Source organism: Camellia sinensis, chromosome 5 (genome assembly GCF_055761805.1).
Source record: "Camellia sinensis isolate YWXY chromosome 5, ASM5576180v1, whole genome shotgun sequence".
NCBI classification, from domain to species: domain Eukaryota; kingdom Viridiplantae; phylum Streptophyta; class Magnoliopsida; order Ericales; family Theaceae; genus Camellia; species Camellia sinensis.
This window is the reverse complement of record NC_138965.1, coordinates 86,683,441-86,755,529: the sequence shown is the minus strand read 5'-3', so window position 1 is coordinate 86,755,529 and position 72,089 is coordinate 86,683,441. Positions and strand designations below refer to the sequence as shown.

The following is a 72,089-nucleotide window of genomic DNA, read 5'->3' as shown; positions in this document are numbered from 1 at the left end:
CCACTCACCTAGTTCTTCAGGTGTAGACTCAAAGCAAATATCAAGGACCTACAATCACATGGCAAGTCACATTCTCAAAGCAAGCTCTATATACATGCAAATGATCTCGGCATTCATGCCAGATCTAAGTCAAAGACAAACAAAACAAGCTGGGAGCTTAACCACTGCTCCCGTTTCACGAAAACACACTGGGTACCGTCCAGGGCTAAGCCGAGGTCCCGTTAAACAAAGTCAGGAAAGACCTGGGTTTCCCTTTGAAGAGTATGAAGAACATGATCATTTGAAAGGTGGATGCAAGTTTACAATTTGTTACAAAAATCTGAGTTTTCATGCCAAGAGTTCAAAACATATGGACTTGGGTACCCATTAAAGAAAGTCATACAAGAACAAACACAAAACATGGTTTTCGTTCCAAACTTTCGGATCAAAACGAGATTTTTTTCAAGAACACATGGAAAACCATTTTCTCTTTCTAAAACCAACTTCAAAACGATGCATGACATGCAAAACAAATCCGATCATGCAATGCAGCTAGATATTCAGCAAGAACAACCAAAGGAGATCAAGATTCTAACCTCAAAACTCGAATCTAACGGTTCAAGCCTCAAGGATCAAGCTTGGAAGATTACTCTCACTCAAGAACCCTTCTTCCTCCTCTCTAGAGCTTCTCTCTCTAAGACCAAGATTTGAGACAAGGAAATGATTTGTTTTCAAGATCTGCCGGCTGCCTTAACAAACAGCTCGGACACGTGGCATTAACGGGTTGGTTCAGCTCCAAAAAGGTGATTGATAGACAAGACAAGTCTCTGACAAATCGTATGCAGCAAGCTCGGGTAAGACACATCGGCAAAGAGATGACATCGGCTCAAAACAAGGATCCAGCAACAGGATAGAAAAACATCGGCTAGGGAGGACGACACTTGACTAAGCTGTGCCACACCTTGGCCGGGGTGTGCCACATCTCGGCCTAGGCCATACCTGCCTGCGGACGAGGTTCAAGTGCGAAATATCTCGGCAAGGAATGCCCGAGGTGAAGATGGGGTTGAACAAGATCTCAAGATAGTTCTAAGTACAAAGGGTCAAAGACGGACTAAGCTCAAGATGATCTCGGCTACGCACACGCACTAAGCAAGGAACAAAATCGTGTAGACAACTTAAGCGAACCAAGGCAAGATAAAACCTTCAAATTAACATAACAAGCAAGACCATGCAAGAATGTATGCAAGTATGGCAAGAGTAAGGTGAGGGTCGTTACATCCTACCCCCCTTAAAGAAGTTTGGTCCCCAAACTTAGATTACCTTGCTCTATGAACAGCTCTGGATAACGGATTCTCACATCCTCTTCCTTTTCCCAGGTGGCTTCTATGCCATAATGTTCTTTCCATTCGACCTTTACCATTGGTATCGATCTGTTCCTCAATCGCCTCACTTGTCGGTCAATAATCCTCATTGGCTTCTCCTCGTAGCCCAAATCCTCATTAACTGTGATCTCGAAATGATCGATTACATGCAGCGGATCTCGGATGTATTTTCTCAACATCGAAACATGAAACACATTATGGACTTGGCTCAAATCTGGCGGCAAAGCAAGTCTGTAGGCAACGGGATTAATCCTCTCAAGGATTTCAAATGGCCCAATATAGCGAGGTGCTAACTTACCTTTCCTTCCAAATCTGGAAACTCCTTTCATTGGTGAAACCTTCAGGAATACATGATTCCCAACTTCGAACTCTATCTCATTCCTCCTCTGGTCGGCGTAGCTCTTTTGTCGGCTCTGGGCAGTTTTAATCCTCTGTTGGATAAGTTTAATCTTTTCTGTTGTCACTTGAATCAATTCGGGACCAAGCAGAGTTCTGTCTCCGACTTCGGTCCAACATATCGGCGACCTACATTTCCTCCCATACAAGGCTGCATACGGCGCCATGCCAATGCTAGCTTGATAACTGTTATTGTAAGCGAATTCCACTAAGGGCAAATGTGTACCCCAACTTCCTTGGAAGTCCAACACACAAAGTCTAAGCATATTTTCAAGCGTCTGAATTGTCCTCTCTGTCTGCCCATCTGTCTGGGGGTGAAAGGCTGTGCTAAATTTCAGCTCGGCTCCAAAAGCCCTCTGTAGACTCTGCCAAAATCTAGAAACAAATTTAGGATCTCGGTCTGAAACAATTGACATCGGCACTCCATGAAGACTGACGATCTCGTTCACATATAGCAAGGCAAGTTGATTGGCGTTGAAGGTAGTCTTAACGGGTAGAAAGTGTGCTGACTTAGTTAACCTATCCACAACAACCCAAATTGAATCCATACCCTTTGGTGTCTTCGGCAACCCAATCACAAAATCCATGGAGATGTGCTCCCATTTCCACTCAGGAATCGGCAAAGGTTGAAGAAGTCCTACTGGTCTTTGATGTTCTGCTTTCACTTGCTGACAATGTAAACACTGGGACACGAATTCGGCTATTTCTCTCTTCATATTTGGCCACCAGAAGGTCTGCTTCACATCTTGATACATCTTGGTGTTCCCTGGATGGACAGCAAACTTAGTGCTATGAGCTTCCTGCAAAATCTTTTTCTTCAGCTCTGGGATGTCGGCTACACATAACCTTCCTTCAAACTTGAGTACTTGGTTTTCGATGGTATACCCTGGTCTCGGCCTTGTGCCAATTTCCTCGGCTATTTTCTTGAGGAAGTTATCCTCCATCTGTCTTGTCTTTACTTCATTAACGATAGTCGGTTCCACTGACATCACGGTTAAACACGCCAAATTTCCATCTGACTTCCTGCTCAAAGCGTCGGCTACACTGTTAGCTTTCCCGAGGTGATATTGAATCTGCATATCGTAATCTTTCAACAACTCAAGCCACCGTCTCTGTCTCAAATTCAATTCCTTCTGAGTGAATAGGTACTTTAAGCTCTTATGATCTGTAAAAACCTGACAAGTAGCTCCATACAAGTAGTGACGCCAAATCTTTAAAGCAAATACCACGGCCGCCAATTCTAAGTCATGGGTAGGATAGTTTTTCTCATGAGGTTTCAACTGACGAGATGCATAAGCTATAACCTTACCCTTTTGCATTAATACACAACCCAAACCCTTATGCGATGCATCACTATAGACATGAAACTCTTCGTTACCTGATGGTAGTACAAGTACTGGTGCTGTAATTAACCTCGTCTTCAGTTCCTGGAAGGCTGACTCCCGATCTTTAGTCCATTCGTACAGTGCTCCCTTCTTAGTCAGTTGCGTTAACGGAATTGCAATCCTTGAGAAATCTTTCACAAACTTTCTGTAATAACCTGCCAAACCCAGAAAACTACGAATCTCGGACACACTAGTCGACCTCGGCCAATTTACTACGGCTTCAACTTTGCTAGGATCTACTGAAATACCCTCTTCATTAATCACATGACCCAAAAATGAGATGGTAGAAAGCCAAAACTCACACTTGTTAAACTTCGCATACAATTTCCGTTCTCTCAAAATCTGTAAGGCAAGTCTCAAATGGTCTTCATGTTCAACATTACTCTTGGAATAGATCAATATATCATCAATGAAAACAACTACAAATTCATCTAAATATGGTTTGAAGATTCGGTTCATTAAATCCATAAATGCAGCAGGGGCATTGGTCACTCCAAAAGGCATTACTAAAAACTCGTAGTGGCCGTACCTTGTTCGAAAAGCAGTCTTCTCAACATCTTCGGCTTTAACTTTAAGCTGATGGTAACCAGACCGAAGGTCGATCTTAGAAAAGACTCGTGCTCCTTGTAACTGATCAAGCAAATCATCAATTCTAGGTAACGGGTACTTGTTTTTAATGGTGACTTTATTGAGTTCTCTATAGTCAATGCAAAGACGGAGTGTGCCATCCTTCTTCTTAACAAATAAAACAGGTGCTCCCCATGGTGAAGTGCTCGGCCTAATAAATCCCTTATCTAACAACTCTTGCAACTGCAGTTTCAATTCTCTAAGTTCAGCGGGGGCCATCCTATAAGGTGGTTTGAAGATCGGCTGCGTTCCCGATATAATGTCGACAGTAAACTCTATTTCTCTATCGGTCAGGTGGCCAGGCAGTTCATCCGGAAAGACGTCGGGGAAATCACTAACAATCGGGATGTCGGCTAAGTTAACATTTCCATTCTGATCACTCAGTATACTACACAAGTAACCTCGACACCCTTTCTGGATTAACTTACAGGCCTTAATGGACGAAATCAAGTATGGTGGGGGCACTATCCCTTTACCCTGGAAACTAACCTCGGCTAGGTTTGGGGGTCTCAGTGTGACACTTTTCGAAACACAATTAATAGATGCATCGTTTGCAACTAACCAGTCCATTCCCAGTATAACATCAAAATGAGCTAGGTCTAGAGGCATAAGATCTATTAGCAGTTCAACATTCTCAATCACAACAACACATGCTCTGTAAATGGATGCAACAATCATAGATCTCCCAGATGGAGTAGATACAGACAACACATAATCAAGGGGCTCTAGTTCTCTATTAATTTTCTCGGCAAACTTAGTAGATATAAACGAATGAGTAGAACCCGAGTCAATCAACGCATAGGCATCTTGAGAGCAAATTAGTAACATACCTGACACTACTGTCTCAGCATTCTGAGTGTCTCCTGGTACCAATGCAAACACTCTGCCCTGTCTCATCTGTCCTTTTCCAGCATTTCCCTTCTGAACGAAACCCGAGGTATTCTCTCCTTTCTTGTTGTTATCAGCCTTTGTTTTGGGGCAATCTCTCACATAATGGCCCATCTCACCACATTCATAACAGGCTCCAGACGTTCGTCGACAGATCCCGAAATGCTGTTTCCCACAATCCGAACACATCGGTTTAGCACTCCCTTCCTGCCTTAGGTTACTAGTACTGCCCGTGTTCGTTCTCTTCTTGGTGCCCAGCTGTCCTCGGCGATTGTCATAGTTCTGCCTCTTTCGCTGGTTTTCTCCCGAGCTCTGGTATCGGTTCAAATTAGCTTCGGCGTGAATGGCTTTGTCCAATACTTCGGCATAAGTCGGCATATCGAGTAAACTCACCCGATCTTGAATCGGTCCACGAAGCCCACACTCGAACTTCCTGGCCTTCATATATTCATCGTTGGTCATGTGAGGTACAAACCTCACTAATTCAGTAAAAGCGCGGTCATATTCCGCCACTGTTCTGTTGCCTTGCGTCAGAGTATGAAATTCGGTAGCCTTGCGGTTTCGAACACTTAGGGGAAAATGTTTCTTGTAGAACAACTCTAAGAATCGGGTCCAGGTCAAATCTGGGTTGCTCTCTCTAACCATCATCCACCACCTACGGGCGTCATCATCTAATGTGAATGCTGCCAACGTCACTTTCTGTGCGTCGGTGCTAGGGAAGATCTCGAATAACTTTTCCATTTCCAACACCCATGCTTCAGCCTTCATCGGCTCTATACCCCCAGAGAACCTTGGCGGTCTCATTTTCTTGAACTCCCTGATCAAAGCTATCGTGCCATCCCCATATAAGGCTGGTTGCGGGGGAACCTGCGGCACGGGAGGAGGTGGAGGTGGAGCTACATTTCGGCCGTTGGTCTGCTCGGCCTGAGTCGACGTAGCACTAGCGAACTGCTGTCTGGTTTGCCTCAGCTCGCGGGCCAAACCTTCAACTAATCTTTCCAATCTGTCCATTCTGTCTTCGGGCTGATCTCGGCCAAGTGGTGGTCTACCCCTCCTCATGATACTATGAGTATGCAAGGTATGACTTTAAAACAATTAAGCAAATAACCACATAGGCAAATAGCAAATAAGCATATCAAGACAATGCACACTTCACTCAAACAACAAACACCATGATGCAACCCTAACATCTTTCTAAGGGAAATCCTATGCTCTTCAGGACTCAAAGTGTGTGAATAACGTATACCGAGGAACTTGTGCTCTGATACCACTCTGTCACGACCCCAAACCGCCCCTAGTAGTTTGGTGCCGTGATGGCCAGTAATCCGTAATTACCGAAGGCCAACTTTTCAAAACTTAACACAATCAGAGTATGGATATAGGGGGCTCACAAATGCGGAAGCAATAAATCAAACACAAGTGGTCCGTAAGAGCTGTGCGTAGATCCAAGCAATGCCAAACATTCCAATTAACTTTACAACTTAAATACAACAAGGTAAAATAATACATGTTACATCTTGATCAAAAGGCTTCTCAAGCCGACATATACAAAATACAGCTAATACAAGTCAAGAAGCATGATTTTCAAGATTTGCCGACATGTAAAACAGGGCATCGCCGACGTAAATACAAAAGTAAAGCCGACATAAGCACGAATCCAAACAAGCGACCAAACGATCTAGGTGTCGCCGCCGTCCTGCTCATCACCTACATATATATAGAGGGGTGAGTACAAAACTCAGTGAATGGTACTAAAAATAAAGGTTTGCATGAATAAAGCCGGAGTCCTTCAAAACGAAACACATCAAACTTAGCAAGGCAAGGGATGAACCGTATTCGTCAATCAAATATTACAAGTATCCAAAGGTGTTCACTGACATAGGCAAAACAAGAGATGAACCGTATTCATCATACAAGTATCATAACATCGGCAAAACAAGGGATGAACCGTATTCATCATTCAATTATCATAACATCGGCGAAGCAAGGGATGAACCGTATTCATCAGTCAAGTATCATAACATCGGCGAAACAAGGGATGAACCGTATTCATCAGTCAAGTATCATAACATCGGCGAAACAAGGGATGAACCGTATTCATCAGTCAAGTATCATAACATCGGCGAAACAAGGGATGAACCGTATTCATCAGTCAAGTATCATAACATCGGCGAAACAAGGGATGAACCGTATTCATCAGTCAAGTATCATAACATCGGCGAAACAAGGGATGAACCGTATTCATCAGTCAAGTATCAAGGGCTGTACGATCCGTAATCGTTTGGTCAAAAGTATTGCGAAAGTTTAGAGTCCTCCAATACGAGGGACTTGTGCACTTGGTACCGCGAAAGTTTAGAGTCCTCCAGTACAAGGGACTTGTGTTACTTAGGCCCGTAGCCCGATTTAACAAGGACCGTATCCTTTTATACTTAGTACTGCGAAAGTTTAGAGTCCTCCAGCACAAGGGACTTGTGTTACTTAGGCCCGTAGCCCGATTTAACAAGGACCGTATCCTTTTATACTTAGTACTGCGAAAGTTTAGAGTCCTCCAGCACAAGGGACTTGTGTTACTTAGGCCCGTAGCCCGATTTAACAAGGACCGTATCCTTTTCAAAGGTGGCATCAACAAGGAGTATACTTGGCACATCAAACAAGAGCTATTTATTCATGCTAACAAAATACTTTTGTCAAAACAAGGCAAGCAAGGTTTATCAAAACAAGTATAACATAGCTTTATCAATAATACCACTCACCTAGTTCTTCAGGTGTAGACTCAAAGCAAATATCAAGGACCTACAATCACATGGCAAGTCACATTCTCAAAGCAAGCTCTATATACATGCAAATGATCTCGGCATTCATGCCAGATCTAAGTCAAAGACAAACAAAACAAGCTGGGAGCTTAACCACTGCTCCCGTTTCACGAAAACACACTGGGTACCGTCCAGGGCTAAGCCGAGGTCCCGTTAAACAAAGTCAGGAAAGACCTGGGTTTCCCTTTGAAGAGTATGAAGAACATGATCATTTGAAAGGTGGATGCAAGTTTACAATTTGTTACAAAAATCTGAGTTTTCATGCCAAGAGTTCAAAACATATGGACTTGGGTACCCATTAAAGAAAGTCATACAAGAACAAACACAAAACATGGTTTTCGTTCCAAACTTTCGGATCAAAACGAGATTTTTTTCAAGAACACATGGAAAACCATTTTCTCTTTCTAAAACCAACTTCAAAACGATGCATGACATGCAAAACAAATCCGATCATGCAATGCAGCTAGATATTCAGCAAGAACAACCAAAGGAGATCAAGATTCTAACCTCAAAACTCGAATCTAACGGTTCAAGCCTCAAGGATCAAGCTTGGAAGATTACTCTCACTCAAGAACCCTTCTTCCTCCTCTCTAGAGCTTCTCTCTCTAAGACCAAGATTTGAGACAAGGAAATGATTTGTTTTCAAGATCTGCCGGCTGCCTTAACAAACAGCTCGGACACGTGGCATTAACGGGTTGGTTCAGCTCCAAAAAGGTGATTGATAGACAAGACAAGTCTCTGACAAATCGTATGCAGCAAGCTCGGGTAAGACACATCGGCAAAGAGATGACATCGGCTCAAAACAAGGATCCAGCAACAGGATAGAAAAACATCGGCTAGGGAGGACGACACTTGACTAAGCTGTGCCACACCTTGGCCGGGGTGTGCCACATCTCGGCCTAGGCCATACCTGCCTGCGGACGAGGTTCAAGTGCGAAATATCTCGGCAAGGAATGCCCGAGGTGAAGATGGGGTTGAACAAGATCTCAAGATAGTTCTAAGTACAAAGGGTCAAAGACGGACTAAGCTCAAGATGATCTCGGCTACGCACACGCACTAAGCAAGGAACAAAATCGTGTAGACAACTTAAGCGAACCAAGGCAAGATAAAACCTTCAAATTAACATAACAAGCAAGACCATGCAAGAATGTATGCAAGTATGGCAAGAGTAAGGTGAGGGTCGTTACATTGGGAGATTTGGTCATAACTTCCTCATAACAAAACTTTAATGCATTAAGGCCAAGCATAAAAAAATTTCTTGAAAAGTCCAACACATATGATTATTATCAAAATATTAAATTTTAATACAATATAACTTTGAGTAATGCTAGAGACCCCAAATATTCTACCAAAAGTTTTACCAAATGTCTCACATGGGTGTGGGAGACACCCATGTGAGACATTTGGTAAAACTTTTGGTAGAACATGTGAGACATTTGGTAAAACTTTTGGTAGAATATTTGGGGTCTCTAGCATTTTTGTATAACTTTTGATGTAGATGTCAGTTTGTAATAAAGTTAATATTTTTAGAATTCTCTCATCAAGATCTATCAAATAAGATCCATATTGACAATGAAATTCTTAATATATATATATATTACCTCTGACAGTAACATGTTACTCTGGTTCATAATAACATGTTACTTTGGCAATATTGTCTAAGAAAAAAAAAGATATTTTATTTTGTCCTTGCTCAATTATGTATTTTTTCCTTGGGGGTTTATGAAGAAAAATAAATTGGGTTGTCATTTTCATTAAATAAAGGTCCAATGGAGGGGTTTTGACTAAATTTTTCAAGCCTTTTTGACTTCTCACGTACCTACCGCCGCACCATTTTCAATTTCTCTCCTATATTTTGGTTAATGATGAAATTATTAAATTATTTTTATAAAAAATTTAAAAAAATAATTTGTTCATTAAAAAAATATATAAAACAAATATAAATTCTTATTAAAAAATAACAAGTTGCAAAAAAAAAAAAAAATTCTTGTTAAATTATATACTAGTATAAGGGAAAGGATCTTTAACTTATAAATCTTGTGCATGCACTATTATTTTAATTTTAATTTTAATTTTTAAATTTTCTTATTAAAAAAAAACATTTTCGGAGAAAAATAACCTTTCCGCCCTTTTCCTGATTAAAAAAAAAAACTTTCCCAAAACAAAACCTTTTCACCCTGCTACCTATTTATTACCTTCAACCCTATTACCTATTACCCCAGCAGCCGAATCAGACCTCACCACAGCAGCCCAGCATCCTTCCTATCACTAGCAGCAGCTTTCCTATCACTGGGGAGAGGAGTTCACATAAAGTTGGAGTCTTCCTACAAGAGCGGCGACAGCTTTGAAACAGAATTTTAAAAGAAAAATATATCGAAATTTGTGAGTAAATTATTTATTTTTAAATATTTTTTAATTAGTGATTATATTTTTAAATAGATTAAGAATGATTGTATTAATTAGGTTCTCATAAAATATTAATTATTGATGATAATTAAAGTATATTTTATTTTAATCTAGGTTCACATAAAGTACGCACTATTAATGCTAATGATTAGATTATTTTTTGTAATTGAGTTTTTTAATTTATTTTTTTAAATGATTGTGGCTTTTTACACTCTATTTAATATGTGTATTTTGAAAAGAAAAGAAAAGATTGTATTCATATTTTTTGAATACAATCACACGGTAATTGTATTTTTAGTCTATTTTTTTTAAAAAAAAATAGATTGTATTTATTAAATTCACATAAAATACTCACTATATCTATACATTATATAAATAAAAGGGAATTTCTAACCCATAAGTCTTGTGAAAGTTCCAATATTTCAATCTTAATTTTCTAATTTTTTGATTTAAAAAAAAAACTCAACGTTTATTGATTTCTCCCAACACACAAACCCGTTTTGATTTCTCTCATATCTGTTGTTATACTCTTTACAACTTCTCCTATATATTATGATTAGTGATGAAATTATTAAATTATTTTTTATAAAAAATCTAAAAGAAAAATAATTTGTATAGTAAAAAAAAAATCTGAAACAAATATAAATTCTTATTAAATCTATTTATCTATCTATATATTATATACGTAAAAGGAGGTTTCTAACCATAAGTCCTATGGAAACTTTAATATCTTAAACTAAAATTTCTAACTTTTTGATTTTAAATAATTGAAAAAATTTCTATAGCTCTCATTCAAACAATATATATACATATATACACACATATATATATATATATTTAATATTTCTAGATTTATGACTTTCAAATGGAAAGTGTATCAAATATATAAAATAAAAATAGAAAGTATACTAATCTATTTCAAAATTCAAATTTGAGGGGCACTAAATATGGAAAGCATTCCATTAATTTAAATTTAAAATTATAATGATTTATCACATAATATATAAGTTTTAAATAATGATATATTCTATGATTTATCTCTATATCTATATATCTATATACTATTATAATTGCAAAATATTGTCATTTCATTAAGGATGAAAGTTGTAATTCTTTTTTCCCATTTTTTTTATTTTGTTTAATATTTTGTTAATACGTATTACAATATGATTGGTCTAAAAATTAATTTTATATTCGTAAAATAAAATTTCAAATTTGGATTATTACATAAATTATGTTACTATAAATGATATCGATATTCATTCCTTAAATTTGCATCTTTTATTAAATTATAAAATAAAATTTGAAATTTAAATTTTTCTTCAAATTATATTACTACAATTAAAATGAGATCAATATTCACATGTGTCGTAATATTATTGGTTTAAATATAATTTGTTTTAAATACATGTGTTCAAATTATTAATCGCTATTTTTTTTTGTTTTAAATTTTATAAAAAAAAATTATATCCTTCTAAACTATAAGGACTTAAATAATAATATTTTTTAATATATATATATATTTTTTTTGACAAAAGAACAAAAACATAACTTTTTTAATACTTACCAAACATGGTGGATTTTGTTAGATTTTTATTTTTCATTTTTTTATATTTTAATCTCAATTTTCAATTAAAAAAATTAAAATAAATAATAAAGATATCTTCAGCCCAAATTGTTAAAAAGTTACTTTTGCTAAAATAAATTAGAAAAAAATGTCAATTATTTATTTATTTATTAGAAGTGATAGTTCGTCAAAATTTTTTTATTTCAAAAAAAAAGAGAATTATATGTGATAATTTATTATTCATCTAAAATTATTTTTAGATTAAATGAAAATACCATATTAAATTTTCTTTTTACCTTGTTTTATTCAAATACTTTTATTTTGCAAGAAAATTGTTTTTATTCTATTTAATATTTTATTGTAATTTTTAAATTAAAAAGAATTTCTAAAAAATCATATTTAAATTATTTATGCCATTATAAAAGTAATTTTTTTTTTAATATCAACTTGGTGGTAGTTTGGGAAATGCTAAATAAGTATATTTTTTTACTTTTTACGAAAATATATCCAGAAAAATAAAGATGTGATGTGATGTGACTCAAAAAAAATAATTAAGTATACTTTTTTACTTTTTACGAAAAGATGTGTTAAAAAGTATAAATATGATGTGGCTCAAAAAAGATAAAAACAGAAAAAAATGAGTTAATAGGGCACTTCCCAAACAATATTTTTTTTTTTTTTTTATGATTTCTTTCTAAAAGGTGTATTTTATAAATATTTTCAAGAAAATTTCTATTGGAAATTTTAAGTATATTGCTTTTTCTTTTGTTCATTAATATTAAATTTTTAATTAATTTTATTTATTATTTTAAAAAATAAATTAGCAAAAATAATTTATATATATATATATATATATATATAATTTTCTTTTGGTTTCTCATGCTATTTGGTGTTTCAACCCAAGTCTACTCAAATTTAATTTGAATTTTTGAATTTTTGCATAAGTCCTCACTTAATTAAAAACTATATTGTTCAATCTTTAAAAAAATTTAAACTCGGCTCAAGTTGCTTGGATTGAGCTCACTTGAGTTTGCAATTCTAGAAAGGAGGGTTGAAAGTTACATGATTAAATCTGTGACAAATTAAAAAATAATAAATAAATTGTAATAAAACTGTGGGACTTAAATTGTAAATTTCAATCTTTTTTATTTTCATAATTTGCATATAAAAATTTAACTATTTATATTATTTTGTATAAAAAAATATTATTAATTTTTTTACATGTCGTGCATAACATGGGTTACCAGTAGTATAATTAATTCAAAATGTGCTACAACTAATTATACAAAATTAATTACTGTTTAACAAAAATGCTAGAGCACTTGTTAACAAACTGCCATAAGAGTGGTGCAAATTATTTCTTAAATACTCCATATAGATTAAACAAAATAGAAACAGAGAAAGTTTCACAAGAAAGTTCAATAGCGATGTTGCTATCCTTTATTTATTTATTTTGGAAGCTTACATTGTTGGAAATTGGTGTCTTCTATTTATAGGACACAAATATATGTGTATAAAATAGTAACTAACAAATTAGATACACAAATAATTTCTCCTATTTACATCATTCTAAACATTCTTTAATAACACTTTCTTACTAAATGCTCCTTTGTAGTGCTAACTGTTTTTAAAGTTGACAACGCACTTTTTCTTTACTTTTTTTTTTTTTTTTCTGTTTTGGGCAGCCGTTTCTCTGGACTCTTCTTGTATTTTCTTCCAAAACCCATGGTGAGTAACTTTTACTTTATACTTTAGCTTGTGATAAAATTATGGGTTTGGTTATGGTGTGCAACTTACACCTTACATCTTATACCTTACACTTACACCTTACACTTACACCTTTTGTAAAAAATTAAACCTTACACTTACACCTTTTTTGAGGTTGCACACCATATGCAACCCACTTACACCTTACACCTTACACCTTACACTTACACCTTACACTTACACCTTATACTTATACTTACACCTTACACTTACACTTTTTGTGTAAGTGGCACATGGTGTGCACTTGCACACTTAAGAAAACTCCTAAAATTATTAAACCACGTGTATTTGGTGTATTACAAAATGTAGTTCTATTTTTACTCTACCATAATGTGATAAGTAAGATGTTTGCTAGGTCTATTATAGCGGTTATGATATTTTGTCCAACTTGGACAATATTTTTTTTTCATTTATTTATTTTTCTCGGTATGTGTCAATAGGTAGGAGAAAATTTATAAATATTAAGATAACTATCATAATACGCGTGCTATGCACGAGTATAAATAAATAATAAAAAATTAAATAGTAATATAAAATTTATGTAAAATTTATAAGAAAATAATTTAAAATCAATTAAGTTTTAACCTTTTTAAAATTATTTTATAAATTTAATTGTGTGTTCTAAGTTCTTAAAAATAAACAATACATATCATAGTTTAATTGGCAAAAAAATTATAAATTACAAAAACTACATTTATGATAAAAATTAATACATATTATGAGATCTATAATTTTAGGCTATTTTATGTCCAAATTTATGCGATATGTAACGCCCTGAAATTTTCCCACAAGAATATGCTCAAAGAAATACAACAATATACCCAAAAAGTCTACATTCTCATAGAATTAAGAGATAAAAGGTTACAATTCACTATATACATTCCCATAATGTTTAGAAGTCGTATTCCAGTTCAATGAACTAGGTGGTCTTACAAAATATAAGCCTTTAGGGCGTACAATTACAACAAAATACATTAATAGTCTTGTTACAAAAATCTTAATTCGAAATAACAAAATACACATGGATCAACTTTTCCAAAAGGGCTATTGTTAGACCAATCCTTCAGGGAGGTAGAACTCCATCATTTCCTGAAAAAAAATAAGATAGGGTTGAGCTATATGCCCAGTAGGAACACATTTATCCAAGTATTTAATCCTTTGAATAAGATTATAGTATCTTTGCGACCAAACATTACATGAAAATTTATCTTTACATGTAATCCTTAACAAACATACAGATCCACGACAACCAAATAATAACAGTGGTTATTCATGTCATCAAGCACAACAATCAAACATTCACAACCATAGAACGCAAACCATGAGTCCACCTGTAAGAGTCCAATTTAAAACACCCTTTAATTTTGTTTTTAAAACCAACCCCCACATTTGCCGGCTATTATACGGCAGGGGTTGGGCACCTCAAAGAAAACCATCCGTTTTTCCACTTTTGCTGGCTATCATATCGCAGGCCTGTGTGGACACCCAAAAATATTTTTCCCATATTCGTCTAGCGATAAGCCTAGACAGGGTATTTGAGCACCTTTTTAAACTCCCCACGCGGGTAACAACACAACACCACACTTGGAAAACCGACTCTTACCCAGACTCATGCACAATTAACAATTCATTCATATTTTGTTCCATCAACAACCATCTGACATTACCCAAGAGTTAAATACAACACAAGGTTTAAAGAAAACAAATAACATTCAAGCCACAATTCATTTACTATATCAACATCCACATCCTTCATCTATTTTATTTCACAATATTTCATGAATCAAGGAAATTCCCAATTCAATGTGGTGTTTTTAACTCAAGTGGAGAATCTAGAGTTTTTACCAAATTTGGGGGTTTTTCTCCTCTATTATAGATATGGCTTGTAATAACATTTATATACGTGTTTTGAAAAAAGGGAGTAAAGAAATCTCAAACAAGAGTAAAGTAAAATGGTTTATTTATGTAAACACATGAGATTGATCCAACAATGCTCTCCAATTAATTCACAAATCACAACCATACCATGAAATCCCTTCAAAACAAAGAAATACTAAGGTAAAAGTGTCCCTACCTGAAGTTGTGAGGAAGAAAACCCAAAACACTCAAGGTTGACGAAGCCACGAACTTCTTGGACCAATAGAGAGCCCTTGACAAGATCTTCAAGTTATCTCAAAGGATCAAGGTGAGAAGACATCTCTAAGAGTGTAGATCTAAGGATTGAAGTGGAAAAAGTGAGTTTTTGAGAGAAAAAGAGAGAGAATCTCGGCTTTGAGAAGAAAAAGAGGAGAAAATTATGAGAGATGTGGGGTTTGGGTCTATTTATAGTATTAGATGATAGCCCTAAGGTCAATGAAAAAGATAAGCCCAAAAACCCCAAAAAATAAGGCCTATTCGGAGCCCAAAATTCTGAAAAAAAACTCGCAGGGGCCGATCCTTCGGGCAAGGGGGTCGACCCTTTAGGTAGAAAGACAATCTGGCAACAAGCAAGGGGGTCGACCCTTAGACAAGAGAGGGTCGACCCTATTTTCCAACAACTAACACAGAAATTCTACAACATAAGAGGGTCGACCCTCCCCAGACTGGTGTCTACCCTATTTTCTAGCTACACCTCCAGGTACTTCACTAACAGGTAAGGGTCGACCCTTAGGGAGGCTGGTGTCTACCCTATTTTCCAACAACACTTCCAGAAACACTACAGCATGCAAGGGTCGACCCTTAGGAAGGCTAGTGTTGACCCCAAGGCAAACTTTCTAAGTTTCCAAGGAACTTTTGACAAGAACAAACGCGAACGAACAAACCCAACGAGTTTAAATCGGATTGTACTCCTTCAAAACCAATATACAGCAACTCCAAAGACTTCCAGAACAAAAATAAAGATATTAACACACCTTCCAATAGATTAAAACACCCAAGCGTTACAACTTCCCCACCTTGGGAAATTTCGCCCTTAAAATAATATCCATTCTCACCACAATAACAAGGTCTGGCAACAATATCATATTTATTCAATCCTCAACCAACTCATAACCAAGCAAAATATATATATCAATTTGACTTTAAGACAAGGAAATAATAGAAGGTTTTGGCTCATGCCCAATTCATCATGTACAAAAAGGAACAACCAAACAAATACATCACAATTTAGAAAAGAAGTCAGGGTATTTCTCGCAAATCTCTGCTTCACGTTCCCATGTAGCTTCCTCCACACCGTGATGACACCATAATACTTTAACTAAGGGAATTTTTTTACCCTTCAAAACTTGTTCTCTAGTATCTATGATTTGGAGTGGTTTTTCTTCATAAGACACATCTTCGTCTATTTGAATCTCCGTTCAATTTAACACATGAGAGGGATCGGGTTCGTACTTGCGAAGCATAGATATGTGAAATACATTATGGACCTAGAGAGTTGTGGTGGCAATGCAAGGTGATATGCAACTTCTCCAATCCGCTCAATGATATCAAAGGGGCCAATGAATCTAGGTGATAGCTTTCCACTTCGGCCAAATCTCATTAACCCTTTTCTAGGAGATACCTTCACAAAGACATGGTCGCCAACTTCAAAGGATAAGGGTTGTCTTCTTCTATCTGCGTAGCTCTTTTGTTGACTTTGAACGGTAACTAACCTTTTCCGAATGAGGGCTATTTTCTCTGTAGTTTCACGAACTAGATCTGAGCCTAGCAAGGGTGAATCTCCCGCTTCAGTCCAACATACCGGTGATCTACACGGGCGCCCATACAATGCCTCGAAAGGTGCCATCTCAATGCTTGCTTGGTAGCTATTGTTAGAAGTAAATTCAACTAAAGGTAGGTGTTTCTCTTAAGACCCTTTAAAATCTAGTACACATGCCCTCAACATGTCTTCCAAAATCTGAATAGTACATTCAGATTGCCCGTCGGTCTGGGGTTGGTAAGCAGTACTAAAATTCAGTTGAGTACCCAAGGCACTTTGAACGCTCTGCCATAGCCTGGCTATAAAGTGAGGGTCTCTATCAGACATTATACTCATTGGTACCCCATGGAGGCGAACAATCTCACAGATGTAAAGTTCAACTAGAAACTCTATGGAATCCCCCATGCTCATGGCGAGGAAGTGTGCGGACTTAATAAGTCTATCCACAATCACCCATATTGCATCATTACTTCTTTGAGTTCTAGAAAGGCCAGAAACAAAGTCCATGTTGACGTGTTCCCACTTCCATTCAGCAATCGGAAGAGGTTGTAGCAATCTCGCCGGTCTTTGGTATTCAACCTTAACTTGTTGACATGTCAAACATTTAGACACAAATGAGGCTACATCCTTTTTCATACCCCTTCACTAAAATTGACAACTCAGGTTATGGTACATTTTAGTGCCTCTGGGATGCACAGCTAGGCGGGAATGATGAAAGTCCCTCAAAGCTTCATTTCTCATAGATTCAGGTATAAACAATCGGTCAAGGTAATGAACACTAGAATCTACAAGAATATTTAAACCCCTCTCTTCCTTCCCTTGAAGAATTCTCCATTTAATTGCATCCACTTCTGGATCACCTAGTTGTGTTTCAACTACTCTTGCAACAAGGGTAGGTTGGGTGATTGTGGTGAAGAGGATAGCCTTTTCCAAAGATTCACTGAGCTGTAATGCAAATTCATTGGCATCCTCCATCATCTTCCATTCCCTTATCGCTAGACTAGCCATCGTACTTACCGATTTTCTACTAAGAGCATCCGCTACTACATTGGCTTTACCGGGGTGGTAGTGTATTTCAAAATCATAGTCCTCTAGAAACTCCATCCATCTCCGTTGGCAAAGATTCAAGTCATTCTGGGAGAATAGATATTTAAGGCTTTTATGGTCGGAGAAGACTTCAAACTTTTCACCATACAGATAATGTCTCCACAACTTCAAGGCAAAAACAACAACAGCTAGTTCTAAGTCGTGTGCCGGGTAGTTCCTTTCATGCGTCTTCAGTTGATGCGAGCCATATGCTACTATTTTACCCTCCTGCATCAGAACATATCCCAACCCTTCTCTTGAAGCATCACAATATACCGTATAACTTAAGCCTCGTTCTGGAATGATGAGAATTGGAGCGGTGGTCAATCTAAGCTTTAGTTCTCGGAAAGCATTCGCGCAAGTTTCGCCCCAAACAAACCTTACTCCCTTATGGGTCAATCTAGTTAATGGTGATGCTATGGATGAGAAATTCTTTAAAATCGACAGTAGTAACCGGCTAAGCCTAGAAAGCTTCGAACTTCTGAGGCATTCTTAGGCTGCTCCCAATTCTACACAGCTTCTATTTTTGAAGAATCCACCATAACTCCGTCTCCCGAAACTACGTGACCCAAGAACTTCACTTCGAAAAGCCAGAATTCACACTTCTCATATTTTACGTACAAACAATGCTCCCTAAGAAGTTGCAAGATAGTACAAAGATGCCCTTCATGCTCCTCTTCGGAAGGTGAATAGATAAGAATATCATCTACAAAGACGACCACAAATTTATCAAGAAACTCCCGAAAGACCCTATTCATTAAATCCATGAATGTGGCTGGAGCGTTAGTCAACCCAAAGGGCATAACTAAGAACTCGTAATGACCATATCGGGTACGAAAAACAGTTTTGGGAATGTCCTCCTCTCTAACTCGAATTTGGTGATAACCCGACCTTAAGTCTATCTTGGGGAAACAATGAGAGCCTTTAAGTTGATCGAAGAGATCATTTATCCTGGGCAAGGGGTATTTATTCTTGACTGTAGCTTGATTCAATTTACGATAATCTATACACAATCTTAAGGATCCGTCCTTCTTTGCAAACAACGCCGAGGCTCCCCAAGGTGAGGTGCTAGGGAGTATAAAGCCCTTACTAAGTAACTCTTGCAACTGTTCCTTCAGAACCACCAATTCAGCTGGGGCAAATCTGTATGGCGACAAGGAGATAGGTGTCATACCTGGAAGTAAGTCTATGGTGAACTCTACTTCCCTATAAGGAGGTAATTCTATAAGATCATCAGGAAAGACATCAAGGTATTCACATACTACCTTTGGAAATTCGCCCTGGACTGCACCACTTCCATTATCCAAAAAGGCGGTTAAAAGAGAATTAAACTGGTCCCGGCCACGTGGATAGCGTGAGGAGGGTAAGGATCTGCCGTACTTGTCTCCCAGAAATGTGAAATGATCACCGCTTACAATGCACACCGTAACTCTTTCTCGATAACAATCTATGGTCGCCTGGTAAGTAAACAACCAATCCATACTGAGGATAACGTCAAAACCTGACATTTCTAGTAGGACAAAATTAAACGGAAGTTGTTGACCCACCACCTCAATTACACACCCTTGACACCCCTGGGTCAAAATGACCTTACCTCCAATTGGTGACTCCGCTGTAAGTGAAGATTGCAGTTGCCTACTCTCTAACCCCAACAATGATACAAAAGATGTGGCAATAAATGAATGTGATGCTCTAGTGTCAATCAACACATTAGCCCAAGTATTAAAAATAAGGAATGTACCTCTCATAATTGATGGCCCCGATATTTGCTCAGAAGCGGTGACAATGTACACTCTTCCCTATGATCTCTGCTCCCCTACATCACCTCTTTGAACATAAGCTTGTTGTGCGGATTGAGCAGATGTGGCTCCCTGAATTGTCCTGGATGCTTGTCCTGACTGAGTCGGCTGATAAGATTGCTTTTGTCCCTGACCCATCTGTAAACCTCCTGACTGTCTAGACCCTACTACACTCGAAGTCCCTACTTTTTTGCAGGCATAACTTCTTCAAATGTCCCGGCTGACCACACTGGTAACAAGATTAGGGCTGGCTCTTATTCTGAGATTGACCCCGTAGACGCATAGGTTGGGGCCATGCTCCACTTTTCTGTTTGCACTCTGCAGCCTTGTGACCCATCTGGCCACATCTATAACAGGCACCAGCAACTCGGGTCATGCTTCCTGAACTTCCACTCATCATGGAACTAGATGATTTGGCTTGGGGTGGAGGCGATTGAAAGGATGATGATGAACCCCTCTATTTCTTTGAAGAACTTGTGTCACCCCTAGCATCAGAATGTCCTACTCTCTTCAATCTCTGCCTTGCCTCTTCGGCCTCTACAGTGATTTCCACATGAGTTGCCACTTCAACTAAACGATCATAATCACGTATCATATTGCCAACCACCTTCATCAGGATCTTCGGTCTAAACCTTTTCTCAAATTCAGGGCACCTTCGTTCTTCCGTTGCCACTAATTCAGCTGCAAAACGTGAGAGGCTAGTAAATTTGGCTTCAAACTCTGCCACTGGTGTGTCTAATTGTAATAAATCCTCAAACTACTTCCTTAACCGCTCCCTAGTCGTGGGAGGGAGGAATTTATCTTGGAAAGCTTGCACAAATGCTTCCCAAGTACATTCAACCCTATTCTTTATGGATTTCCACCATTGCCCGACCTTCCCCTTGAATTGGTAGGCCGTTAATGCCATCCACAATTCATTTTCTCGAATCTCTAAGATCTTAAAGGACTTGACCAATTGCTCCAATCACTCGTCAGCTTTCATCGGATTAGGCTCGCCGTTATACTCGGAGGGATTGGATCGAAAGAACTCCTTTTTCAAAAAGGAAGCTCTTGTTTCTCCTTTAATTGTTCTAGCCGCTTACTCAGCTCTCAATATCTCCATGGACTCCCGTAAAGCCCTTGCCATTTCCCTAGCTAAGGTCCTCATAGCTTCTTGGGTTGGTGGAACGAGTATATTATTTTGACCCACTCCTTCTTCTTGCGGAGGGATCTCAGGTTGGGTTGGAATATTCCTGCCTCCCCGACGGGGTCTACCGTGAGCTCTAACACGTCCAAACATCTATACGAAGTAGAGACAATATTAAATTCAAGGCCAACTTGCCGCACTCATGTGCTCCATTCTTAATCTTTACACTCATACACCCAGTAAACACACAAACGCCCACATAGAATAATCCAAACAATCACACATACAATCACATAAAAGCACGCGTGAGTTGTCATCCTAAGATATTAGCTAGTTCCATGGCAATCAAGGACCTCGAAGTGGAAAGAACAGTGATCAAGTGCCTTTCCAAAAGGATTTCAATGAATGTAACGGACAAAAGCCATATCATAGGATTCTAACCCCATATCCACATAATCACATGAAAACACATAACACACAAGACATCCTAAGCATTCCGTCCTAGCCTAGGGACCCTATTGTGAAACACGTCACTTCCCATGAGCCCAAGGCATTCTAACCTATGGCTCTGATACCATTTGTAACGCCCTGAAATTTTCCACAAGAATATGCCCAAACGAACACAACAATATACCCAAAAAGTCCACCATCTCATAGAACTAAGAGATAAAAGGTTACAATTCACTATATACATTCCCATAATGTTCAGAAGTCGTATTCCAGTTCAATGAACTAGGTGGTCCTACAAAATATAAGCTTCTAGGGCGTACAATTACAACAAAATACATTAATAGTCTTGTTACAAAATCTTAATTCGAAATAACAAAATATACATGGATTAACTTTTCCAAAATGGATATTGTTAGACCAATCATTCAGGGAGGTGGAACTCCATCATTTCCTGAAATAAAATAAGATAGGGTTGAGCTATATGCCCAACAGGAATACATTTACCTGAGTATTTAATCCTTTGAACAAGATTATAGTATCTTTGCAACCAAACAGTACACAGAAATTTATCTTTACATGTAATCCTTAACAAACATACCGATCCACGACAACCAAATAATAACAGTGGCTATTCATGTCATCAAGCACAACAATCAAACATTCACAACCATAGAACGCAAACCATGAGTCCAACTGTAAGAGTCCAATTTAAAACACCCTTTACTTTTGTTTTTAAAACCAACCCCTACATGTGCCAGCTATTATACGGCAAGGACTGGGCACCCCAAAGAAAACCATCCGTTTTTCCACTTTTGCCAGCTATCATACGGCCGGACTGTGTGGACACCCAAAAATATTTTCCCCACATTTGTCCAACGATAAGCCTAGATAGGGCATTTGGGCACCTTTTAAAACTCCCCACGCAGGTACCGACACAACACCACACTTGGAAAACCGACTCTTACTCGGACTCATGCACAATTAACAATTCATTCATATTTTGTTCCATCAACAACCATCCAACATTACCCAAGAGTTAAATACATCACAAGATTTAAAGAAAACAAATAACATTCAAGCCACAATTCATTTAGTATATCAACATCCACATCCTTTATCTACTTTATTTCACAATATTTCATGAATCAAGGAAATTCCCCATTCAATGTGGTGTTTTTAACTCAAGTGGAGAATCTAGAGTTTTTACCAAATTTGGGGGTTTTTCTCCTCTATTATAGATATGGCTTGTAATAATATTTATATACATGTTTTGAAACGAGGGAGTAAAGAAATCTCAAGCAAGAGTCAAGTAAAATGGTTTATTTATGTAAACACATGAGATTGATCCAACAATGCTCTCCAATTAATTCACAAATCACAACCATACCATGAAATCCCTTCAAAACAAAGAAATTCTAAGGTAAAAGTGTCCCTACCTCAAGTCGTGAGGAAGAAAACCCGAAACACTCAAGGTTGACGAAGCCACGAACTTCTCGGACCAATAGAGAGCCCTTGACAAGATCTTCAAGTTATCTCAAAGGATCAAGGTGAGAAGACACCTCTAAGAGTGTAGATTTAAGGATTGAAGGGGAAAAAGTGAGTTTTTGAGAGAAAGAGAGAGAGACTCTCGGTTTTGAGAAGAAAAAGAGGAGAAAATTATGAGAGAGGTGGGGTTTGGGTCTATTTATAGTATTAGATGATAGCCCTAAGGTCAATGAAAAAGATAAGCCCAAAAAACCCCAAAAATAGGGCCCATTCGGAGCCTAAAATTCTAAAAAAAAAACTCGCAGGGTCGACCCTTCGGGCAAGGGGGTCAACCCTTTAGGTAGAAAGACAATCTGGCAATAAGCAAGGGGGTCGACCCTTAGACAAGAGTGGGTAGACCCTATTTTCTAGCAACTAACACAGAAATTCTGCAACATAAGAGGGTTGACCCTTCGCAAACTGGTGTCTACCCTATTTTCCAGCAACACCTCCAAGAACTTCACTAACAGGTAAGGGTCGACCCTTAGGGAGGCTGGTGTCTACCCTATTTTCCAGCAACACTTCCAGAAACACTACAACATGCAAGGGTCGGCCCTTAGGAAGGCTAGTGTTGACCCCAAGGCAAAATTTCTAAGTTTCCAAGGAACTTTTGACAAGAGCAAACGCGAATGAACAAACCCAACGAGTTTAAATCGGATTGTACTCCTTCAAAACCAATATACAACAACTCCAAAGACTTCCAGAAGAAAAATAAAGATATTAAACACACATTCCAATAGATTAAAACACCGAAGTGTTACACGATGAAACAATGACATAAAAACGGATACAATAAAACTTCATACATTTTTTTCTTTGGGATTTCATATTGCTCATAGATTTTGTTTGAAAGATCTTTTCAATAGAATTCTAAAAATATAAATTTTACAAAAAATGGAGACATAAAGAAAAAATTATTAAATTTTAATGTTTTGAAATCACTTAAAATATGTAAAAAGCAACTAATTGTAGGAGCTATTTTTGTACAAAATAGTTAACCATATCTGTTGGACGAACTGAACTACTATTAGAAAATTGTTTATCCTTATTCTTTTAAAGCAATATTATTAAGGATCTAAAAAAAAAAAATTGCTTTATTCTGTTTTAAATTTAATTTCATTAATTGATATTAGCAAATTTGAAATGCTTCATAAATTATCTTGCTATTTGGCAAGTCATAAATGATAATTATATAAAATTTTCTAATCACAGGAGTTCAGTTGGCACTTATCTAGACCAGATATTTTATCTCCAGTCAGGGATCAGGAGCCATGTAGTAAGTAAATTTAGGATTTAATATTTAATATATTATTCTTATATTTAAAAACTCGTATTTTATTTGGTCCTATTCATAATTTACTATTTCATTTAATATCATAACTTTCAAAATAATAATAATAAAAAAAAAAAAACTCCCGTTGTATTAGATCTCCAAATTTGACAATGGAATCCTAATTCAATAGATAACTTAATTATAAGAGAAGATTTCATTAAAGTATCTAAGGTAATTTATCTTCTACAATATGATTTTATATATAATCAAAATCTATGTTTTTGTAAAAAAATTACCATAGTTAGAATGGGAAACATTTTACTAGTATGATTTTTCAAGGAAATGTAATAAATATAAATGTTAATATTCATACCTTTAATAAATAAAATATTGTGTATTTTTAGGTGTAAAAGTTGGTGTGAATATTAATATTTTTTTTTTGCTGGTATATTTTTTTATTCATTAAAACTGTGAATATTAGCACTTTTTTTAAAAAATAAAATTTTTATTTTTTTTTAACAAGTGTTAACATTCACATATGTTATTCTATAAAATTGGAAACATATGTTTAAAACTTAATATGGTATTGTGAAATTTATAGTGATCCCGGTTTTTATCCGACTCTTGTGATGTTCCGGACTCGGGTTTAATGCTTTCATGTTGTAGTTTACCTCTTTCTTTCCATGTATACCTTTGAAATTGGTCTTTGGTTTGTTGTGGTTGTGTTTGGAACAGGTTGGTTACTTAGTTTTCAAACTTTGTGTTGCCCAGATTTTTGGTCTTTTGCTCCCGCGGCCATTCTTGCGCTCGGGCGGACTGTGTAAATTTTGGTCTTCCGCTTGAGCAGCCTTTATTGTGCTCAAGCAGGAGGTGCAAACCTTCAATACTTTGCATGTCTGCAAAAGTATTGGAGGGGTGTCTTTCACGCTCGAGCGGCGTTTCCTACGCTCGAGCAAGTGTGCACTCGAGCGTCTCTTCTTAAGCTCGAGTGGTTGGTTTGTCGTCTGCAAAGGTTTTGGAGATGTGTATTCTACGCTCGAGTGGGCCTTTTCTTATGCTCAAGCAGAACAAATCTTTGTGTCTGACGCTCGAGCGTGAAACCTTTCGCTCGAGCGGACTGCGCATATATTAGATCACGAAAAACACTTTTTACATCACTTTTTCATATCTTTTCAGCCAAAATCCTAAAGTTGAGAGCCCCTCTCTCTAAAATTTTTATTATGTTGTTCTTATAAGAGTCTAGCATGTTGGATAAAAAATTTCAAAATTTAATGGTGAGTATCTATTTTATGAGAATTTGCAGACTAATTGGTGTTCAGTTTAATTTATAGCGGAATTTAAAATTTAGTTTTTGGTGTTTAGACCATGACTTGAGATGCAAATCAAATACTTCTCAAAATAAATCAAAACAAAATTGCGAACCTCTATTTTAAATATATTAATAATAACTCTCAGTAATGAAAGCACTATATAGAATAATCAAGTATCGGTAATACTTGTCCAAATCACCTCAAATAAAAAATAATAAAAAAACAAAAACAAAAATATAAATTATACTTGTCCAAATCAACTCAAATAAAAGCAAAACACTTCAATATCACAACAACACTCGCCCAACAAGTGTTCTTCTTAGAAGATCTCACAGATAGCAGACTCTCCAAGCTCTAAATCCAACAAAAACCTTTGCCAACCAAAACCTTTGCCACTTCCTTTTTAACCGGTAAAAATTTATAAATATCTCAACAAACAAATCAAACACAATTTATAAGAATGTATATATTATAAATCAAAATTAATTTAATTTAAGGTTAACAACAATATATAGAATGATCAAAATTAACATTTAAAAAATAATACTAACAAACCAAAAGTTTATCTTATCTCAGGGCCTTTGGGATATGAAACGAGATAAACCAAATCTCGTCAAACTTTACCATATCCATCCACACCCTAATTGGTTCCCCATGAATTCTTGACCCAGTAGTATTCTATTCCATCTTCTATGCCATAACCCATCAACAACATTGCATGTTTACCTAACATTTCTGTTCTATCATCATCATCATCCTCCTTCTCCTCCGCCTCCTCCTCATTATCATCATCCTCGCCATCATCATCATCAGCACCTTGATAAATTTCCTACACAAAAATATAAAATGGATAAAAATTATGATAATTTTAAAAAATAATAATAATAATTATTATTTATAATCATATGTTACTTACTTGTTCGAGAGTGATGAGGGGTTGGTAGATATCCACTGCAATCGGATGGTTGTTAATGAGTTGTATAAATTGATTAGAGAATTCTTCAAAAAAGATGATTTCATAATCTTCAATATATAAATTGTGTCTAAAAAACAAGAATACGAAAAATAAAAAAATAAAAAATTGATACTTCATGATTGATTTGAAAAATTAATTTATAAAAAAATATATATATAACTACTTTACATGTGGCTTTGGCATGCACTCTCCTCTCATTCCATAATATGGATAATCTTCGTCCATAGATACCCCATAGTTTTGTATACATGTGAGTCACTTTACATATTACAAACTGGAGACATTATTCAATTGTCAATACAGGAGATAATAGATTGTGTTTGGGTTAGCTATCCGCATACTGATCCCCAAGAGGATGCAATGGGATGTTATAATTGTACTATCAGTGCGGTTTTGACTTTTATACAAAACTATGGGGTATCTATGGAGGAAGATTATCCATATTATGGAATGAGAGGAGAATGCATGCAAAAGCCACATGTGAAGTAGTTATATATATTTTTTATAAATTAACTTTTCAAATCAATCATGAAGTATCAAATTTTTATTTATTTTTTATTTTTTGTATTCTTGTTTTTTAGACACAAAAGTTATATATTGAAGATTATGAATCATCTTTTTTTGAAGAATTCTCTAATCAATTTGTACAACTCATTAACAACCATCCGATTGTTGGTATGGTGGATGTCTACCAACCCCTCATCACTCTCGGACATGTAAGTAACATATGATTACAAATAATAATAATAATTATTATTATTTAAAATTATCATAATTTTTATCCATTTTATATTTTTGTGTAGGAAATTTATCAAGGTGCTGATGATGATGATGATGATGGCGAGGATGATGATGACGATGATGATGATGATGATGATGATGATGAGAAGGAGAAGGAGGAGGAGGAGGAGGATAATGATGATGATGATGATGATGAGGAGGAGGAGGAGGGTGGTGATGATGAGGAGGAGGATGATGATGAGGAGGAGGAGGAGGAGGATGATGATGATAGAACATAAATGTTAGGTAGACATGCAATGTTGTTGACGGGTTATGGCATAGAAGATGGAATAGAATACTACTGGGTCAAGAATTCATAGGGAACCAATTGGGGTGTGGATGAATATGGTAAAGTTCGACAAGATTTGGTTTATCTCATTTCATATCCCAAAGGCCATGACGTAAGATAAACTTTTGGTTGGTTAGTATTATTTTTTGAATGTTAATTTTGACCATTCTATATAATGTTGTTAACCTTAAATTAATTTAATTTTGATTTATAACATATACATTCTTATAAATTGTGTTTGATTTGTTTGTTGGGATATTGATAAATTTTTACAGGTCAAAAAGGGAGTGGCAAAGGTTTTGGTTGGCAAAGGTTTTGGTTGGATTTAGAGCTTGGAGAGTCTGCTATCTGTGAGATCTTCCAGGAAGAATACTTGTTAGGCAAGTGCTGCTGTGATATTGAAGTGTTTTTCTTTTATTTATGTTGACTTGGACAAGTATAATTGATATTTTAGTTTTTTATTTTATTTTATTTATTTGAGTTGATTTGGACAAGTATTATTGATACTTAATTATTCTATATAGCATTTTTCATTATTGAGATTTATTATTAATATATTTGAAATGGAGGTTTGCAATTTTGTTTTGATTTATTTTGAGAAGTATTTGATTTGCATCTTTAAAAATATTATGCTAAAATACATTCAAGCCATGGCTTTGGACCATTATGATGGGGTGATGATGACGAGTGAATTATTAAATCAAAATGAAAAATAATAGATAAATTTACTTTCTAGATTTAATTATAGATAAATGAGATGATTGATTAATAATTAAAAAATCCGTGATAGAGAAAGTTGCCTTAAATATGTAGGTCTAATTTTTTAGTTAGAGTAATGTTACTTGAAAGTTGATTATGTCTTATGATGTTGTTTGGTTATATTGTAAAATAATGTTGGTTGGCAAATTGCCAAATCAAAATTGATTAAGGCTGCGTTTGTTTCATCATAAAATAATTTTCACGTAAAAGATTTTGTCCAAAACCAAATTTTTGTTTCTGTTTTTGTTTTCCTTTTCCAATGTTTGATTAATACTAAAAATATTTCTACAACAAAAATCTTAATAAAAAATCAATTATAGAGTAAATTTAAAAAATGAAAAGAATAAAAAAAATAATATTCATACATAATTTTCATGTACAATTGAACAGAAATGATGTGGCAATATGACTCTTACAATTATGAGAAAAACTTGCAAGTATATGGAGTTATAATTGTTAAGCAACAATATATTGTCAATCTAAAATTCATTGAAGAAATTTTAAAATTGTAAGTTGAAAAAAATTGGGGTCTCCATTACTTTCTTTTTTTTAAAAAAATATTCTGATAATCCATAATGATGCCAGATGGATAAGTTGATTAAAATTGTTCAGGAAAAGATATCTCAAATGAGAAGTTTTAGATTTTAAATGGCTTTACAGTAGATTTTGAAGAATTTTGATCATCTCCATTCTATATATGTAATGGAGGACTTTCATTGCACATCTAATGATTATAAAATAGGAATACAAATTTATAATTAATTTAAATTAGAAAAGATTATTACACTCACCGTTAGGTGATGGAATGGAACATTTCCATTACAAATGTAACGCCCCAAAAATAATAACCATAATTCATTCCATGATATTAATTAAATAACAACACAGTTCTGAATATAATATCCTTCCATTCATATGATCTCATTCTACCAAAAGGTAACACATGCAGTTATACATTCATAAGTCCTAACCCTAAATCTATAGCATGTGCAACAAGTTAATGATATGAAATGAAAGTTAAAAAGATATATATATATATATATATATATATATATATGCCCTAGTGGCTACAACTTTTCAAGACGACGCTTAGTTACAACAACAGTGAGTTTTAACTCAATACAATTTAAGCTTGAGGCTTGTACAAAAATAATTACAACAATAACAAAAAAAATAAGTTCTTAGCTCTAAGTCCTTCCAAGCTACAACCTTGGCGGAAGCATATCCTCAGCACCTGAAAATGGTTTTCCACATAGGGTAAGCCAAAGCCCAGTAGAGATACCCTAACATAATGTATGAATCTTAACAAAGCTACAAGGTGAATGCATATGCAATGCTCATGTCAAAACGTTTTATATCTCTTTCCAAAACCATGCAATGCCAAATTATATCACAATTCATGAAATCATTTCCGTTACAATAGAAAATAGGGCAGTGGATACAACACTGAGAATATCTAGGTACGTGTCTGCAAGTAGGCTATACAAGTATTACCAATTTCCATTTTCATCTTTACTAACTAGAAGGCTCAACACCTAATCACGCGGGTTTCTGGACTTTCACCAAGGGAATCGAGAACCAAGCTCAAATTAAGGTGAAGCCAGTTTCAGTGCTAGGGTAAGGATGACTACTGATCAAATTCACCACAAGTGTTGTAACGTGTTATCCTTGAGAGGCTCACTAGGCCAAAAGCCTGAAAGGGCGACCTAGGAAAAAGTTAAAGTATGAAAAATGAGAAATCAAACAAATAGAGCTTATAAGGTTGAAAACCTAAAATGACGACTTTGGAAAAAGTTAGAGCGCAAAAGGAGAGTGTCAACACCCAAGTGAACTTCAGCCATGAACTACGTTGACTTGATTCCCATTCTTGGGATATGTAGGCAACTTCATCCTGAAGTTTGGTTTTAACCATAGCCATCTTATTCATCTTAACCCGATCATCTTGCCCAATTCACGTCGTTAGTTTCGCATCAATCCATGAGCTATACCGACTACTATGCATATCACATACTTGCGTTGGATAAGAAAGAACTCACTTGAGTCAACAAGTGAAGAAATTTTCAATACTTAAACTTATCAGTAGAATCTCTAACTTGAGCAAAAAAGGAATCGAAACTCGGGTTTTGCAAAATTGAGTTTTAAAGGGCGCCTAAGTAATACTAGGGGCACTATGAATGATCATTCACTTTGAGTCTTTTTTTGCTTTTAGGGTAGTTATGAGTTCTGTGGTGTCGTGTCTAGTGTTTGTCTTGGTCTGTGCTCTTCATCGAGTCACCATAGCGTGTCTGTCGATTAAAAGTGCTTTTCGTCGAGTCACCCTATCGAGTCTGTCGCTCGAGTTCAATAGAGTGGCAGGGTCAAAATTCCATACACGAATGTTTACTCCAAACTCAAAAACAAGTCCATGTGTGGAATTCATAAACAAACTGAGAGTGGCCATACAAAGGGCCTCGCATTCATGATCATTGCAAAGTATATGTGAGGAATCCGTCACTACTTTTGGAGGAGACTGGACTAAGTTCTTAACATGTTGGGGCAGAAGAGAAGCATGAGTCTAATTAGTTGGCAACTGTTCCAGGATCTGATGATTCCCATCGCACGTGCCTGTATAATGTTAAAAAAGGTGGCCAGCGACTGGACACTAGGGGCAATTTTCAGTACATCTGATTGGACTATCAATTGAACAAGGGGCATGAACCTAACCTTTCTCTCAGTTCGCTCAAAGCCATTTGTCGGGCACTTTCCCCTAGGTTAGGATAGCTCACTCCCATAATGATTCTGATATGTTTAAGCTTTCGAAAGTTGTCTCTGACCATTTCAAAACTCTCTTGGGATTGTCATCTTCCCTCTGATTAATACATGTGCTTTGGATTATGCATGCATGCTCATACACTCTGGTTAATTTGAAATGCATGGTATGTTATTCATGTTCTTGACTTTGTTTATATTTGTAAAAATAGAGTTTCATTGAATTACCTTCCGTAGTGTTTTTCAGTTATATTTCAATAAATTGTGGCAAGATTCCCTACACTCATTTTATGAGATACATGATGCATTATTTTGTGCACTTGCATCGCATTGGTTTGTGCACTTGCATCGCACTGTTTTGTGCATTCACTCTACACATCATTGTCTTGTGCATTTACGTTACACCGCATTGTTTTGTGTATTCACCCACATCACACTGTTTTGTGCACCTACATCGCACTGCCTTGTGCACATGCACAACACTGTTTTGTGCGTGCATCTACATCGCACTGTCTTGTGCACCTACACAGCGCTGTCTTGTGTATTCGTCTACATCGCACTGTTTTGTACACCTTGCATCGCACTGTCTTGTGCACCCTGTATAGCACTATTTTGTGCAGCCACATAGCACTGTTTTGTGTACCCTATCACACTATTTTGTGCACCATTCATTCGTACTGTTTTGTGCACTTCACCCGCATTGTCTTGTGTACTTACTGGGTCTAGGAGACCTTAAATTCTCTGAAGGTGCAATTCCTTTGGTTTTTTTTATGCCTGAACAATTTCAGACGGTCTAGTATAGCCACCTAACTATGTTTGTAGTGAGTTCCTAAGAAACCAATTGAGACGATAGAAACTAGAGTTGAATGGTCGAGGCCTAGTTTGGAATTTTCGAGACTAAAAGTCTGGTTTAAATACCCAGGGATGTATTCTCAGCTTGAAATCTATATGGCAGCCCTATAGGTTGAGGTAGCTTATATTTGTCTCAATCCTAGATACTGAATCAACCTAGTTTGTCACATAGAATAAGAAAAGTTGCAAAGATAGCCAGGGAGAAAAGTAGTACCCGTGGTGTGGAAGTGCAAGATGAAAGAAGAAGTCTTAAAACCAAGAAGAAGGGGAAGATCCCCAGCAGCATAATGTGAGTCATCGCCGATTGCCCTTTCTAAGGCACCACTTCCTCGCCGCTACATCATATTTATCATCTATTACCCCTATCACATTGCATATAGCATCTATCGCATGCACCTATCTACATTATCCATTACATCTATTACATCATACATTTTCATTGCCTGTATCCTTTCTATGTTAAGCTTAGTTTAGCATGTGCTCATACCTTTCCCGCGTTAAAGCATAGCTCTGCATGTGTACGCACTTATTCTGTAAGAATTGTGGTTTGAGGGTGTCGGCACCTTTTCTATGTTAGATGTGGTTTGGTTTGTGTCCATGCCTTTTCTAGGTAAAACGTAGTTCGGCCTACACCTCCTATCCATTTCATCTATTGCATCCATTATATCATACTTTGTCTTATTGCATTCAGTATTTAGGATCATTATTTTTTCCCCTAATAGATCATTCTGTACTTATATCATACCATCTAATTACTTGTACTCTTTCTGCTAAAGGCATAGTTTTGCATGTGTAAGCACCTATTCCACAAGAATTATGGTTTGAGGGTGTCGGGACATTTTCTATGTTAAACGTAGTTTGATTTGCATCTCCATTCCTTTATGATATTCATGTGGTAGGCACTGCTTGTGATTTGATTGTTGCATTGCATTGAATATCATTTGCATCCTGCCCCGAAGTACGCTGGTTTGATTCCTTGGAAAGGGATACATAGGCAACTTTCAAGTTCAACCAACTGCATCTCCATGTTGTTTGTTTGCCCAAGTCTTACGGCCTTGTCAAAAGGGTCATCTTTGGACTTTGACATTTACTTAGGTCATTTCATGACTTCGAGCTTTGTCAAATAGGGCAACTGTAGACACCCCATTTTGACTGCCCTTAAGACTTGGGCGCTTCAATCCGAACACTCGATAATGAAAGTTACATTATGCAAATTATTCGAATCTTTAGCAAAAGAATTTGGTTTCGAGCTTCAAACCCAAGCCTTCCACCCTATTCGGACCAAAACCCTATTTTTAGCCTGACCACTCAGTGAGCAGCGGGGCCAAAATAATTGGCTGGCCTGCCAATTAATGAGCAGGACGTATAATTAATTGGTTGACCGGCCATGTTCAACGGCAACAGACATTTTGAGACAGCTAGTTGTCTCCATGTGTATGCCTTGCACCAGTTGTCTCATTATAGATATTTCTGACATGAGACAGTGTTTGTCTATAAATATAAGGCCTCCCTTCATGGTTTGGGGTTAGAACATTTCTCCAAGAACCAAAACTTGTCTAACACACTTCCCTCATCTCTTGCAATATACAAACACTATATATACACCTTCTAAGCTTAAACTTGAAGCTTTTGCTGAGGTTCTTGAATCTAATTTCAGCTCCTTGAGAGTGCTTGGTTTGTGGTTTGTTAATTAAGGAGTTTTTCCTTACTAGGCTTGTCCTTTTCCTTTTTTGTTCATATTTTCTGTCTTTTTAAAACTAATTTTCAGCACTGTTTTGTGCTATTTAGGGACTGTTTTAAGTGTTTATTTAATTTATTCTTTGAATATTATCCTTGGGTTGTTGTAAGTCCTCATGGATTGGTGTATAGACCATAGCTTCCAATCCATTTGAGTTGATAGTCTTTTCTTTCATTTTTATGGCTTTCATATACATATTCACACCATTGTAATCATCTTTCTATCTCTGCAATCTCCCTTCATTCTTTGTTTCTTTTGATTAAAGAGTTAAATCAAACAAAAGATTACCGCTCAAGGCATAAGAAAGAGACCCTTCATGCTAAATGGTTTAATCTCTTTGGATGTTCATTACTAGGGCATTACATCTCTCTTATGCTAAGCGTGATCTCTCGTTTGATACTTCTCTTTATCACTGGTGCATTATTGCTAAGGGACTAACTTTCTAGTTAAACCCTTGGAAATCACAAAGGAAAGTATCATTATAGCTTATTATCAAGTTTGGATTTGGAGTCATTAATGCTCATTTTGGGTTTGATAGTCATTATCGCTCTCTTTGAGTTTGACTAGTCATTATCGCTCATTTTGGGTTTGACTTAGAATTCATTATCGCTTGTAAATGAGTTTGATTCTTCCTTTGTAATTTTCCTCGTAGAAAAGAGCTTGACAAGCTCATTTCTTGGGTTAAGTCGTGTTTGCTATTCTTTATTGCTTTTGGACTTAGTGGACGTAATCATCACCTTTGGACAAAAATGAAGAAAAGATAAGAAAGCAAAATGTAATGTAAAAAAGGCTAATAAAAGAGGTAAAAGAGAATAAAATTAGGTTAGGTTCAATCGGACGTTATATTGAACCTATTGCATCTTGAATCATTGCATACTTTCTCGTGATGTTTAAATGATTCATGAAGTAATGTCTACTCTTTCCCTTGAGGTAATTCCATGATAGGGATGAGGTATTGTCTTTCATTTCGTTTTGTTGATCTTTTGTTTTATCGGTTCTAAGATCATCACATAACAAATTTGGGACAATTGATGGTTTTTGAATCGAATCTACTCCTCCCTTGATCATCTTTGTGACAGGGAAGGGCAGAGAGGATAAACATCTCCTGGAAACACTCTGTTTTTGCTTCCGTGTTAACTCTATGGCAACAGGGCATTTCTCAAAAGCAATGGCTGGCCGACCACCATTCTGTACAGCCGACCACCTCTCAAGGCCGGCCGACCACCCATTTTTGTACAGGCAGTGGCATTTTTGTGGCAAAACAAAGCAGAATCTAAGGGCAAAACAGAATAATTTTGTGATTGCAAATAGAGTAGATTCTGGTAGCAAACAAAGAGGTTTCCAGGAGAATGTTCTCGATTGTACGCATGTGGCTCCTCGCCTCCTGTTCAAGTCCATTAAATTAGTGCTTTAATTTTAGTATGTGTAATTAATTAGTTGGCTTCATTTGAATTTTTAATAGCTAGTTAATTTAGCTAATTCATTTGGTGTTTTAATAATTGGTTTAATTAGGACATTCATTCAAACCCTCTTGTGCGAGGGCAAATTTGTAACACTTGTAATATTTGTATGTCTTCCAACCCCCATTTCTTTCTCCCTTTTATTTATATGCTTATCGTGGTAGCGTCATGTTTTGCTTGCATTGGGTTGGTTCATCATTCTAACATTGTTGTCATTTCCTACTTGCTCGATTACGTACGTTTCCACATGCTTTGTGTTGATCCCTATGACATGCTAATAAACCAAATCTAGTAGTTGCATTTTGTATGTGTTGCATTAGTCGCTTGCATAGTAGAGCATGCATTTTTCTAATTATTTTCTTCTCTTTGGCTTGCCTCGATTGAGTACTAGGTGATCATTTCTTGCTTTAGCATATTGCATGTGTGTTTGTGTTGTTATATCAAGCATAATACCATGAGGCTAAGTGCTTACTTGAAATATCTCTTTGAATGCTAGTGGATGAAGGTTAGTTCACTTAAGTTGGGATGATTTTGATTAGTGTACATATGAGCTTACTTTTTCAAGTAACACATATTCAAAACTCGTTTCAAATAAACATAAAATCAAAGCATTCCAACGTGGGTGACATAGTCTATACTGGTGTGTCTCATATAGCAAAGTTAGCACTAATAATCAGAACAAGAGCATATAATGTACATAAAAATCACATCATGATTAGTAGAGGTAGATCTTTGATCGAGTGAGTGGGGTGCTCAATTCATGACCTTCCCTTCTCATATCTAAGTTCCCGAGTTGAGACACTTTGGTTATGACGGACAAGTGGCCTTTGGCATGAGTCACGGGTTTCCTAAATTTTTCAAAAATATTTAGGTGACAATTCTGAAATCTGGCAATACAGTCCATTTTTGGCATCTTTGATGATAAATGGATTCTCTAAGATTTTCCAGAATTGGACTCTCATTTGTGTTTTTTTTTTATTTTATTTATTTATTTATTTATTTATTTTTTCACATTGCACTTATGAAACTAGATTCAGAACCACGGGAGTTCGAAATGCAGGGTTATCGTATTCGAGGAGACTAGGTCCTTCCGAGGAGCATGAGAAACCAACTACAGTTCCAAACCAATAAATCCCAAGGATTTTCAATATTTCCAAAACAACATTTCTTTATTTCAAAAAAGCCTCATGTATGAGACTTTTTCGTAATTTTAACACTTTTTATCAACAAAACCATTCCCACAACATTTCAAAGAAAGCCATTCCCAAAACCCCTCTTTTATAGTCCAAATCAAACCCAAAATACTACTCTATTCAAGATGTAATGACTCAATTTTTCAATCCATTTTATAATCACCGAACCTTTACCAATCTCCAATTTCAAAATATACAGAATAATTATAAAAAAATAACTCAGAGTACAACCATTACACAAGTCCAATGTTTATCTTTCTCATAAAAATTACATTTCACTTTACAACATTAGTAATCTCAATAATCATACATTATAGTCCAAGAAATAAAAGAGTTACAACAAAATGCCCAAAGAGGGCTTACACTTTTCAAGGTTAGCGCCTTGATTACACACATAAGTAGAAAATTCTGGGTTCAGGAGCTTAGGTACAAAAAGGGAAGACCATTTACATGGACGAACCCCCTTTTGTCCAATCAGAGATTGCCCTCTACTCACTTTCTATTTTACGATTTTAGTGGTTAATTATTCACAGAAATTTATTTTAGATCTAAAACCTTTAACTAATTAAAACTAGATGTTTGAAGAAAATAAATGTCATTCATTTTGGATTTAAAGATTAAAGTCATACCTTAAAAAAATGATTTTTTCCAAGAAGAAGTTTTGTGTGTGTGTGTGTGTGTGTGTGTTTTATGACTATAAACTTAACCCAGAACAAACAATATTTATGAAAATCACTCAAAACAACCAATTTTGTATATAAGGCATACAACTTGAGTTATTGAAGAACAATGCAACAACGACATCCACATGCTACGGAGATTAAGAAAACTTACGTGGTCGCCCACTCTCTTGACTTACATGCATGCATAAAATAAATATGGCCTAAATGCAACTAATGTATACAAGATATGAACCTAGGCCTGGTTTGAGGCTACTAAATGATGAGCATGCATAAAAAGACAATTAACATGTAAAAGTACAAAAGAAAAATACAACCCACCTATATGATGACCAAACCAGGCCATGCACGGTTATTATATGATTAAAAACAAACCTAAAACATGTTGTTTTTTTTAAGTGGAAGAAAAGAATATGCAAGAGACAGTTGAGAAAACTAATGAAACTAAGAGATTACATGATGCTATGATAGACTAACAACCTAACATGTCTAAACACTAAAAATAGACAGAGATTAAGTACTGAATTAAAGAAAAAGGATAAGAAAATACTTGCTGGTTTGCTTAAATCGACGAAAACATGAAGAACAATGCAAGAAGAGCCAAGTTCCTTGCTTGCAAACCTCTCTTAAACTTAGGTTCTGAGTTTGGTTTTGGTTTTCCAAGTCCTTAAGAGTATTTTTAGATATTTAGAGCTATTGTAGAGGTGGGAATTTGGAGTCAAGGCTAGAGAGGAAAGATGAGAGGTGGTTTTCTTAAGAACTTTTGGAAAATGGTTCAGTTTCTTAACCCCCTCAAAGAAATGAGGAGAGGACTTTTGTATAGGTAGTGGGGGGTGTGAATGGGGGAGGCAAGCTAGAGCAACCCCACTGCTTTGTCTGCCGCCTTCCTTAAAAAATACGCCAAAATTGAGTTTCCATACTTGGTTTTGTGATGCTTCAATGTGCGCACGCACAGGTCTTGTGCGCATAGGCAACAATTGTGCGCTCATACAAACAACGTGCGCTCTTATATCTAACATGCGCACGTGTATTTTTCCTTGGTACACGTGCCATGCATGCATGCATAAGTACATGATCCCATGCTTTTGGCTTGCTTGTGGCACAAGTAAGTCCGAATTACATTCTAATCAATGTTTTTCATAAGACAGGTCACTGATTTTGGAAAATATGATCAATCAAAGCACAATTGGGCTTTTCGGGGTTAAGAAGATGGTTTTTGGCTAAAAACGGGTCTAGTGGTAAAATGGCCATTTTCACAAAAAGTTAATTTTTGGCTAAAACGGGGTTTATATAGCAACTCCAAACAACCTTTAAACTTTCTAAAGATGTGGTAAGTACTATTTCATCGTCGGGAGGCTTGCAAGCACCTGAAGTCTTAGGGTTAATCAAAATGTGGTATCTACCCCAGGTGCTAACTAGAAGGAAACTGAAAGCTGTCTCAACGCGGCTCTCTTTACCGATTGCTAGTTGGAAGGAAACGAAACCTCCATATAGTCCAACAGTACACATGCTTTACCGGGCATAAGCCAGAAGGAAACAAAACCTATCTCAAGGTGCCACGCTTTACCAGTCGCAAGATAAAAGGAAACGAAACCTCCACATAATTTACTTGGGGAAAAACGGAAGGAAATGAAACCTTTATCAATGTGTCATGCTTTATCGGGGTGCTAATCGGAAGGAAACAGACCCTCTATATAACACTTTCATCATCTATCTTACCATGTTTCCACATCATTCTAAATTACGCAATTTAATCAACAACACATGACATCTAAGAGTTACTCTACAACAACAATTACCATCTTCCACCAATGGGTAAGGACAAAACCTCTAAATAATAGATGGCATAAAATCTCGTAATGTTTCCCACAACTTCAATATCATCAATGTTGGCTAGATTCACATCAACAATCATAATATTACATAACTTCTATAATCAATCCCATTAGTTACAATTGTCAACAATTATAACATAAACCAATTTCATGACAACCATTTATTTCTTTCTCTTCTCTTATTACATTTCAAGTTTCACAATAATCATTATAGCTCAATAATTATTTAATCATCAACTCTTCTCATTTCTCATGAACATTAAATTAAAAATTAGGGCTTTTTACTCTACACATCATAAGAATGTTCTATTAGCTCAAAATTTCCATAATCAACCATAAAACATAAGATTAAACCCTTATATATAATTCAAAATCCTAACTCCCATCTATATGCATTTCAAAAATTTCTTATCAAAATCATATTTTTCATGCAATAAAAACTACCATATATCTATCTATAAGATGTATTGAAAAAAAACAAAGAAATCCCTACCTCTTAAAGCGAAGAGGAGAAACTCAAAAAATCAATGTCTGCGAAATCACATACTAATCGGCTAAAAAAGAAGCTCTCATCACACCTTATGTTTTGGTATAAAGAACTAGGGTGAGATTTTGACCCTAAGTTGATGGATCTAAGGGTTTAACAGCTTGAGAACTTGCAAATGGCGGACATGAGAGAGAAAGAGAGAGAAAGTGCAAAAAAGTTGGCTTTCTGCACTTTGAATTTTTATAATTGGACCATCGCAGGCACGAATGACACAGTCGCGGGCGCCACAAAACAAGTCTCGGGCTAACTTGAGGGTGCCAAGGTTTTCCGTAGACAAAGATACAAGATGGTGTTTTTGGTCACAATGAGGGTTTAAATTTAGAAAATTCAAATAAAATCTACCAACCTATCATGTTTGTGAACAAAATGGGAGGGCACGATGTTGGGTACCCTAGATTTCTATCATCCCATAGTTTTTGGTGACTCTGATGGGGATAATAAAGAGTTCGACTTAAAAGTTTTGGTATCAAATTTATTGACTTATATATTGTTCATTGCATTTGCATCATTCAGGGTTAGCTTTAGCCCCACGTTCGCTGTTTGATATCATGGATGGCTTGTAGGTCATGGGCTATGTTAAATTCGGAATACAAACCTCAGATTTTGGCCACCACATACCCTTTTTTATCATCTCGTTGTTCTTTGCAAGGATTTGAAAGGCATATAGGTGGCCATAGCCTAGGCACCCTTTTGACTTAAGTCTACCCATGCATATGGTGAAGCTCTAGAACCTTTCAAAATTAGGACATGATACTCTCCCATTTTAGATTGTCGTGATGCCTTTATTTGCATAGAGAAACTCTAGATCTTTTTTAGAAGTTAGTACATGGTAACTTTACCCCCATAGGGGTGTTTGCATTGCCTGCTTATTTGTTATGTGTTGGAATCGACATATGGGTTCTTGATTTTAGAACAGGTGTTCAGTCATATCAAATTTGGGGTAGTGTTCTTGTTTTGGATTGGGTTTTCTTTTCTTTTGATAGGAGACTTTGCTTCATAGTTTCTGAGAGACCTAACATTTCCCAAGTTCAGTGGATCCATTTGCACCTTTGTTCCATTGGATGAAGATTGATACATCACCAAAGCTAATTCTTTTCTTTTAATCGTTTTTAAAAAGACGATGGTAATTAAAGTTCAACGAGCAACATTAACAAGGTTGGCCTCTTTGGGTGTTTTTTTGGCTCTTTGCGGGAAAAAAATTGTTGGACCACTGCTGGAAATTAGGTTTTTAGTGGCGTTTAAAAAACACCGCTATAGCTATCAAAAACGCCGCTAATTGTTTTCGTGACGTTTAATACCAAACGTCGAAGATGCGGCCGTCGCTATAACTTTATGACGTTTTCAAAACGTCGCTATATTTAGCGACGTTTTGAAAACGTCGTAGTAGATCTTTTTTATTTTAAAAATATTACCATTGACATCATCTATAGTGACGTTTTGAAAACGCCGTCATAGCTTCAAATTTTTTTTTTTTTTAAATTGTGCTAATTCTATGAAATTTAACGAAAACAAATTACCTGTAATAAAGATGAAAAATATTCAAAACAAATCATGCTTCTTAATATACAAAAATATTTCAATTTCAAGATGAAATAAAGTTAAACTAGTGCTTAGTGATAAGTTGAAAGTTATTACAAAACAAATCAACACAAAAAAAAAAAGATCAATCATGTACCCTTTACAGCTCGGCACAAAAAAAATCAAGATATTTAAATTGCATGGATGAATGTCTAGCATAAAAAGAAGGGGGGGGGCGCGGGGAATCAACTGTATGCTATACAACATAGTTGCAAGACCAATCATGTCCTCTTTACAGCACTGGGAAGCAAGTTGAAGGCTTCATCCTCTTCTTCCAACTTCTTTTCCTGTTGACAAAAAAAAAATCCCAAGACTTAGTAAGTACTGATGGTGATAAAATAGTATCCAAATTCACATGTTTTGAGTTCCTATGCTGCCTTGAAAAATTCACACTGCAGCTATGATGTGGTCAAATAGCTATACCTCTGGATGATTTGTCATGACATCAATTGGTCCAACAGTTTAAAGTATAAAAATACTGAAGCTCAAATTCCAGCAAAATTATAGTTTGCTTTTGAATTTGAGCCCTATCAAATTCTCGTCAGATCAATACAGCCAGTGCCTAGCCTTAACACTGAACAGATTTTAGGTAGGCATGCCAAACCAGCCATTTAACTAATTTATCTGAAAAGAAGAAAAATAGACATTCAAAGACTTTAATATATATATATATATATATCTAGAACTTATTACTTGTGTTAATTTTCAGTTCAATGAGTTAAGGAGGCAACCTGAATCAAAACCTATTATGTTCAAAAGTGAGTAGAAGATTACTTGAATGCAGCCCATCCAAAAAAAAGGTCAAACTACATGCTTACTTCAGGCGGTTTTGCAGGTATAAAATAGTATTGCCAGCTAAACATAAATTCAATCCCACAATAGATACTGCTGCTGCCATTCACACAAATCTAGCACATCACAAAAGTGACCAAAATGGCAATTCGGCTTCATTGTTCAACGCCTACACAAAATGCATTTACACCCAAAAGGTTGAAATAATGAACTAGCATAAATGACCTTACCTTTTCCTCAGCTGAGTGCTGCAAGATCTCCAGCATTGCATCTACACTGATAGTTGCTTGTCTTGACTGAAAAAGCAGAAAGAAGACTTGTTTTAGTATGCTAAGATTTTCAGCAGAATATTCAATCAACAAGCTGTTCTTTCTCTAAGCCCCCAAAGTTGACTTTATTCCAGGAAAATCAATTCACTGTGATGGAAGCATACCTTCTCACATCAAGAGCAACAAACGGAATAAGCCATTCTGAAAGAAGCTGTGCAATGATCCGAAAGAAACACAGCATAACTACTCTTAGACAAAACATGATAAACATACATCCGTATATAAACTGCTATCTTTTTTCTTCTTCTTTTTTTTTTTTTTTTTTTTTGGGGGGGGGGGGGCTAAGAGTCCATAAATAAACTACATTAATAATAGATCCACCATAACAAATGATTTGAGGGGGCACTTACCAATCAGTCCTGTTAAAAGAAAGGGACTCGTTCGACAAAATTTTCTGCATGATCAAAAGATCCTCTCTAAAACTGCATCATCCAAGAGGGATGGTCAAATGGTCTTAAATTTTGAGCAAGAAACGAGGTCACAATAGCACCTGAGAATATACATTTTAAGTATCATGTAATGTAATGATCTTGTTTGTTATTCACATTAAATTAATACAAACATAAATTGATGAATGGAAGTTTAACGGCAATTCAGCAGTTTGTCATATGTAGCAAAAGACTATCAGCTATTTTCAAAATGACGTATGCATCTTTGAAATGTAAATCGATCAAGAACATGAAGGAAATTGAAAGAATTACAAAGCAAATACTCACAATTTCTCCGCGTAGGTCAAATTTCCTAGAATAGGAGGGATAGGTCCACTCAGGATGTTGCAGCTTAGATCTCTGGATCAAAATTAGGATAACGACACAGTTATAAGACAAACAAAACATTGAACGCTGGGTCTGTTGAGTTAGTAGTAAAACTCCATAAAGGTCCCCTCAAATAAATTCAATTTTGTGAAAAATACCAGATTGAGGAAACAGCAAAATTAAAGCACTTACAACACAGCAAGTGCCCGCATCAAGCCAATCACCAATGGGATTTGTCCTGAGAGTTGATTACCTTGCAAAGATCTAGCATGCAAAATAAAATTCAGAGCAATTTTTTAAGTAAATAAGTCATAAAAATGCCAATATGGAAAAGATAACTGAGAAAATGGAAGGAGAAGTGTACTCACAGATATTGCAAAACTTCATTCCAGTATATAAGCCTAGGTATTTCCCCACTCAGTGTATTCTGTGCAAGGTCTCTAGAATACATATATTGAAACATATGCATCTCAGTCATCATTCTAAAATTAGATAGAAATTAAATGAGAAGAGAATGGAGAAAGAGGACTTACAAGAGTTTTAAATTTGGAATTTGGGACAAGGTTGAGGAGACCCAATTAACTGATTGTTTTTCAAAATTCTGGGGAGACCCATTCCAAAGAAGGGAAGAAAAAAATTATACAAGACAGAATTAGCGCCATAATCAAAGGTCTGAGTTGCTTTAATACTTGCTTGTCAGTTCTTCTTCGAGTTTGATTGAGAAGAATGAGTAGTGTAAAAAAATGAAAACTACTGAGTTATTAAAATATCAAGTAATCGACTCTAATCATCAACAGAAGAGTTTTGGTTAATTCATCCGTAATACTAGCTACTGAGTTTAATGTTGGTGGTGATTAGATTGTGGTGGTGTTGATAGAGGGTTTGGTGGTGGGTTGTTTTTGTGGTGGTAGCGTTGGAACAGTGGTTGGTGGTGGTGTTCGGATGTTGGGAATAGACAATGAAGTGGAAAGAGGTGATAGTGTTTGGTGGTGAGGGTTGGGGTAGGCAGAGAAGGAGATGGTGCCGGAGGGGGATGTGGCTGTGGTTGATGCCAGGGGAAATAGCAAGGCTAGGCAGATATGCCATGAGAAACACAGAAGAAGAGAATGTTAGAATGTAGCACCAACTTCTCGCAGAGGTCAAATGCTTGAAACAAGAGACATTTTTCAAATTGAACATTGAGCCAATTTAACTGCAACTTGTCAATAGAAACACACCATCAGTGCCATAATCACAGATACTAAAATACAAACAATTATAAGCATACATATATACATGAGTACATAGAGAGACTTTGGTAATGGCTTCCCTCAAGGCATCACTCTGAAGCTTACTGTAGAAGAGGAAAAAGCAGCCGCGTTAGAAAGGATAAAAATGGAAAGTAGCAATAGAGACACCTGCATTTCTAAAATGTAAAAAGAGCAAATGAATGCATACTAGTTGTTCGAATTAGATGACTATAAAATGTAAATGCACTGACTTTGATACAACATAGCCAGAAATTTTTTTTTTAAAAAATGCTAGTGCCTAGAATACAAGAAAACTAATAAAATGTGTTAATCTGGGTATAAACTGGAGCATACCCTAAAAATCTACGAAAAAAATAAATAAATAAATTTAAACAAGCTAACAACACACATTCAAATTCTGAAGATAACAACAGCAATAAACTAACAAGTTCCACTTTCTAAGAAAGATCAATGAAAACTTTAAATCCCAGGCTCAATCATAAAGAAAGATCTTTTTTTTTTTTTTTTTTTTTTTTTTGGAGTTGATGGTAAAAATCTCAGTCATACCCACACCACCCAACTTCATATTAAATGCATTCAACCATGAGCAGCAAAATAGACCCTAAGATTAATAAAGTTACAGAATTTATACAAACAATTTAGAAAAACAAATACACTTTGTTACAATTTTTGGAGTGAATTGGACACCATAAACAGAACCAAAGAAACTCCGGATAACAAAATCAGAAATTGGCATACCTCATGGCTGAAACTTTTTCCTTTCTTCAGATTTATGTACTGTCAACACAACAGAAACCACAATAAAAAAGAATCAATTTTTATTCAATAAGAAGAACATTTTCCTTCTGATTCAACCAATTTAAGTCAAAATTTAATATTTCATCTATAAAGATTAAATGAAGAAGCCAAAAACAAAACACAGCAAAACAAAGATCCGAAGGTAAAACCCTGAGAGAGAGAGAGAGAGAGAGGGTACCTGAGATGAAAACCCTAGACTAGGACCTTGAAAGAGGAAGACAATAATAAAAAATCAAGGTAATTTACAATTATGTACCTGGGCTGAAATAGCTTGAGTGACTGAAAATCAACACACAGATAGATAAATATTATATCCAACAAAAATTATAATTAATTACTAAAAATCAGCGTAAAAGACATCTGATGAACACAAACTAAATAAAATTCAATGGCCATTTTAAGTTCTAAATTTGCTGAGCATATTCATGCATGTGATTTGCAGGACGAATTATATATATATATATATATGGCTATCGAAGTAAGGTCTAATTATTTTTATAGAGCAGCAAAATACAGCAGATTACAACCTTATCACATTGCAATAAACTGGAGTACCCTCTCAAAGTTTCCTAACCAGTGAAATACAGTTGTGCTACTAACAAACAAGAGTCTTTTGTTGCAATAGATAAAAACATTCACACCAGTAAATGAAAAGGTGCCATGAATTCCAGAAGTCTTTTGTTACAATAGGTAAAAAACATTCACACCATTGGAATGCCTTTGATGTCCCTAATACCTAAGGTTTACATTTATTGCTCTGTTTGTATTTTTCATTTATCGACATGTCTATTCAAGGGGAATGCCTAACCATATTTCTTAGAAACTGAAAATTAGCAAAGTCATCTGAGGAATGACTTTGATGTCCCCAATACCTAAGGTTTACACTTCATTGCCCTGTTTTTATTTTTCATTTATCGGCCGTCTATATTCAAGAGAATGCCTATGCCTAACCATATTTCTTAGAAACTGAAAACAACCAAAGTTGATTAAACCAAAAATTTACCTTGGATTGGAACCTGGTCAAATCAAAAAAGCGTTCAATTGTTGGCTCTCCTTGTTTCAACTCATTGTAAGCTTTTCCCACGCCCTGCATGATTCTTCAAATTCAGATTGAAAAACAAGTCAGCTCCGCAAAGGCTGAAGCATAATGAGAAACAGAAAGAACTAGTAGCAAAAGGTATCTGCATTGGTTATCAAGAAAATATTAGATAACAATAAGTTCCAGAACCATTTCCATCTTATAAATGAAATGAAATAAACAAATTTGACCCAAATCAGCATGTAGTTTATGCATCTTGTCTTTTTTCATGCATCAGACAAAGATACTAGAACCCAGCTACATAATGTGGAATCCAAATATTAGGGACTGTATTTATTTCATCAAAATTTTAAAATCTTTCTTATCAAAAAAATAAAAAAAACAAAAGCTATTTTCCAAGAATTCCACCATGTTGGCACTGAAAAAGTATTAATTTTCTCATGGTTACGACTACACTTCAGAAAATTAGCTAAATGAAAGCCCTTCAATCAGGGGGGGAATCTGGACAGAGATAGATGGGGATCAAAAGTATTAATTTTTAGATTTTGTATGCAATATCTTATTGATTTTTGGCTTACGCATGTTATCTTATTATTTGTATGTTTTTATTTAGTGATTTCATTCATCACAAAAAAAATGTTAGTTAAGTTCAAGTTGTTTGGTTTATAACCTTGTATCAATCGAGTATACATAGTTGGAACCTACATATTACAAAAAGCATTGCAACAATAACATTACGACAATCCTATGAAATCTGGAATCAACACATTGTGGGCCATAAATGCTTCATAGTTTTTTTAAATAAAATATTACTTTGTCCCAAGTGTTCCCTTATGAGAAAAAACCAAACAGAAAAAACCAAAAAAACAAAGTCCCCAAATTGGGCCATAGGTAGTGAGAAAATTAGCAAATATAAAAGACAATCACTGAACAACACAGAACATAGTATTTTAATTCATGCCATAAAATACTCGACTTACTCCTGTAAACACAATTATAGCATCATCCGCCTTAGTCCCATCTTTCGGATATGATTCACGCCATCTCTGCCAGATTGTCCTCACACTAAATTTTGGAATGAACTCAACCTTCAATAAATAAAACCAATCCATAAGAATCAAAAGTGCTGCAACAGAACAGAACTTCAAATAAAAGGCAAGCCTGTTTTAGCATAAACAAGCAACCTAAGTTTGAAATTGAAAGCCAACTTTGTGAAACAACTATGAACATGAAATAGAATGGATTACTGTAGGAACCCACATTTTTCATCTTAATCATGTTCATGAGCATCTGTATGATTATGGTTTGTTAAGCTTGCATGTGTATGTTCGTGACTTGTCCTGCTTAAGTGAATGAGATCCATGCCTTGATTTGATACCTTTGTGATTTGTCTAAGTGTTATGTGCTTGCCTAAGATATGACTAGCCGATGTGTTTCCAAGCCTAGGTTACGTTACGCCTAGATCATTCCAAGTCGAGGTCATCCTCAGTCTAGAAGCATCTTGGAACCCCTTGTCGACATCCGTCCTTGCCTTGAACACATTGGCCGAGATGTTACCTTGCACCCAAGTGATCTCGTCCTGGAGTGGTATGACCTAGGCCGAGGTGTGGCGCATCTAGGCCAAGATGTGGCACAGCTTAGTCAAGTGTTGTCCTTCCTAGCCGAGGTCATTGTCACCTTAGTTGCCGAAGTCCTTTGTTAGCCGATGTCACCCCTTGCCGGAGTGCCATTCCGTGTAGCTTGTTAGATACGCCTTGTTGTTAGCCGATGTCATTGCCCCGTCAGAGAGCCCATACCGCTTTACTTGTTGAACACCCTTCCACCATGCTTTGTCTGGCCTGTCAGCCACCTTTTCAGGAAGAACCCAACCAGTCGCCGCCACGTGTCTCAGCAGAGGGTTAACCCCAGAACCGGGTATAGAAAACTGTCATTTAGTATCATAACCTTGTCTTGTAGAGAGAGAAACTCTAGGAGGAAGAAGGAGTTTTAGAGTGAGGAAGTAGATCTTCAAGCTTGATTCCTAGAGATCGGACCGTTAGATCCGTGTTCTAAGGTTAGATTCTTGATCTGCTCATGATGTCCTCTATGTTCATGTTATTGCATTGCATGATCGGATATGATTTGTAAGCCATGCATCGTTTTGAAGTTCGATTCTAGAAAGAGAAAATGACATTCATGTGTTCTTCAAGAAAGTCTTGTTTTGATCCGAAAACTTACATAAAGAATCATGTTTTTGTGTTTATTTCCGCAAGAATTCCAAGTACGGGTACCCAGGTCCATGTTTTCAAACTCATAGCACGAAAATCCCAGATTTGTGATGACAGATTATGATTGAACATTCGTATTTTTCATGTTTTCACACTCATGTTCTTCATGTTCATCAGCAGAGGGAAACCCAGAGTTTCCCGACCTCTTTTCCTTGCATGTGGCCCTCGGGGACACACCTCGGCGAGGAGGTGTGGAACCTCGGCCTGGACCTGGTTGGTGCCCAGCATGTTTTCCGAAACCATTTGTGTGCATACGAAACTTGTTGAAGGTGCATTCAATAGGCTTTGCCCTGTGTTTATAGGACTTGGGCTTGTCTCGACCCCGACGTGTGAAGAAACTATGTGAGTGGTATTTTTAATAAAGCTATGTTACACTTGCCTTCATAAAATCTCGTCTTGCCTTGTTTTGAAAAGTACTTGATCTAGCATGAATGACTATCCCTACTTGTATATTAAACACTATCTTGTTTTGATGACATTTCTTGAAAGTCCTTAGCTGCAGGGGACTATAATGCAACTGCACTCTTGTCTTGAAAGTCCTTAGCTGCAGGGGACTATAATGCAACTGCACTCTTGTCTTGAAAGTCCTTAGCTGCAGGGGACTATAATGCAACTGCACTCTTGTCTTGAAAGTCCTTAGCTGCAGGGGACTATAATGCAACTGCACTCTTGTCTTGGAATTGTCATCACCCTCTTGTATTAAGTAGATGTAATAACATCCAAAGAACTTGAAAGGCCGGCAATGAACTTGATTTCCCTCTTGATTGTAAAGTATGCTATGTATTGTTTGAAAGAAATCTTGGATATCAATCATGCAAAACCTTTATTTCTAATATCATTCACTGAGTATCCAAGCTCACCCTCTCTATATATATGTAGGTGATGAACAAGAAGGCATTGAGGCCTAGACGTGATGCCGATGTGTTTTTGGGTGCATTGCCGACATGTTTTGGATTAACATTTTTGTACCATCTTGAAGATCATGCTTCTTGGCTTATTTTCCATTTGTACTTGTATATGTCGGCTTGAGAAGCCTTTTGGTCAAGATGTATTTTGTATCTCATTTCCTTATTGTATCTAAGTTGTAAGACTTGTAAAAATGTATGTCATTTCATTGGACTTAAGCACGGCTCTCATGGACTATTTAGATTCTGTATATATATATATATTGCTTCCGCACTTGTAAGCCCCATATTTCATACTCTGATTGTGTGTGATTCTTGTAAGTCGGCCTTCGGTAATCTCGGATTACTGGCCATCACGGCACCAAACTACTAGGGGCGGTTTGGGGGCGTGACAGAATGGTATCAGAGCACAAGATCATTATAGTACGTTAATCACCCACCTTGAGTCCTAAAGAGCATAGGATTTTCCTTAGAATGATGTTAGGATTGCATCATATTACTTGCTACTTGACTACGTGTGCATCATTTCGGCATAGACATTTGTTACTTGTATACGTGTTATCTGTTTAGTTATTTTTAAAGTCTCATCTTGCATCCTCCTAGCATCATGAGGAGAGGTAGACCTCCAGTTGGCCGAGATCGTTCAGAAGATAGATTGGAGAGATTGGAAAGGTTAGTCGAAGGCTTGGTTCGTGAGCAGAGACAACCTAGGCCACAGGATACTGGTACGACTTCCACGCAGGCTGAGCAGACGAATGGCCGTTATACAGCTCCACCCCCTCCAGTGCCACAAGTGCCTCTACAACAGGCTTTGTACGGGAACGACACGATAACCCTAATCAGAGAGTTCAAGAAAATGAAACCGCCGAGATTTCAAGGAGGTATAGAACCAATGAAAGCCGAGGCATGGGTTTTAGAGATGGAGAAGTTGTTTGAGATCTTTCCCAGTACAGATGCCCAGAAGGTATCTCTGGCAGCATTCACATTAGACGACGATGTTCGTAGGTGGTGGATGATGGTCCGAGAAAGCAATCCGGGTTTGACTTGGGAAAATTTTTTGGAGTTGTTCTACAACAAGCATTTCCCCCTCAGCGTTCGAGACCGAAAAACCACGGAGTTTCAGAATCTGATACAAGGGAACAAGACAGTCGCAGAATACGATCGTGCCTTTACTGAATTGGCGAGATATGTGCCTCATATGGTTGATGATGAATACCGAAAGGCGAGAAAGTTCGAAAGTGGGCTACGTGGACCGATACAAGATAGGGTCAATATGCTCAATATGCCGACATACGCTGGAGTACTGGACAAGGCCATCCTAGCTGAAGCTAATTTAAACCGATACCAGAGTTCAAGTGAGGGTCAGAGGAAGAGACAGAATTATGATAATCGCCGAGTTCCGTTCAATGCCAAGAAGAGAATGAGCACAGACAGTTCCAGCAACTCAAATCAGGAAGGTAACGCCAAGCCGATGTGCGCGAGTTGTGGAAAGCTACATTTCGGGGTTTGTCGTTGGGCAACTGGAGCTTGCTATGAGTGCGGCGAGATAGGTCATCGTGTGAAGGACTGCCCGAAGGCAGGGACTGACAATGGAAAGAGGAATGGAAGCACCTCGGGCTCTGCACAGGACAACAACGTCGGCAGAATACAGGCAAGGCAAGGCAGAGTTTTTGCATTGGTACCCGGAGACGCCCAGAATACCGAGACGGTAGTGTCAGGTACCCTTCCAATTTGTTCTCAAGATGCATACGTATTGATTGATTCGGGTTCTACGCATTCATTTGTGTCCACTATATTCGCCGAGAAGTTGAGTAGAGAATTAGAACCCCTTGATTATGTATTATCTGTGTCTACTCCATCTGGGAGAAATATGATTGTTACATCCATTTATAGGGCGTGTATTGTTATGATTGAGAGTGTAGAATTGTTAGTTGATTTGATGCCATTAAGCATGACTCACTTCGATGTTATATTGGGAATGGATTGGTTAGTGGCAAATCATGCATCCATTAATTGTGTTACTTAGAGCGTCACATTGAAGACCCCAAGTCAAGCCGAGGTCATTTTCCAAGGTAAAGGAGTAGTACCCCCACCTTACTTAATCTCATCTATGAAAGCCTACAAGTTGATCCAAAAAGGATGTCAGGGTTATCTGTGCAGTATACTAAGTGATTTGAATGGAATTGTTGAGTTAGCCGACATACCCGTTGTTAAGGAATTCCCCGACGTCTTTCCAACCGAGTTGCCTGGCCACCTTGTCGATAGGGAAATAGAGTTTACTGTGGACATCTTGTCAGGGACACAACCTATCTCCAAAACACCCTACAGAATGGCCCCAGCCGAACTTAGAGAACTGAAATCGCAATTACAAGAATTGTTGGATAAAGGATTTGTTAGGCCGAGCACTTCACCGTGGGGAGCACCCGTTCTATTTGTTAAGAAAAAGGATGGCACACTTCGTCTTTGCATTGACTACAGAGAACTTAATAAGGTGACCATTAAGAACAAGTACCCATTGCCTAGAATCGATGATTTGCTTGATCAACTACGAGGAGCACGAGTCTTTTCCAAGATTGACCTCAGGTCAGGCTACCACCAGTTGAAGGTTAAAGCCGAGGACATTGAGAAAACTGCTTTTCGGACAAGATATGGCCACTACGAATTTTTGGTAATGCCCTTCGGAGTAACCAATGCCCCAGCAGCATTCATGGACTTGATGAACAGAGTCTTTAAGCCGTACCTAGATGAGTTTATCATTATTTTTATCGACGACATATTGATCTATTCCGGGAGTACGAGCGAGCGCGAGAATCATCTGAGACTTGCCCTGCAGATCCTAAGAGATAAGAAGTTGTACGCCAAGTTAAGTAAATGCGAGTTTTGGCTTTCCAACATTTCATTTCTAGGGCATGTGATTAATGAGGACGGTATATCAGTTGACCCCAGTAAGATTGAAGCCATTGTGAATTGGCCGACGCCGACCAACGTGTCCGAGGTTCGTAGTTTTCTGGGTTTGGCAGGTTATTACAGAAAGTTTGTGAAGGATTTCTCGAGGATTGCAGTGCCATTGACACAACTAACCAAGAAGGGAGCAGTTTATGAATGGACCAATGAAAGAGAATCAGCTTTTCAGGAGTTGAAGACGAGGTTAGTCACAGCACCAGTTCTGGTACTACCATCGGCTAATGAGGAATTTCAGATTTACAGTGATGCCTCACATAAGGGCTTGGGTTGCGTGTTAATGCAAGAAGGTAAAGTCATAGCGTACGCGTCTCGTCAGTTGAAGCCCAATGAAAAGAATTATCCTACCCATGATCTAGAGCTAGCTGCCGTGGTTTTTGCTTTGAAGATATGGCGTCATTACCTGTATGGAACATCTTGCCAAGTTTTCACCGACCACAAGAGTCTGAAGTACCTGTTCACTCAGAAAGAGTTAAATATGAGGCAGAGAAGATGGCTCGAGCTACTGAAGGATTATGACATGCAGATTCAGTATCACCCACGTAAGGCAAATTCCGTAGCCGACGCATTGAGCAGGAAGTTAGTCGGAAGTTTGGCATGCCTGACAGCGGTTTCGGTGGAACCGACCATTATTGAGGAGGTGAAGACCAGACAGAGGGAGGATAAATTCCTCAAGAAGGTAATTGACGAATTCGTCACCAAGCCGAGGCCGGGATACACCATGGAGAATCAAGTGCTTAAGTTTGAAGGGAGATTGTGTGTAGCCGACGTACCAGAGTTAAAAAGGAAGATTTTGCAAGAGGCCCATAGTTCCAAGTTTGCCATTCATCCAGGGAGCACCAAGATGTATCAGGACGTAAAGCGGACCTTTTGGTGGCCAAACATGAAGAAAGAGATAGCCGAGTTTGTATTTCAGTGTCTGTGTTGTCAACAAGTGAAGGCAGAACACCAGAGACCGGCAGGACTTCTTCAACCCTTGTCAATTCCTGAGTGGAAATGGGAGCACATCTCCATGGATTTCGTAGTGGGTTTGCCGAGGACACAAAGAGGTATGGATTCCATTTGGGTTATAGTCGACAGGTTTACTAAGTTAGCTCACTTTTTGCCTGTCAAGACTACATTCAATGCCGACCGACTTGCCGAATTGTACATGAATGAGATCGTTAGGCTTCATGGCGTGCCGATGTCCATTGTGTCAGACCGAGATCCGAAGTTCGTTTCTAGATTTTGGCAGAGTTTACAAGAAGCCTTGGGAACGGAATTGAGATTTAGCACAGCCTTTCACCCCCAGACCGACGGGCAGACAGAAAGAACGATTCAGACACTCGAAGACATGCTCAGACTGTGCGTGTTGGATTTCCAGGGAAGTTGGGAATCGCATTTGCCATTAGTAGAGTTCGCGTACAACAACAGTTATCGAGCCAGCATAGGCATGGCACCGTATGAAGCTTTGTATGGAAGGGAGTGCAGATCGCCGATATGTTGGACTGAAGTAGGAGACAAAGCTCTAATTGGCCCCGAGTTGGTTCAGGTGACAACTGAAAAGATCAAACTCATTCAGCAGAGGATTAAAACTGCACAGAGTCGACAGAAGTGTTATGTCGACCAAAGAAGGAGGGAGTTAGAATTTGAAATTGGGGATCATGTGTTTTTGAAGGTCTCGCCGATGACAGGAGTTTCGAGATTTGGGAAGAAGGGTAAACTTGCACCCCGATATATTGGGCCGTTTGAAATTCTTGAGAAAGTTAACACCGTTGCTTACAGACTCGCTTTGCCGCCAGATTTGAGCCAAGTCCACAGCATGTTCCATGTTTCAATGCTGAGAAAATATATCCGAGACCCACTGCATGTAATAGATCACTTCGGGGTTGTAGTTAATGAAGACTTGGGCTACGAAGAGAAGCCGATGAGAATTATCGACAGACAAGTGAGACAATTGAGAAACAAGTCGATATCAATGGTGAAAATCGAATGGGAGAAGCATTATGGCGAGGAGGCCACATGGGAAAAGGAAGAGGAGATGAAAATCCGTTACCCGGAGTTATTTGTAGGACAAGGTAACTTAAGTTTGGGGACCAAACTTCTTTAAGGAGGGTAGACTGTAGGAACCCACATTTTTCATCTTAATCATGTTCATGAGCATCTGTATGATTATGGTTTGTTAAGCTTGCATGTGTATGTTCGTGACTTGTCCTGCTTAAGTGAGTGAGATCCATGCCTTGATTTGATACCTTTGTGATTTGTCTAAGTGTTATGTGCTTGCCTAAGATATGACTAGCCGATGTGTTTCCAAGCCTAGGTTACGTTACGCCTAGATCATTCCAAGCCGAGGTCATCCTCAGTCTAGAAGCATCTTGGAACCCCTTGTCGACCTCCGTCCTTGCCTTGAACACATTGGCCGAGATGTTACCTTGCACCCAAGTGATCTCGTCCTGGAGTGGTATGACCTAGGCCGAGGTGTGGCGCATCTAGGCCAAGATGTGACACAGCTTAGTCAAGTGTTGTCCTTCCTAGCCGAGGTCATTGTCACCTTAGTTGCCGAAGTCCTTTGTTAGCCGATGTCACCCCTTGCCGGAGTGCCATTCCGTGTAGCTTGTTAGATACGCCTTGTTGTTAGCCGATGTCATTGCCCCGTCAGAGAGCCCATACCGCTTTACTTGTTGAACACCCTTCCACCATGCTTTGTCTGGCCTGTCAGCCACCTTTTCAGGAAGAACCCAACCAGTCGCCGCCACGTGTCTCAGCAGAGGGTTAACCCCAGAACCGGGTATAGAAAATTGTCATTTAGTATCATAACCTTGTCTTGTAGAGAGAGAAACTCTAGGAGGAAGAAGGAGTTTTAGAGTGAGGAAGTAGATCTTCAAGCTTGATTCCTAGAGATCGGACCGTTAGATCCGTGTTCTAAGGTTAGATTCTTGATCTGCTCATGATGTCCTCTATGTTCATGTTATTGCATTGCATGATCGGATATGATTTGTAAGCCATGCATCGTTTTGAAGTTCGATTTTAGAAAGAGAAAATGACATTCATGTGTTCTTCAAGAAAGTCTTGTTTTGATCCGAAAACTTGCATAAAGAATCATGTTTTTGTGTTTATTTCCGCAAGAATTCCAAGTACGGGTACCCAGGTCCATGTTTTCAAACTCATAGCACGAAAATCCCAGATTTGTGATGACAGATTATGATTGAACATTCGTATTTTTCATGTTTTCACACTCATGTTCTTCATGTTCATCAGCAGAGGGAAACCCAGAGTTTCCCGACCTCTTTTCCTTGCATGTGGCCCTCGGGGACACACCTCGGCGAGGAGGTGTGGAACCTCGGCCTGGACCTGGTTGGTGCCTAGCATGTTTTCCGAAACCATTTGTGTGCATACGAAACTTGTTGAAGGTGCATTCAATAGGCTTTGCCCTGTGTTTGTAGGACTTGGGCTTGTCTCGACCCCGACGTGTGAAAAAACTATGTGAGTGGTATTTTTAATAAAGCTATGTTACACTTGCCTTCATAAAATCTCGTCTTGCCTTGTTTTGAAAAGTACTTGATCTAGCATGAATGACTATCCCTACTTGTATATTAAACACTATCTTGTTTTGATGACATTTCTTGAAAGTCCTTAGCTGCAGGGGACTATAATGCAACTGCACTCTTGTCTTGAAAGTCCTTAGCTGCAGGGGACTATAATGCAACTGCACTCTTGTCTTGAAAGTCCTTAGTTGCAGGGGACTATAATGCAACTGCACTCTTGTCTTGAAAGTCCTTAGCTGTAGGGGACTATAATGCAACTGCACTCTTGTCTTGAAAGTCCTTAGTTGCAGGGGACTATAATGCAACTGCACTCTTGTCTTGGAATTGTCATCACCCTCTTGTATTAAGTAGATGTAATAACATCCAAAGAACTTGAAAGGCCGACAATGAACTTGATTTCCCTCTTGATTGTAAAGTATGCTATGTATTGTTTGAAAGAAATCTTGGATATCAATCATGCAAAACCTTTATTTCTAATATCATTCACTGAGTATCCAAGCTCACCCTCTCTATATATATGTAGGTGATGAACAAGAAGGCATTGAGGCCTAGACGTGATGCCGATGTGTTTTTGGGTGCATTGCCGACATGTTTTGGATTAACATTTTTGTACCATCTTGAAGATCATGCTTCTTGGCTTATTTTCCATTTGTACTTGTATATGTCGGCTTGAGAAGCCTTTTGGTCAAGATGTATTTTGTATCTCATTTCCTTATTGTATCTAAGTTGTAAGACTTGTAAAAATGTATGTCATTTCATTGGCCTTAAGCACGGCTCTCATGGACTATTTAGATTCTGTATATATATATATTGCTTCCGCACTTGTAAGCCCCATATTTCATACTCTGATTGTGTGTGATTCTTGTAAGTCGGCCTTCGGTAATCTCGGATTACTGGCCATCACGGCACCAAACTACTAGGGGCGGTTTGGGGGCGTGACAATTACCGTGGAACCCGTATAGCAAGGGGCAAGTAAAGCATTGAAAAACCCATGAACATGTACAGAGGGCAAGTTAAGGGTCAATCAAACGTGAAATTATTATATAAAAAGTTTTTCCGAAACATAGACCAAGAAACTGAATACATGTTACAAATATTTTAAGAACAGTCAAACCTAGCATTGCTGTAAAAAACTATGTGTGCAAATCAAAAAATTACCACTCAATGCTACTGCTGCAACACACATTTAACAGATTTACCAAGTGAATAAAAAATTAAGCACCCAAGAGAAAGCAATATTCAATTTAAAAAATTACCACTCAATGCTAGTGCTACAACACACATTTAACAGATTTACCAAGTGAATAAAAAATTAAGCACCCAAGAGAATGCAATATTCAATTTAAAAAAATTACCATTCTCAACAAGTACTAGGGCTACAGGAGAAGTTAAAGATTCACCAGGTGAATAAAAAAATTAGACATCAAAAGCATTAGTGGAATCTAAAATCCGAGTAAATACAAAGCATGGTAGTCTCTTCCATGGCTTGGACAGAAGTAAATAAGCCCCACAAAATATACTTTAAAGGCGATCCCTATCTTTGGAAATGTTTGTCTATAGTTTCCTATTTATGTCTAAAACCCAGGAAAAAAAAGGGCAAACAAAAGAAATCTAACAGAGAACAAGAAATGGAGAACTTCAACTTGAGCTTGGCATATAAACAAACATGTAATATCCACAAATAAATCCAAATATACATACACACAAGATTTGAAGGTAGAGAAAGTGAAGCGATTGGAGATCTGTACCTCAAGCTAAAGAGAATCTTGAAAAAGGAAAGTAAATGTATGTATGGGTAAGTATATATTCAGAGATCTTTCAACTTTTTCAACATAACAGACCAGAAAACGATGTGTTTAGACACAAATCAACTCCTCCTCCTCCTCCTCCTCCTCCTCCTCCTCCTCTCTCTCTCTCTCTCTCACACACACATCCAGACTTGAAGCAAATACTTAAATCTAGTTCAACGAAGCAGAGAGTAAAGAAAAGAAGAAAGCCACAAATCAACTTGTAGTTTCTTGCTTACAATTTCAATTTCAATAACCAAATTGAGAGAGACGGGAAGGAAGAGCGAGAGAGAGAGAGAGAGAGAGAGAGAGAGAGAGAGAGAGAGAGATACCTCACTGGTGCAGATGGCGATGGCGGTGGCGGTGGCGGTGCGGCTTCGAAATCGAAATCGAAATTACTGAGTCAGATGAAATTGAAATCAGAGAAATCGAGCCGGTGCAAACTGTGGTGGAGGTGGAGCTTCGAAATCGAAATCGCTTTGAATCTCAAAGACGAATCTGTGTGAATGATAAGGGTTTAGAGATGAATCGAGAGAGAGAACTTCGATTAGGGCTATGAATCGACACGTTCAGACGGTTTAGAGAGAGAGTGAGATTTTAGGACTACAAAATATGTATTATATTTTATATTCACCGCTCACCCATTTTTTTAAGAGAGAGAGATAGGACATTCGAAGGCGTTTTCAAACGCCTCTGGTTATTTAAACGGTGCCGTTTTGATTTAAAAAAAGCGACGTTTAAAAAACGTCGTTAAATATTGTGTCGCCAAAACTCATTTTTCTTGTAGTGGACTATTCACCCAAAACAAAAAAATTGTTGGACACTCCCACGTGTCATTTTTCTACCACTTAATCAAAATCAATTTCTTGTGCGCCAAAAGCATAAAAAAAATATATATATAAAATAAAAAAATAAAAAAATAAAAATTTAAAAAAACCAACAACAACAACTAATAGAGAACTCGTTGAGCTCAAAATTTGAGAGATTAATTTTCGACGATCAACTCTGATGAGCACGGTTCTAAGTGCACACCACCTTTGACAATCCATGAAAGTGATTTTTTTTTTTTTTTTACCTTATTTGTTAAAGATTAGTGTCACATTGAGTTCAATTGGTTTCTATAGTTTATACATATTCAAAATTGTTCTAAACATACTTTCACTCGAACTAATCGTCTAAATACATGTAGTTTTTCGTTCCGTATTTATGGCATTAAACTGTTGTACCTCTTCAAATGATTTCTCATGTCAATGTCATATTCAACTATTTTTCACTCTTTAGTTCCATATATATATATTTTTTGTAACTGGATTGTCTCTACTTCGAAGTGAACTGGACCGTCCAGTTCAGCCAATTGTAAGCCCATTTTGGATCCATCTTGACAATCCATATGATTTAGTTTTGTAGGGCCCTCCACGAAGATCATCCATACCAAAAATCAGCTTGATCGGATGTCAGTAGTCAATGGATCGGATCATTTTGGTAGGAAAAAAAAAATAGACGTACTACTTTCAAACTCAAATTATTCATTAATTATTTTTTAGAGAAATGTGATCCGATCAAGTGTTAAATGAAGACTGATCAGCATGAGTTTTGGTATGGATGATTTTGTTGAAAGGCTCTACAAAATAATGGTTTAGATTGTCGAAATAAGTCCAAAATGAGTCCACATTGGGTTGAACTAAGAGGTCCATACTAGAGACAATCCAGACCCTTTCTTTTTTATTCTGGTTGTGAGATAGACTCTCTTTGGTGTAATTTATTATAAGGAGAAAACTAATAATCAGAAAGTAAAAAAATAAAAGCACCTCTTCCACAACTTTAAAATAATCAGTTTAATAGAGTATGTGCGTATTTTTTTTTTTTTTATATTTATTTTATTTATTTATTTTTGAACAGAATCAGTTCAATTGTTAGCCAGTAAAAGAATTGTGAAAGGCAATGACAAAAATTGGAGAGGATCCAAACTACAAATTTTTATTTTTTCTTTTTAAACATTTTTTTTGTGGGTGATATTGAAAAATTTTACCCAGGAACTTTATGAGCTACATTTGTTCCCATTTTTTTTTTTTTTTTTTTTTTTTTTTTATCTTTAGTGATCTTTGTCAAAATTATGTCAATTTTTTTACTTTTTTTTTTTTTGGTTCATCTTGTGTAGACCAATCTAAACTGTAATTATTTTTTTTTTTTGAAAAACTTTTCAAAAATTAAAAAGAAAAAAGGCAAAGTAAGCCAAAAAATCTACTATTTTGGTTTTTTTTCTTTCTTTCTTTCTTTCTTTTCTTTTCTGGATTTTTTAAAGAATTTATATTATTATTTTTAATTTTCCAGTTCGTATCATTAATTAAAATAAAAGCCTAAAACTTTCTAAAAATTTTATAAAAAAAAGTCAACAAAAACAAAAACAAGCTAACAAAAAAGGCAAAACCCTAACGACAATGAAATTCAAGCACCATATGAGTTGGAGAAGCATCAAAGCCTTATCCACTGGTCCAAGTCTGTAGTTGAAGCTGCAACTTAATCATGGGATGATCGTTGTAAGATCAAAATGTATCCCACCCCAAATTATTGTATCCCACCCGAAATTATTTAAATCTTATCTATATTATATTAGTAATTAGTAAAATAATTTTAAATTAAAATATTTCGTACCCTTAAAATTTCAATAGGTTGCACCCTCAGCATTATAAAGATTGGAACCCTCAAATTATTAACATTACAAAATTTTAAAAATAATTTTTAAACTGAGTTTTATCAAATATTGATCTATTCTATTTTATATCTTTATTGCTTGTTATATTTTTGTATGATTTAAAGTTTCTTTTATTATTTTATTTGTTACTATTCTTGTTTTTTCATCATTTTTTTTTTCTGCTTTTCATAAATCACACTTTAATTTGCTTACAGTCCCGATTTACTATAAAGTATACATTTTATTTTGTCTGTCAACAATTTCATGTTTCTACCCCAACCATGCTCTTTATTTTAGCTATTCATCCAAATACTATTAACTTTATAGAATGCCACGTTAGCAACAAAGATGGAGGGAAATAATCTTAATGATTAAATACATTTTGCCTAGCCTTGAAGGCTAGCTACATGTAGCTAGTGAATGTGAGCTGAGCCAAAATGCCTAAACATATGCCTAGTGCATTGGAGTTGAAAAAAGTGAGTCATATTAGGCATTTTAACTAACAAGCATCATATGCCTAGTGGGTTGGAGATGCTCAAGTGCAAGGAGAAAAAAAAAAACAAACAAACAAACAACAAAAAAAAAAAAAAAACAAAGGCCTAACTATCACATCAATGGTGGGGTTCACATGATGTCATGTCATTAGTGGTGCATTAATGATGTTGAATTAGTGGTATGAAACATTTTTCATTTGCTTATGCACTTTATCTTGCATTCATTCATTCTTTAGAAACATGAATATTCTCCGGAAATGAGTATTGTTTACATTCAACATATTCTTGAAAATGAGTTTATAAAATATAATACTACTTATTGAAACGCATTATCATTTTACTCATAAAAAATAATATATTTTTAATTATGAAAAATTTCAAAAGTAAATTGTGTTATAGGATAGAAGATAATTTTTAGATAAGTTGATTGATCACATTTACTGAGAAAAATAGAACATAAGGTTTTGATATTGAGCCTATTATAGATTTTTTTTATATGTAAATAGTGGCGATTTTAACATTTTCAGATAGGTAACTTTAATAGACGAAAATGAGACATAATAATAACTACTATTTTTGTTAATTAACGTTGACAAAAAAATATGTCCGATTATATTTTTATTCTCAATTATATTGTGAAAGAATATCTAATTAATAATAATTTTATTCATATTTTTTGTGTTAGTATAAATCAAAATTTAAAATTTTATAATAATTTTTGGGATACTTGCATGTAGGTCTTAATAAGTGGACTTATTGTCTAATAGGTCCTATGGAAAAAATTTGTCATAAAAAAGTCACTAATTGTAAATTTTAGCGACAATTTTTAAAAATCATGACCAAAAAAAGTCACTAATTGTCAATTTTTAGCGACGTATATAAAAATTTGTCACAAAAAATTATTTTTAGCGACAATTTTACCAAGACTTATTTTCAATAGGACTTGATGGAAATTAAGTCTAACTATTATGATCTATTGGTAGTTTACTCATAATTTTTTCGATAAAAAATTACAAGCGCTCCTCCAAAATTTGAATCTTAAATTCGTTCTGCTCATTGTTGGAAAATCAGCATTTAGCGACGTTTAAAAATGCCATTATAGGTACAAAAAACGCTGCTAATTCTTTTTGTAATGTTTAGTACTAAACATCGAAATCGCCCGTCGCTAGAGCTTGATGGCATTTTAAAAACGTCGTTATATTAGTATAGGAGGCGTTTTTAAAATGTCCTACTTAACAGTACCATGACGTCACTATGATATTTAGTGACGTTTTTGAAACGCCGTCATATCTTTTTTAAAAAATTTGATCGCTAGATTTAGAATTTAAGTGGCGTTTTGAAAAATGCTGTGATATCTTTTTTTTTTAAATTGTGCTAATTTTATATGATTGAACTAAAAAAATACCTATAGTAAAACTGCATAGCCTTAATATGAAATAACAACTCCCATTCAAATAGCAAATGCAACATTAATTCACTTTCCCATTTAATTTAACAGCGCTGCTTGAGGGCCCTAAATTTCGGGGCTCGAATGCCCCGAAATTCCACTTTGGGTAAAAAAAAAAAAAAAAAAAAAGGAAAAAAGAAAGAAAAAAAGAAAACAGTTTCCAAAAATGGAAATTAGGGGCATTAGGGGCAAATTTTTTAGGGCCACCAATCATTTTCCTTAATTTAATATCCAATCACCATTATCCACAAAATAACATTCCACAAATGATGTTTTAACATTACCCACAAAATACATCAGACATGTGTCCATTGTCTGCATCCCAACGTCCTAAAGGGTTGTGAACTCCATGAGCTTCTTGCTTGTTCACCATGACCTTATCTACCCACTCACCTAAGCCTGTTTCACTATCGTCCTCCCCAAAATTCTGACCAGGACTAGTGACAGGAGGCCAGGAAGTTGAGCTTCCTAATAGCTCATCAAGATCGAAACTTTGCCTCTTTTGCCTCAATCCTGAGTTGTTCCGTACCTACAAAAAAATTATATCAAACATAATCCCCCTAGATCTACAAATGTCAAAATTAAAATGACTGAATAGAAAAACAAGGAAACTAACTAGAAGATTACATGAGAATTAATGATTATATAGCTACCCTCATCTGACCTAACTAAAGATTTTTCATGATTGTTACACAAAAATATGATAATAATAATGTAAAAACTTCGCATTTTCAATGATATTTCAGAATGGTCAAAAACAGGGTGGTTTATCTGGACACAATCATAGAAATAGTTTTTCAATGAAAGTACTACTTCAACATATCTATAGTTTGATATTTAAAATTTTAAAATCAGTAGGTACAATCAAATACTTGTGCACAGTAATGGTTATTCTATTATTGGAAAATCAGTATTCTGCCAATTAATATACATTAAGATGTTAATATTCAAGTTCATGAACTATTATTTTAAATTCAAGTTCATGACTATCCAAGCATGTTAAGCATCAAATCTGTTCTTTTTGCACTACATAGAGCTACTCACAAGAACAAGTGGTTCTTTCGGTATACCAATAATTGAGACTCAAAAATCTCTTGGCAAGCAATATAAGAGAGAGAAAACTTACTGCCATGGGAATTCACTCGTGTCAATTCCAGCTTGGTGAAGCTCATCAACATGCTACAACGCTTCTCTACACTCCTCACGGTCATCAAAGAACTCTTTTTTATCGCCTTCTATCTGGTATGTTTCATGGCCTTTTCCTGTAACCAACTGCACATAAAAAGGGAACACAAAATAAAAAGATGTGCAGAAAAGTAGAGAGGTGATGTGATGGAAAAAAGATAAAAAGATAAAAAGATGGATTATATAGTAGATGACAAACAAGGCCTAAACAATTAATAGTGCATGGATAGGCAAGTTATTATTGTCCATTAATGGCATCAAACATGGGGAAGACAAGGGAACAAAGTTGTCCCATTACATCCCAAACTCTTTAACAGTCACCAAAAGCTACAGAGGGAAACAAATAGAATTTAGTTTGTTGTCGTATTAGAACAACAAAACGCTTTATGCATCTCTATTGAGAAGTTCAAGAATAAACTCATTTCTATCATTTAAGTAATAGAATTGTTTAAGATGACATATTCTAATTTTCTCTTTCACAAATCAATGTGTTTCTATCCCCATTAGTTTTGAGTGACTTTTACCCCCAAATTTTATGGCAGTAAATATGAATTGATAAATTAACTGGTAAGAAAAGCAGAATGGGGTCTCAAAGACTTACAACCATATCGCCTTCCTCACCCATAGTAACATCTGCACGTACAGCTACCCGTCTTATATCATGCAAGCAAAGTTTGTGCCCATTAGGAAGAGGTGGATAGTAATCATTCTCTCCATGTTTCAAATACGCCTGCATAGTCCATCCTACACCAGCCAACATGTCATCCAATATGTCCACTGGCGAAGATGAAACAACCAGGAATTAGTAATGCTGTTTGAGCTTTTCCCTACAACTGAGGCATTAGGGGAAACATCCATCGATCATACGAGTACACTAGTCTCTCACCTCGAGAAACAGTGGAAAGATTGTTCTTTTCCATAATAAGAATTAGGACCTTGTCATGGAATTATATATATATATAATCAACCATAGACAAGCATGTTTTAAACTAATTATATTTCAACTTTGGTGGTGGTATATTTCCTTCATACAGTACGGTTTGCAATACATACAAGGATCTTCATTCATCGGATTGTCAGATGTCAAGATTCTCACATCACTTTTATATGCTGCAATCTTCGTCACCATGGGTCTCTTTCCTCTATCGCTCTCACCAGCACAACCAATAATTTCAAGAAAAACATGAAAATTTGGTTAGACCATGAAAACTTAATTACGTACTATAAGAACATTAGCTATTCCTACATCAGTAAGCTTCTGGTTAAAGTACACCAAGACAAGCACGCATAGAGATAAAGGCTGTTAGTTTTCTAGCAAATGGCGTTTCTAACTTGTTTCTTTTCTTCCTCAACAGACCATGGCCTAAAAGGTAAACATAAAAGCTGTGAACATCAGGGACAACTGAAGTTTATTCCACAACAGGCTTTAAATGTCTATCAAGTCAATTTCCAAATTCTCAACATCTCAATTTTGACTACTTCCAAAATTAAATATTCATTTGATGAAATATATATATATATATATATAGTAACACTTTGGTGAAATATTCATTACTAAGCTCGCTTTTTTTGCAATGCATAACACGAAAGCTAGTAATGCATCAAACTTAACAGTTGATATAACTCTCCCACAACATTTTATCATCGAATCAATAGACCGTAATACTGAAACAAACTTTGAATTTCAGTAAATAAGATCTACATAAAGGAAACGAATGAAAAAATAGCTCTAAACATATATATATATATATATATATAACCTCTGTTGTAGTGAAGCCAGAGAAGACCTTTCGGTCTCTAGGCCGAAGACAATCCATGAAGTCAATGAGTATTGAAAAGCAGTGTGTAGTGAAGATCACAAGCCTTAAGCCTTTTGGGGACTAGGTGTGTCCCTTTAACAATTATGCCCTTACCATTTAGTATATCAAATGATCTTGAACTTCAATTCAGCTGCTAAGTATATGATTTTAGTAGATAGTGCACAATGTCCGGCAATCTTCTAAATATAAATATTAGTTCAAGAAGACAGGGTATGCTATCTATTTGGATTTTTTTTTGAGTTGAATTCAATAAATATTTTGGGATGCATCAAATGTTGGATTCTGTTCACTATTTACTAGTGTTGAATGCACGAGTCATTTTCTCCATGACTCCATCTCCATGTTATTATTTCCACCCATGGAACTCTTCAAATTTTGATTAGTACACTGCAGGAAATTCAGCTTTTAGCGGCGTTTAAAAAACGCCGCTATAGGTGTCAAAAACGCCGTTAATTCTTTTGTGGCGCTTAGCACCAAACGTCGAAACTGAGGCCGTCGCTATAACATTGGGGCGCTTTAAAAACGTCGTTAAATGGTTATAGGCGGCATTTTTTAAATGTGATTCATAACGTTAAATTGACATCATGACTTTTTTAGCGACGTTTTAAAAACGTCGTCATTGCTTTTTTTTGGATTTTAAAAATATAACAGTTGACTGTATAGTGGCTTTTTCAAAAACGCCATTATATCTTTATTTTTTTAATTTATTTTTTTTAAATTGTGCTAATTCTATGTGGTTGAACCAAAAAATACCTGTAATAAAATTGAAAAATAGTACTAATATGAATCAATAATTCCCGTTCCCATTCAAATGAACATTTGTCAAAAGATAAACCAATTATATGAAAAGCTGCCAAGTAGCAAATACAACATTAATTTACTTTCCTATTCAATTTAATATACAATTACCATTTAACTACAAAATAGCATGTCCACAAATTATGTTTTAACATTTGCCAAAAAATAACAGGAAAAACATTAAGACAAACCCCCTGAGTTTTGATTTAATTTAATGTCTTGTCCTTGATACTCAGATACTCAATTCACTGAACCCAGTTGATAGAGCATAGAATCTGTAATCTTCACTGGTCTGGATGCCTGTATCAAAATATGGAAGCCAAATTAGGTAAAGTGCATAAATCAATAATGGTAGAAGTGTTACAGCTATAAAACATAAGATGTACATTACAACTCACCATCTGTTGAAGAAGGTTTTGTACCTGGAAGAACAATTTAAATAAATTAGTCATTTCTGAAGCTTTGAAATTGTAGAAAAAGTCAAAAAAAAAAATAAAATATTTTAACATGCTTCTGTCAGATAGTAATAAGTTTATAATAATTGTGACTTCACAAATCAGAATCTGTAATCTTCATTGGTCTTAGATACCAAGTGACTAGTAAACAAAACGAACTTAAGCTTTACTCATTAGCTGTTGGTAGCAACAATGAGAAACCTCTTTGTAATTGTCTAAAATCTAAAAAGATCTAAAAACCAAAAAGAAACTAGTATTCCTCAATTATTAAACACATCTGCTAGTAGAAAAAAATGTGGGAACATGGACACGTGTTTTCTAATTCATGGTCCAAACCATATGATTTGACAGAGCTTGTAAACAATCAATTTGAATCCTAGTGTTTGAATCCAGAAAATTCATTATTCAGAGACCATCAAGTTGTGTTGATGAACCAAAAGATTCACAAACTTAACTCCTAAAAATTAGCTAGAACCATTTGCAATCTCTAGTTCCACAAAGCAGATTTTGACTCTACTAGTACTACTCTATTCCAAATACATGTCTAAACCAAATAAATAACTACTGATCACTCAATAGATTGACAAATATTTGCATCAAACCATAATAGTTGATACTTGCAATAACATAAATGGTGTTCGTCGAACTAGTCCAATTCTTAAGGACACTTGCAAGATAAATCAGGAATGATTTAATTTCAATTATCAGGATGATCTAAACTTGGTAATTTTGGTCTAGCATATTAAAGAGGACACAATTAAACTTTTATCTTAATGCATGTGCATAACTCATCTATCAAATGCACAGAAAATGCTGGCACTAATGGTATACAAACAAATTGTCAACTTTAAATGGAATCTCACAGAAATGAAAAGATGCTGCACAGTATAAGACTGGAAGGTTTAGAGTTCAGATTGTATACTACCTGGAACCAATTGGGGTTCTCTGGGCTTTGCTGAGCAGCAAGAACTTCAACAAAATTGGTAAGTACAGAAATTAGATCCTCAAGTTGTGATATTTCCTTACCTCCAAACTTTTTAATAATGGCATGCCGAGGAACTCCAGCTCAAAAAAGCATATATCTGAAATTGGTAAGTACACAACTATTTCCAATGAGAGATTGTAACAGAAAATTCAAGGTGTTCTCTCTGCTCTAGATATCAAATGGTGACAACAGCCTCCCGTGTTGCCACAAATGACTTGTACTAAACACAGAAATTTAACCAATATATGCACAGCCAATGCAGTATGTAACAAGATTTGAATAAGAATAGAATTCAAGCATCAATCTAAATTCACATGATAATGATAGACATACCCTGGTTCTGAAACATATACAAGGCCACAGTGGAAACGAAAATTTCTTGCCTGTCACCAAAAAAACAAGAGAAAACAAGTTAAGACATATTTACAACAATAAGCAGAGCAGGTTATCTTAAGAGCAGATAAGCTACAACTAAAAAAACACTGGTATCCAACCGAAATTAAATAAAACATAATTATATTTTTTTTCCCTAGCATCAAATGAGAGAATATGAAATAACTAACATAGAATGATATGCCTGAATGTATTAGAAATGAGATCACCTTGAAAAACTGTGATGGAATCAAGAATACCCTTCCCACCAGGGTAGGGAAATCATGTGCACCAAAAGCTACAAATTTGTGCAGGTCATGTTGCCAAAATGCAATGGTGCTCCAATCATTCATTTATTGTAATGACAAATGATGAAAACATTACACAAATATGTGCCTAGTTTTATGAGCTTAGAAACCATAAAATAAATGCAGTAGAAAAAATTAAATAGAAGGGATGAAATACATCTCTTTGTAATGGAAGAAAATAGATGAATAGGTAACATTTTCATATTAACCGAATATCTGAAGTTATAAAAGCAATGATAAAGATAAAAATTCAGATAAGTGTAACACTTGTTAGCATACAAAAGCAACTTGAGGTGAAATCCTCAAATCTTGGGCCTTCAAGTTTAATACCCAAGTCTTCAGGGCATGCTTAATTAAAGATCCACAATCAACCAAATACCAATTAGATTCATTTTTTGTAACTATATCAGGAGGTTTTATTATGCATGATGTACTTACTCTGCAGAAATTTATAAATACAATTTAAAGTCTATATTCACTATTAAGTGTTTCAGCATGTTTCTACCAGTTTCCAGGTTTGACAACACCTATACATAGGTACAATGAAACAGGATTCAGATAGCAGGACGAACAGAAAGTTGGAAAGAAATCAAGTTTTAAGCACTCTCCCTCTCTGAGTCTCTTTTTTGTTTTTGTTTACCATGTAACCGATCATTGTGCCTCGTGGTGAAGAAGCATAAAGTATCTCCAAAAAACTACAAAGCACTTAAACTAACCTGATATCTGGATCCTTCAAGGAGGTGATGATCTGTGATTGATGCCTTTAATAATGTCCTGAACATCTAAGACCATCAACATCCGGGTCTCCTGCATCAGATCAATCCATAAATCATGCAACCGATGAAAACAACCAGATCAAACCTTCCAAATTCTGACATTTGCATACTACAACTTGGCATGCTTTGAACATAAGTTGCATCAATGAGATAAGAACTGTTGTGTTCCCGTAACTTACCAAACCAAGATATTGAATATTTGGCTCACGAACAGCAATGAATTTCCCAAGCAAGGCAACACACTGAGACATCATTTCTTTCTCAGCATCAAGATGCATGACCTGTGATAAGGCGATTAGAACACATAAAACCACAAAGTTCTGTATTTGCAGTTTCTTGAGCAATGTTTGTTTTTGAATCAGCTGGAAGCTGGTGCACTTGGACTGCTACACTGGGGGCAACCTTGGAAACATTCACTGAACCTTTATTGGCCTGCTTGCTATTCTTTTTCTGAAAATCAGCATGATTAACAGAGGTCATGTAACGATTTTAGTAAAGAAAAATTAATAACATTTGTAGCAGAAAGTCCAAGCCATCCAGCAAATCTAACTATTAAATTCAGATATTTGAGTGGGAAAGTTCATGGTCACGATGAACTTTTGACTCTGTTCTAGTTATTGCTGTCAATGACCAGAAGTTCAATAACCAATTTAGTCTTCTCAATACTCAAAAATGCCGCTCAACTCAACTATCCCAATTTTTCGGTAATGCTTTTATATGCTCGGGCAATGAAAATATCTATCAACGATTCAACATTTCATTTTTTTGTGCATTAAAGCAGCCATTTTTTATCTCTGTTAATGAGGAACAAACATACTTTCTTATTTAATTTTCTTTCAATTTACAACAATTTCTTACATTAATTATATAAATTCAGCAAAAGGGTAGTGTACAAACCGGAATTTTAGCTGCAATCATGCAGTTTTTATAGGAATTTTCACAGCAAACATTTGTGACATCCTTAAGCACTGCCCTCCTCTTATACTGAACAGGTGCAGCAGCAGAAGCATTGCTATTCATCTCATCTAAAGCTGCTCTTTTTGAACTTGTCCATAAAACCTGCTTTTGACCTTGCTGCTTCAGTGCTTCTGAAGGAGGAATCCCTCCAATGACAAGCAGCAGCTCGAGCTCGTGCCATTCTAACAGTAGGCTCCCCAACATTAGCAATAGTAAGATTTTCTTCCTTCATGTTTACTGGTCTTAGAGAAGAGCAAGGCAAGGGTTTCTAAATTCAGATAAGACTCATGAAACCTGCAACAAAATGCATATCGGGACAAAGTGAAATAAAGGACAAGCTGCTGAAGTGAGAAGGGGCTCCAGAATAGGGAACTCACAGGCTGCTAAAGAAATATCGTAAGCGAGTAAAAGTACAAAATAAAGCATAACAACCTAGAGCATCTAATTTTCCAGATAATCAAAGTAATGTTTGTCTTTAAAGACACCAAAACAGATGCACAACCATGTAGAATTGGTGTATAAAAAGCTACACACTGCTAGGGAGGTAAAGAAATGGTTCCAGAAAAGACTCTGAATCTAATAGAATGAAATAAAAGGCAAATATCTTAAATTCAAAAATCAAGAGTGAAATAAAGCCATCAGAATCCAGTGCTGGAAAATATTGTTTTCAGCTCCTGAAACTGCTAAACATTGCAATTTGATGATTCTAAATGAAAATGATGATCTCCAATCAGTGATTTGCATACTCTCAAACGGCCAAGGAAAGGCCAGTGATGAAGGAACTTTACCCCAATCAAGACCTAGAAGAGACAAAGAAAGACATTTTTCTGTTAAATGCAAGAAGAAATTACTAAGCATTAGTCATTTTTTCGCAATCAATGGAACATGACAACTATTCCAATTTTAAAAATCAGTACAAAACATTCTAGATCGATTCTGTACTCTACAGATTACACATTTCAGATGCAGGGAGAAAACATGAAATTAAGAACAGTATAACAAAGGATAACTCATTATAAAGGTACAATCAGTATGAGATCTTGAGAGAGAGAGATCTAGAGAGAGAGAGAGAGAGATGGTGGAGCTCGCTACCTCGCCGGTGCAAATGACGGTGGCGACGGAGCTTCGAAATCGTTCTGAATCTCGAAATCGATCTAAATCTTCGAAATCTCTCTGAACAGCTGATTGATATCGATCTGAATCTTCGAAATCGCTTCGAAATCGCTCTAAACAACCGATGGAGCTTGTGTTCTTTGAAGCTCTCTTCAAGAACAGCCAATTTATCTTTCAAGAGACGAAGCTTCTTCGTAGAGTTATCTCCTCCGTCTTCTTCGTCGCTGAGAGAGAGATGTCTGCGTATAAGATAAGAGAGTATAAGAGAGAGAGGGCTCAGATTAAAAAATAAGGGTTTCAAAAAAGGGGTGCGTGTATCTACCGCATTTGGAGGCGGTTTTAAATGCCTTTAAATACAAAACGGTGCCGTTTTGGTTAAACAAATATGTGACGGTTATAAAACGTCGTTAAAAATAAAAAAAGTGACGTTTAATAAAACGCCGTTAAATCCCTAATTTCCTGTAGTGGTACCATACCAGTTAAAACCATTTCTTGCCTAGAGTAAGCAAACAAGGTCACAAAATGTTGAATTGGTACTTTTTTCCAACTAAAAAGTTGCTTATTTACCCATCTCAATTTCCATTCCATTCAGCTTCAAGATAAAGCGTTTTCTGAGCCGGATATATATTTTGAGTTCCAAAATTCCAATTAGTAACTGTTGCAGTGTGTGTAGTGAAGATCACAAGCCCTAAATCGAAGAAAATCGAAGCCATTTTCAGAGGAATTTTTCTAGGGCAAAGCACAATGCTCGATTTGGGTAGGGCACCAGTTTGGGCGCCTTTTCAAAATTGGTTTTTGCTATTTTTTTTTTCTCCACCATGTTAAAAAACCTACTTAGCAGATATTTATCTATTCTGCTACCTGTAGCCTGTTCCACTCACTTTGCAGGTTTAATTTTGTAAATTTTATTTAGGGATTGAACTATTGAGTTTACATATTTGCTGATTTGTGTTTACATTATGTTGAATTGTGCTTTTAGTTTCTATTATCTCACTCCAAAATATTTACTTCTTTCAATTTTCAATTAAGAAAAAAGTAATTATATATAGTTATAGACTTCTAGTAAGAGTTTCCCTGACAAAAATCCTGACTGCCCTAGTTTCAAATTTTAGTCCATCAAATTTGTGCAAAATTAGCTAAACATTTGTCATAACAATTTCTTTTTGTGCACTGCAACAGTTATATACAGTGGTTGGACCAGACTCAACCGGTAAAATCAAGTTCGTTTATATGAAAAATATATGGATTTAATCCTTTGGGCATAAAATAGAGCAACAACCAAATCGAAAGCCTTCAGATTAAAGGGAAAGAGAGAAGCGAGGTATAGATCTGAACCTTTCTGCTTTCTCTCAATGCCTTCTCTCGATGCCTTCTCTCAATGCCTTGATCTG

At 36.4% G+C, this 72,089-nt stretch overlaps 2 protein-coding genes and 1 long non-coding RNA gene across 7 annotated transcripts; all 3 read right to left on the bottom strand.

Moving 5' to 3' along the window:
• Positions 1-26,094: 26,094 nt before the first annotated feature.
• Positions 26,095-26,655, bottom strand: LOC145791510 (vanillin synthase, chloroplastic-like). Its single transcript, XM_082871867.1, has 3 exons — positions 26,594-26,655; positions 26,371-26,497; positions 26,095-26,283 (listed from the first exon to the last, which is right to left on the bottom strand). Exons 1-3 carry the CDS (start codon positions 26,653-26,655, stop codon positions 26,095-26,097), a joined length of 378 nt encoding a protein of 125 aa, XP_082727993.1.
• Positions 26,656-40,970: 14,315 nt separating this feature from the next.
• Positions 40,971-57,839, bottom strand: LOC114287565 (uncharacterized). Of its 3 annotated transcripts, XR_014329712.1 has the most exons (10): positions 57,629-57,839; positions 45,817-46,940; positions 45,070-45,092; positions 44,754-44,792; positions 44,041-44,098; positions 43,299-43,366; positions 43,134-43,205; positions 42,958-43,029; positions 41,912-41,977; positions 40,971-41,176 (listed from the first exon to the last, which is right to left on the bottom strand). It is a non-coding gene; the product is annotated as an uncharacterized LOC114287565 (long non-coding RNA). The 3 variants fall into 3 exon arrangements; XR_014329714.1 differs by lacking the exons at positions 44,754-44,792; positions 45,070-45,092 and adding an exon at positions 42,361-42,500 and having other exon boundaries at positions 41,912-42,161; positions 42,727-43,029; positions 46,833-46,940; XR_014329713.1 differs by lacking the exons at positions 44,754-44,792; positions 45,070-45,092 and adding an exon at positions 42,361-42,500 and having other exon boundaries at positions 41,912-42,161; positions 42,727-43,029; positions 43,299-44,098; positions 46,833-46,940.
• A 4,199-nt stretch (positions 57,840-62,038) lies between these two features.
• On the bottom strand, positions 62,039-65,117 carry LOC114277618 (UDP-N-acetylmuramoyl-L-alanyl-D-glutamate--2,6-diaminopimelate ligase MurE homolog, chloroplastic-like). 3 transcript variants are annotated; one of them, XM_028219531.2, is made up of 4 exons: positions 64,168-65,117; positions 63,716-63,891; positions 62,974-63,201; positions 62,039-62,458 (listed from the first exon to the last, which is right to left on the bottom strand). In XM_028219531.2, exons 1-3 carry the CDS (start codon positions 64,241-64,243, stop codon positions 63,109-63,111), a joined length of 345 nt encoding a protein of 114 aa, XP_028075332.2. In that variant the 5' UTR covers positions 64,244-65,117; the 3' UTR covers positions 62,039-62,458; positions 62,974-63,108. The 3 variants fall into 3 exon arrangements, with proteins under 3 accessions (XP_028075332.2, XP_028075333.2, XP_028075331.2); XM_028219532.2 differs by having other exon boundaries at positions 62,041-62,458; positions 63,056-63,201; positions 63,758-63,891; XM_028219530.2 differs by having other exon boundaries at positions 62,044-62,458; positions 63,056-63,201.
• Between the last annotated feature and the right edge of the window lie 6,972 nt (positions 65,118-72,089).

Bases quoted from the DNA above. Each gene is read 5' to 3' on its own strand.
- LOC145791510 (XM_082871867.1), bottom strand. From the start codon at position 26,655: ATGGACGAAGATTATCCATATTATGGAATGAGAGGAGAGTGCATGCCA. The intron at 26,498-26,593 runs GTAGTTATATAT...CTTGTTTTTTAG, and splicing joins ATGCCAAAGCCACATGTAAA to ACACAATTTATATATTGAAG. The intron at 26,284-26,370 runs GTAAGTAACATA...ATTTTTGTGTAG, and splicing joins CCCTCATCACTCTCGAACAA to GAAATTTATCAAGGTGCTGA.
- LOC114277618 (XM_028219531.2), bottom strand. From the start codon at position 64,243: ATGGTGACGAAGATTGCAGCATATAAAAGTGATGTGAGAATCTTGACA. The intron at 63,892-64,167 runs GTATGTATTGCA...CATCTTCGCCAG, and splicing joins TCCGATGAATGAAGATCCTT to TGGACATATTGGATGACATG. The intron at 63,202-63,715 runs GTAAGTCTTTGA...TTTTATGTGCAG, and splicing joins GTGAGGAAGGCGATATGGTT to TTGGTTACAGGAAAAGGCCA.